At 40.3% G+C, this 69,131-nt stretch overlaps 10 protein-coding genes across 15 annotated transcripts in view; 7 read left to right on the top strand and 3 right to left on the bottom strand.

Annotated features, from left to right (window-relative positions):
- Positions 1–14,121: 14,121 nt before the first annotated feature.
- LOC128274297 (uncharacterized) lies at positions 14,122–14,672 on the bottom strand. The gene is made up of 2 exons (XM_053012445.1): positions 14,591–14,672; positions 14,122–14,525 (listed from the first exon to the last, which is right to left on the bottom strand). Exons 1-2 carry the CDS (start codon positions 14,670–14,672, stop codon positions 14,122–14,124), a joined length of 486 nt encoding a protein of 161 aa, XP_052868405.1.
- Positions 14,673–33,132: 18,460 nt separating this feature from the next.
- Positions 33,133–37,493, top strand: LOC128272104 (high affinity cationic amino acid transporter 1). 2 transcript variants are annotated; one of them, XM_053009838.1, is made up of 9 exons: positions 33,133–33,368; positions 34,267–34,336; positions 34,592–34,786; positions 34,844–35,070; positions 35,156–35,310; positions 35,398–35,789; positions 35,859–36,437; positions 36,493–36,654; positions 36,718–37,493. In XM_053009838.1, the coding sequence occupies exons 2-9, from the start codon at positions 34,294–34,296 to the stop codon at positions 36,870–36,872; spliced, it is 1,908 nt and encodes a 635-aa protein (XP_052865798.1). In that variant the 5' UTR covers positions 33,133–33,368; positions 34,267–34,293; the 3' UTR covers positions 36,873–37,493. The 2 variants fall into 2 exon arrangements, with proteins under 2 accessions (XP_052865798.1, XP_052865797.1); XM_053009837.1 differs by having other exon boundaries at positions 34,267–34,466.
- Positions 37,494–40,836: 3,343 nt separating this feature from the next.
- On the top strand, positions 40,837–42,351 carry LOC128274293 (uncharacterized). The gene is made up of 2 exons (XM_053012431.1): positions 40,837–41,009; positions 41,187–42,351. The coding sequence occupies exons 1-2, from the start codon at positions 40,837–40,839 to the stop codon at positions 42,349–42,351; spliced, it is 1,338 nt and encodes a 445-aa protein (XP_052868391.1).
- Positions 42,352–42,519: 168 nt separating this feature from the next.
- Positions 42,520–45,979, top strand: LOC128275312 (uncharacterized). Of its 2 annotated transcripts, none has more exons than XM_053013775.1 (2): positions 42,520–43,055; positions 43,262–45,979. In XM_053013775.1, the coding sequence occupies exons 1-2, from the start codon at positions 42,527–42,529 to the stop codon at positions 43,429–43,431; spliced, it is 699 nt and encodes a 232-aa protein (XP_052869735.1). In that variant the 5' UTR covers positions 42,520–42,526; the 3' UTR covers positions 43,432–45,979. The 2 variants fall into 2 exon arrangements, with proteins under 2 accessions (XP_052869735.1, XP_052869734.1); XM_053013774.1 differs by having other exon boundaries at positions 43,259–45,979.
- Positions 45,980–47,054: 1,075 nt separating this feature from the next.
- Positions 47,055–48,029, top strand: LOC128274291 (elongation of very long chain fatty acids protein AAEL008004-like). Its single transcript, XM_053012429.1, has 5 exons — positions 47,055–47,156; positions 47,228–47,343; positions 47,403–47,508; positions 47,612–47,748; positions 47,838–48,029. Exons 1-5 carry the CDS (start codon positions 47,153–47,155, stop codon positions 48,027–48,029), a joined length of 555 nt encoding a protein of 184 aa, XP_052868389.1. The 5' UTR covers positions 47,055–47,152.
- A 937-nt stretch (positions 48,030–48,966) lies between these two features.
- On the top strand, positions 48,967–49,968 carry LOC128273690 (elongation of very long chain fatty acids protein AAEL008004-like). The gene is made up of 3 exons (XM_053011714.1): positions 48,967–49,090; positions 49,149–49,342; positions 49,420–49,968. Exons 1-3 carry the CDS (start codon positions 49,030–49,032, stop codon positions 49,966–49,968), a joined length of 804 nt encoding a protein of 267 aa, XP_052867674.1. The 5' UTR covers positions 48,967–49,029.
- Positions 49,969–50,348: 380 nt separating this feature from the next.
- Positions 50,349–51,575, top strand: LOC128274284 (D-amino-acid oxidase-like). The gene is made up of 3 exons (XM_053012423.1): positions 50,349–50,587; positions 50,659–51,368; positions 51,433–51,575. The coding sequence occupies exons 1-3, from the start codon at positions 50,349–50,351 to the stop codon at positions 51,573–51,575; spliced, it is 1,092 nt and encodes a 363-aa protein (XP_052868383.1).
- Positions 51,576–51,895: 320 nt separating this feature from the next.
- On the top strand, positions 51,896–53,800 carry LOC128275194 (D-amino-acid oxidase-like). Its single transcript, XM_053013610.1, has 4 exons — positions 51,896–52,141; positions 52,228–52,740; positions 52,817–53,016; positions 53,357–53,800. The coding sequence occupies exons 1-4, from the start codon at positions 51,951–51,953 to the stop codon at positions 53,491–53,493; spliced, it is 1,041 nt and encodes a 346-aa protein (XP_052869570.1). The 5' UTR covers positions 51,896–51,950; the 3' UTR covers positions 53,494–53,800.
- On the bottom strand, positions 53,708–60,927 carry LOC128275193 (protein polybromo-1-like). The gene is made up of 15 exons (XM_053013609.1): positions 60,799–60,927; positions 59,799–60,723; positions 59,360–59,586; positions 58,735–59,297; positions 58,503–58,641; positions 57,909–58,279; positions 57,521–57,842; positions 57,370–57,457; positions 56,656–57,286; positions 56,413–56,585; positions 56,167–56,342; positions 56,027–56,089; positions 55,099–55,530; positions 54,228–54,813; positions 53,708–54,165 (listed from the first exon to the last, which is right to left on the bottom strand). The coding sequence occupies exons 1-15, from the start codon at positions 60,916–60,918 to the stop codon at positions 53,864–53,866; spliced, it is 5,118 nt and encodes a 1,705-aa protein (XP_052869569.1). The 5' UTR covers positions 60,919–60,927; the 3' UTR covers positions 53,708–53,863.
- A 3,467-nt stretch (positions 60,928–64,394) lies between these two features.
- The window catches only part of LOC128271797 (adhesion G protein-coupled receptor L1-like), a 12,571-nt gene continuing 7,834 nt past the window's right edge, over positions 64,395–69,131 (bottom strand). For 3 of the 4 annotated variants that reach the window (XM_053009442.1, XM_053009441.1, XM_053009444.1), the window contains exons 3-9: positions 68,944–69,116; positions 68,572–68,677; positions 68,146–68,312; positions 67,943–68,080; positions 67,688–67,874; positions 66,944–67,045; positions 64,395–66,041 (exon numbers count right to left, since the gene is read on the bottom strand). In XM_053009442.1, the coding sequence (XP_052865402.1) occupies positions 65,697–66,041; positions 66,944–67,045; positions 67,688–67,874; positions 67,943–68,080; positions 68,146–68,312; positions 68,572–68,677; positions 68,944–69,113 (1,215 nt within the window). In that variant the 5' untranslated portion in view covers positions 69,114–69,116 and the 3' untranslated portion in view covers positions 64,395–65,696. Of the gene's footprint in view, positions 66,042–66,943; positions 67,046–67,687; positions 67,875–67,942; positions 68,081–68,145; positions 68,313–68,571; positions 68,678–68,943; positions 69,117–69,131 lie in introns of those variants that run through there. The other variant, XM_053009445.1, reaches the window with a different exon arrangement.

The raw sequence follows: 69,131 nt of genomic DNA, 5'->3' as shown, positions 1-69,131 counted from the left end.
CGCCACTTTACAAAGGGTGGCTCCCATACAAAATTAGGGTAAATTGCAGCAAAATTCGAAAAGTGTTCAAACAATTTGAGTCAAATTTAGCTGGTGCGAGTTTTGCCATGTATCCAACGGGAAGCGTGAAGGAAAGCCAATCGGATACATCCCCGGGAAGCCCTATCATTTGGAACAGAGTAACGGGAGGCGGAAAGGGAACCTGAACATATACGTCACCGGGAAGCCCGATCGTCTGAAAAGTAGGAGTAACGGGAAATGCAAATAGAAGCTGATCGGATACGTCACCAGGAAGTCCTTTGAAACGACGGATAAGCGTGAAATGAGGATGAAATGAGGCGTGGCAACGCGCGCCGGGATCAGCTAGTAGTTAATAACTTCTGGGTACCTACCGCGAGATTTGACTTCTCGGGTTGCTACGCCGAAGACACACGTCATAAACCGTAGCCCGATTAATTTGTCAACAAACTGTCGCCGTTCAAGTAGCTTGGAAAGGCTGACAGTAAAGTATGTGCGCGGTATAGCTGAACAGCACGGTAGAAAAAGCTTTTAAGACCTGCAGTGCGAGGTTCTCATCTGAGAATAAATATGTAAATCGAATGGCTTGACGAGTGACGAAAATGGAGATTGCCACCGTGTTTTTCTGATTCGCCTCCCGAATGCGGTTCATTTGTTTGATACTTTTCGGTTTCTTCTGTTCTCCGACATACTATCGTGCCCTCGTTCGCTCAACTGGGAATCAGAATATGCCTCATCAAACATTCTTGGCCCTCTTTATTTCCAGACCGAGCATAATATTGGCAGGTCATCCCGGTCCGTCGACATTCTGAAATAATTAAGTGACATAAAAATAAATTGTCATATTAAAATTTACACGCCGTCCATATCCAGTCTCCATGGGGCTTTAGTCAAGGAAAAATACAGACGGAGGCGTTACTCATTTTATGCTTAATGCTAAGTCACTCTCCACTCTCGTCCCATCTACAGTGCCAACGCACGTCATCGTCAGGAATTGGAATAAGACGGCGGGTGAGCTCGGAGACGACAAAACTGAAGACGACGATCGACGGCATTTAAGCACAAATAAAATGCCAGCCAGTTAATGCACGGGTGTCAAGTTAGGATTGTGACAGATGACGATGATGGTCGTTGCCGATTGTCGATATATTTGACGAACTTTGCCAAACGAATGGTTTTCCGTTTAGCGATTACACCAGAGTTGTAACTGTCCCTGTATCCCTGTAACTGTAAACTTTATGTCGATATTATATCTCTGATCGAATCTTTCAGAATTATTGTTATAGAAAATGCTCATGTTAATCAAAAGTTTATATAACTTGTAACGAATGGAGTTGATGTAGCGAAGGTTTGTAAAATTTCAAATTTCAATGTGTCGCCACATATAAAAAAAACAAACCGAATGAAGTTTTAAGTAATACGAGTTCAATATACCCTAATCGATAATTCTGATTAGTAATTCATATTTCTTAAAAGGTTAAGTAATTCAAAGTTATCCATAAGTCATAACACTAAGCCATTGAAACATAAAGCATGTACTTTTATATTTCCCTATTTTTTCTTTTTATACTTGGTTTTGGTTGTGAAACAGAATAAGAATAACACCCACCATCCAATGAATTATCATCGATATGTCTTATGATTTGTTTGTCTCTGGAGATGTAGAGGGAAGAATCATAAAAATTAGGGAGAAAAGTTCCTTAGAGTTGCAGTCTTCGGCAACTGCCAGTTCTATACTTTGTGATGAAATATATGACGCCAGGGAATAAAATGTGTCTCTCGACGGACAAGACAAGGCCGCATTTTTCTAGATTAGTGTAAGTGGAAAGTAGTTCAAACGCTCAAACATTTCAATATAACCGTATAAAGAGCATTAACTGTTGTGTTAGTCCAAACAAAAGTTGACTAAATCGGTCGTACTGGCACAAGGTATGATAACGAGTGCTCAATTGCCAAAGTCTAACGGCAACAAGTGTCATAAGCTGCCTTTTTATCCATTCACCTTCCTCCGTTCACAATAAAGTTCTTCATCCAGTGTTCTACTGTGTTTACCTTTTTCCTTTACTCGAGTTGATGAATGATTGACCGCGATTTTCGATATCTGGTGCCGAAACCGCGATTTTCTGACCCATTCACAATGTGCTTCTGCTTCCCTCTGCTGGTAATCTTAAATCAATAAATAAAATTCCAACGACTCTCTCGATTCTGTGAATCCCCCCCTAGTAACACTCCAATCCAGAAGAGGAACAGTGTCATGTGGAACATAAGCCCTATCAATGGCTGAGTACAGTGTTGTTTGTGTCTCTTGATAGGGATAAACGATTCGGAAGCGTTTCAAACGGTTTTCCGATTGGTCCTAGAACCATATCTTCCCCACAACAGACACACACGCAAAGGATGTGGCTCCGACCTCCATACGCCAGATTCTTCATCCCATTAGCTTCGGTTTGACCTGTCAGCCCTCCCAGAGGACGACAACATCCCGCTCTTTTTTTGCATCGTATCTGGCACGTGTGTCGTAACGTGCCTTTTTTATGTTCCTCAATTTCGCAAAAGCGCTGCCCGTGGTGGTACAGAAGCAGGACTCTGATAGCGCAACCAGGCCACAACAGTTAGCTGGAACTGAAGAACGTTTTGCCGCTCAAGGGGTTTGTGTGGGAGCAATTGTAATTGTATTTATGCGCGTTAAGTCGCTCGTAAAAATCATATGCCAATAATATGCAATAATAATCATAAATACACAAAAGAAGCTCAGTTCCGTCTATGCTTGAGTAGACGGAACTCCGCGTGTGAGGTTGAGGACACACGTAGCACTAGGAATTCGATCTCTTCCCCTTACTTATTGGTTATAATTCCACGCAATCTACTTGACTGCTTTCTATTTTTTCTACAACGCAATCTGTTTATGTTATCGCACTTATAACTAAGTAAATAAACTTTTTTCAAAGGAGTTTCTTTCTTCGGGTTTTTTTTACTAGCTGAGATTTAACTACACAGCAAACGGTTCTTCTTCAGAGAAAGTATTAGATTTAAGAACGGGTGGCAAGAGCTCTTATATCGAAAGATGCCGTTGCTCTTCGTTCATTGAAGCGGATTTTTTTTTCGCGCGGCAAGCTAGAATTTTTTAAATACCATCTTATCAAAGGAAAAATTAATGTCCCCACTGTCGCGTTCGGGAAAATGCAGCCCGACTGAAATTCAGGCAGAGTGGGAGCGGAAATTACATGCGACACATCCAAAGTGGTTCATAAATTAGTGTTGCGCTGGAGCCCACGGACTGTGCGCCGCTCTTTTGAAGTTCACTTTTTCCCTCAGACGACGGGTCGGTCTTTTACGCTCGATTTGGTTACGGTTGCTAATCTGTTTTGTTATGACCATGACTTGTTCACTGCGTGGTGCACTGGCTTGCAATGTCCAGTGTCCAACCAGTTGTCCGCTTGCTCATTTCCAGCCAGCCGTGCATCCGTGCGACCTCGCTTCGGTAGGCATCATTGGTTCGCAGCATCTAACCTACCACAAGAGACTGGTTTTGCAGTCGCAGTTAATTTACTGGTTCGTGGGGTCCGCAGCAACCCGACCGACAACACCGATGATGGTGATGATGCGGATGACGATAGTGGATGACAACGTTTTGCATTGCTTTGCGCCGAGGAACGGCCTGCTTGTCAGCTGCAACCACATGGCAAAGGGTCCAGAGATCGTACTTGAAACATGCAACGAACACTGACTCTCGCCGCGCCGAGGAAGCTTCAGCAAGAAGTGCCAAGATCAAGCCGTTTTTCTTATCAAATTATTTTAATGCAGAAACTATGTTTCTCATTTGGTTCCCGAGGTGTTAATCTGATAAACTGCGTTCTTTGACGAGGGCCACAAGGGAAGCCACATCAAATGGAGCGCGTGATCCCCGGTGTGTTAGCAAAAGCGTCCTGCCGCGGGCGGGCGAACTGGGCAGACCCAAAGACGACACAGCGTCACCTGGTCACCCCAGCATCGTCGTCATCGCCGATGTGTTTCCCGATCTTCTGCAGCGACACAGGCATTGGGCGATGCAAACGACGACGACGACCGCGATTAAATTTAACAATGATTTGTAGTCAGGACAAAATTGATAAGCCGCGCTAAACGTAACGCCAACCAGCTCGGTTCGCAAGCCTATTTCGAATGCATGCTTGGGTCTGGTGCACCCCAACAAATGTGTCAGCTTTCATTACAGTTTGCAATTGATAATAGGAAAGAAGCTTCTCACGATGCTGATTATTTGGAACTAAGGGCAGTACGCTTTGAGACTGTAACGAGAAGAACAGGCGAACGAGAGAAGTTTTTGGACGAGTCTATGCTTTCTATTAATTTTTTGTTCAAAGGCAACGTGCTCTCGTTTACGTCAACCGTCACCCTTACGGTTACCATCTACCAGCAAACAACTTTGCAACGCGTCATAAAGTTGTCCCGTGGTTTAATAAATTAGGATTTTTATCCATTGTCCCTATTCTCTTTCAGTGTTATGATCCGACATAAAAACGGAACGGTCGATCGTTGTCGAACTCGCAGAAATACCTTCAATATACGGCCCGTGCCCTACAATAACACATGAATTACGATACGAGACCCATTACCGGGATTAGAGCGCCATATGTCTCCTGTATGTACAGCTACCAAGCGAGCTACCAACAGCATTGAACGTCGCGACAAACACAAGTTGTCTGGCGGTGGCGTTTCTCGCGGCCAGCGATGCTGCATCGCTAAGATGCTGCGTCACGCGCGACTGAAAATATCGAAAACAGATGATGAAGTTATTAATACTTTTGTTTATCTTCTCCACCCGTCTGTCGTCGTGGCCCCGCTGACCTCGCTGACTTATCTCTGCACCTCTGGGAGGTAAAGGGGAGCGTGCGCCGGCACTACGGCTGGCATTTGCGCTAACTTGACGACTTTTTGTCGCGTTCTTTCCGATCGCCTCGCATCGCATCGCTCCACTGGGGCATCCCAGAGGGCAGCCAGCAGCAGTCGCCCGACGCGTCTATATGCTCTACCAAACATTAAAGTCTTCTGACTGTTTATATGCCCAAACCAGAAACCCGGCACCGTAACACCCGTCGCGCAAAGTGCAATGAACGAGCTGGTAAACGGAGGGTTCGACTGCGAACGCCACGCTAAACGTTCACACGGGCGTATTGGTTTTAAATTCGTCTTTCGGTGGAATCTGTCGCCAGCTAAATGGACAGCGCACTGAAAAATACGACGAATATGCCGAGAGCGGCTTCTGCAGTAACCCTATCCCACAAATCAGTGCCGATAGTCGCGAGGTGCGACCGCAAAAAGATAGCAGGCATAAGACAGCAGGCGAACAAAAACGGAAGGTGGACAAGTGACATAAACCGTCCATACGTCCAGACTGCTGCTCACATGATCACCATCGCGACAAAGTTGACGATCTTGTTCACGATGAGACAGGAAGATCTTAAATCCTCTTGAACGAGACCGAGTGCTTAAAAATTTTAAGATGAAAAGCAGATCCGTGGAACACGCATTACGGGTCTCGGTGCAGAGGAAGAGTAGAGATTTCGGTGGAACGATTTGATATGTATCGAATGACATTGGTGACACTTGACGCTAACCGTGATGGAACTCGTTTGTTTCGAAACAGACATTACACTTTTGTGAGATTCGGAAGCGATAAAGCAGTTTAACTTAGGGTAGTTTGATAAATTCCTAAGCTAACCGTAGCTCGACGAGTGAAAACTAACCATACTTTCTGGTTTTAGTATGATGATTATTACTCTCAAAACAAAAGCAAAGTAACAAAAACTTTTCAAAACTTTAAGATGTTTGATATAACGATAAATCGAGAGTTAATGAACTTATTGCTTGTGTAGCATAACATTTTATTTTCAAACAGAACGGTTCACAGTCTCCGAAGATCGGTCGAAAATACGTACCATTTATCGCCTTTGAAAGCGAATACGGAAGCGTCAAGTCGTGCCAAACGAGTTTGGAACTCCCGAAAAGGAACCGACGGTCAAAAATATTACTCCAGCGCAGATTGTCACAGCGGTCTTGTGCTAAGGAATATCATGTTTCACCGGTACTTCAGAGGCGACCGACGTCTGTCCCCGGCACTTGCCAGGGAAAGGATCAAAAACGAATTAAAAAATAATTGAAAAAATCTGTTTCACCGGCACGTCTTTCCTAGGATTTGCGGTTTTTAATGATTCTCATCAGTCATTTTCAGCCGCCTTGCCCAAGCGAAATATCGCCAAGATGATGAAAAAAAAACCACTGCTGCCTCTGCTGATGAACCATCTCCCTCTGCCGTGAAAGGACACGTCGGGCGCGTTTTCTCATGATTCCTTCAGTGTCGAGCCACGCGTTTTCCAAACTCTGGGTGATCCCGTGTAGAGAAGAATTAATTAAGGATAAATTAACATAATCGCCCCCATTAGAAGTGGCAATTTGTCTTAGCCAAACGCTTTCTTTTTCATTTTTTTCAGCATCGTGTTTCGTGATCTTGGACAGAGCGGCGTTGTTGAACATTGTTCCCAGCATAGGGCTCGACAGGAAAGGGCGTGCAAAATTGAGGCTGTAATTACACCGAAATCCCTCCCCATTCCGGAAGAGGAAACCAAATGAGAATTCTACAAGCCAAACAACAAGCTATACCGACGACAGAGGCGCTGCGACTCGAATGACAAATCGGTTCTTAAAACTGGGAGAATTTTAAAATTTTGTTACATTTTGTGCACCACTTCATTTAAAGTCCAGAACACAACAACATCCGACACAAAAAAGGAAAAAAGGGATGATTACCGAAGCCGGTCGCAAAACTTCAATCAATCTTCGGTCAACCGAATCTCAATCTTACGTACGTTCACTGGCTCTCAATTCCCGTCAATGGGTCCAGTCCCTTGAAACCGATTCGGTCACTCGCTGAAGCTAAATGGTTGGCTGAAGCGAAAGGCACACCGAAGCCCCATTTATCACACGCTCAAAGGCCAAATGCGCATTGACACCCTCGACAATTAAAAGAGTATTTATTTTAGGTCTAGGTCTCGTGCCTTGTCCACCCAAACACTTGGCTGCGAAAATCACTTTAACGTGACGTAAATACGGAATCGAAATCTCTTGGCCATAGCGATGTGTCCTGTCTGCGATAACACTCTGACATCCTTGACACATCCGCACCCCTACGGGCCGCTCCACATACTTATACTTGTTTGATGGACAGATAATTATTTCCTGCTCAATATGTGTGGCGCTTCTTAATTGCAATCTTGACTATTTCTCAACAGCGGGGACATTCTCGGTTCTGGTCGCCCGTGCCGTGTAAACCAGTATGGTAAAGAATCAGATTGAAAATAATACAACTACTTGATAACTACAACAGATACTTGTCTAGCAGTGCCGTGTACATTAACTTTTTTATATATGTGTCACATTATGCGCCAAGTTTGAGACAACCCGTCGATCGATAGCAATTAATCTAAGATTTAACATTTTTTTATCGACAGAGTAAGTGATTCTGATTTAACTGATTTCCTTCTTTGGTATAATTTCGTTAGCTTTCGCACGGTTTAGAGTCACGGTGAATCAACGGGAGTTTTACTGAACTTCCTATATTCTTTCACACTGCCACAATAGTATTATGCCTAATGCTTATCCCAACCGATTAGATTACAGAAAACAGTTCTAGTAGCAGTAAAATCCCTCCTAGTTTCAGCACCTTGCGATGCATAAAATGTGTTATTTCCTTACTTTTCATTTTTACCGCTCTTCTTCACACTTTCTCGATGAAAACAACCACCCAACCTAGGCGGCTGAAAGTAACGGAAAGGCATAATTAGGCGCACGCCGAGGGTGATGACATAATTTTTGGAAATTTAATTTTATTCAATTACACTTTTAATATTTCTTGCCTCCGTTGGCAGGCAGGATTTTATTCAACAAAGGGACCGAGCAAGCAGAATTAGCATCAATTCGGCGGGTGGTGGCGCGGCGGCCCGCTGCGACTTCAGAGACCGGCCAATCGGGGGAACGGAACATGCGACCCAAAGTGTCATGCCTTTTCCCTGTCTACATTTTTTTCGGTTCTTTGTATGTAAATGAGGTGCAGAATATTGTTCCAGCGGGAATAACCGGATAACTCCTTTCGTCCATCTCAGTGTGAAGATAATATATGTCCCTTAACCAAAGGACTTTAGGGAAAAAAACATGCCAAAGCGGAAGCGCAAGGGGATTTTATGATTATGAATGTTTTATGTTGCAATGGATGCAGCGACCTTCAGATGAACACCGAATCTACTTAGGATTACTACGAAATGAAGGATACTGGTTTTTGAGCAATGTAAAGAGAGCCAAAGAGAATAATGGAAAACACCAGTTGAAAAGCCAGTTCCTGGTAACCAAGAAAGAGGGGCGAATGCAGAATCTAGACGGCCAGAAAATGGCGCAAAGGATAATGTTTATGAAAGAATTTCACTCATTTTTCTTCAGGCGCCGAATTAAGAAAAGAAAGAAAAGTATACCGCAAAAAAATCAACAAGCAAAGGGTTCAGGGAAGGCAACGAGAAAACCTCCATAAACGGCTTGCATAAAAGGATTCTGCCGGAGCATTGTGGAGTAAAACAAATTAAATGCGTCCATCGTTGTCGTTGTCTTCCACCAGAGGGTGAGATAATGTCTTAATAGGATTTTCAAAGGCGACCGTTTTCTAGTACGAGTTTTTGCCAGGCCATTAGATATTTAAGGTACAAGAAAAAAGTCTAGAAGCAACATTGAAGAGAAAAAGGTTCCTAAAAGTCTATAAATAATTACGACTATTTCATGAAATGTCTTCATTTAGGCTGAAAAGGCTATGTTTTCGTCTTTATGTAGCCGCAGGGAGATTTTTCAGATCACCATTATTGTTTACCCTTTTTTATCAATTTGTTGGCAAATATACTTGATAAATATATAAATGAAAACCATTGCTGTAGCGAACTGTGTATCCGGATACAGAAAACTTAGAACAATCACCACGACCAATTAATTGTAGAATTTTTTTTTTCAATCTTTAATTCTTATAGCTTCACTATTGCGTTGAAAAGAGACAAACATCACGTAAATTAGACAATATTTCGTTGTTTTTTTTTTCAAACTCGACTCGGCCCTGGTCACATATCCAAATAGATGCCAAAGATTTGAACTTTGCCAGAAGGGAATTTGGCTTTCCCTTGCGTCGTATGCCTCTACCTCGTTTGACCGTTTATTCAAGCAGAAAAGTGTCGCCGAACGTGACCAGACTAGCAGATGCCACAGACTACTTTCTGTGGTGTTTAAATATTTTAAAGAATCGAAGGCTCTAACGATTCGGGGTAACCCCTAAATCCTGCTCACATTTTCCCTTGGGATGTTGCTTCACAGGCTAGGTTCCCAATGTATCTGACACATAGCACACACGAAACGAACTGTAAGTGTAACTCACGAAACCAATCCTGGGATGGAATAAAAACACGTTCGAATTCCGAATTCAGGTCATTCTTGTCATACCTTTCCTTTTATGGCTTCTACCACATCAAGCGAAGCTGAAGTTGTGTCCACCAGTTCATTCCATCACTGTCCCTGGTGACGTGGAATTGTGAAATTTATATTACATCCACTCTGTATCCTGCCAATGCTAGCTACAGTTCGAAGTTCAATTGTTGGTTGGAACAGTCGCTGGCGCTATCATTTTAAATTTATAGCCAATAAATTGATTCTCGTTAACGACAAAACGAGTTCGATAGGGATCTGGTTGCAGGTTGACCGTGTCCCAAGAGATATTCCTGAGGGTTTCAGACCGATTATACCCACCTACCTGCTCTTTTGAATTCATTTTACTCGTGGCTAATCGAGATTGTGTCGCCCCAAAAATGAAACCCAACTCGGTGAGTTCAGCATCTGGCTCTACGAAATCACCGAGCGAAGCCGGGCACTTAAGATCTGTGTGACACTGAGGGTCAGGTCAACCGCCAAACAAATAATGGATTATTTTTGTTGTTGCTAATGCTCTCCGAGACAGCGATGCTAAGTTATGTAGCATATTAAATGTCACACTTAATAGCGCTATTCTAATTTATTTCTAATTAAAGGGCTTTCACGGTTTGAAGTATTGCTCCATTAATGCCACCTCATCGACGCCGAACGCGCAGTTCAGACACTCAAACTTCTTCCGCTAACTGTGCCACTTTTCTTGGTCCTAGCCATTTCTGCTTCTTGAATCAATGCCCGCTTCTTCGCTAGCAGCATGATGGATAAAGGAAGCAAAGCGATACGACGCAAAAATATCATCGCCAACGGAGGAGGGTTGTTTCAGTCGGTTAGCTCCAGGAAGGAGCAAACCCGTGCAGAAATCGCAAGCATATTTGCAACCTGCAGCACCCCACACTAAGGCGTCTCAAGTACGTCACGAACTGGCGCAGTTTTTCACACATTATAAAATACTCTAACAATACAGCATCGGCTCGATCCTTGCGCTGGGTAATGGTCCTGAAGCCCCAGGGTTGTCTTTTGCCCGTTTCTTTGATAGATGGTCTCACCCTTGTTCGTCACATATTCCGGCTTCCCCCATTTATCCCTCGGAGCGATACTTGCGAATTTGCGAATTTATGCTAAGTATTTGACAAAAGAAAGAAACATTGCGTCGCCCTTACGCCTAAACGCGGATGAGCAGAACGAATGTAAGCTCCTGCTGTGAGCTAGACGGCCAACTGGGAATGGCCTTTTTCCGCCAACTCGAGGTAATAGATTTGTGACAATGTGTTGCCCTAACATGCGTGGATTGTTATAGTACAGAAATTAGGCTTTTGAGTCAATTTCGACTGCTTAATCATAAGCCCCAGTAAAAGCCTTCAATTTCCACTCACCACAAACTTTAATCGATTTCTGTTTCGCTCTTCTCTCTGCGATGTTTATATAAATATTTGGTTGAGCAATAAGTTTCCGCATGTTTTCATTTAAAATGGTCTGTATTAAATTATATTTGTATCTTGAAAGAGAATGTTGCATATTATGTTTGAGATAGCAAAACGTAATAATACAATCAGTTTATAAGGTTCTTTTTCCAAACATATTCGAATTATTAATTGTTGCGTGAACTTATCTCTTCGATAAAAATGTACACAAATCGCACATTCTCAACTGAAAATGAACTTATTTTCTGTGATTTATAAACCGGGTGTCATGTTCAAGTTCCAAGACGTTTACTGTGTTTCTAATTGTCCGTAAACAATGGTGAATGATACCATTCCAGGAAAGAGATGGTTTTCGGTTCCATCCAAGCTATCGTGTTGAAGTAAATCAAACTTTGGGTTAACCAAAATTCGGCCCTTGAACCGGGTCATTATCAGAATGCTATTGTGCCAGACACCTTTTCTCCCCCTTGCTGCTAGGAAGTAATGGTATGGCTAGAGTCTGTGGTCAAAGAATAGAACCGTATTGGATCCGGCTGTGATCGCTCTGTTTCCTAACGACGGAAACACATGCCATAAGTCATTGGTCTTGGGTTCTAAGGCTCGGGGGTGATACCCTTTCTGCTCCGTCGCATTCGCTGACCGAATGACCAGCGCGTGAACGGATATACGGCAACAGTCAGGATCGGAATCGTCCTTTCGGTTCGCAAAACTGTTCCCAACGGTGTCGTAAAAGACATAAATGCTTATTGGTTCCAGCCATGTCTGTGTTCACTGAAAATTGGAACCTTCTCTAAACTTCTTCTTATTGTGAACCTTCTCTAAACTTGTTCTCATAAAAGCGACATATATTTACCCCACAACACGCCGACGGAATCGGAAAAGGGTTGAATGTATAAATCAACTTTCGATAAAATAAACGGCAAACCGGCAAAAATGCTTACCAAGAAGCGATACTCTAATAGCACCCACAATACTTCTTATCATAGATTCTTATCGGAGCGTTACTAGGCTCGTTATCACTCCAAAAATAATTCCAATCAATGTCCAATTAGCATCTTTCCATCGCCTTCCTCTCGCGAAGGCCGGAGCCTGGAAATGAGCCGTCACTTGAGTGATTTAATCTTTTGAAAATCTTCCCCGATTCTTCTCGTCAGATTCTCCGGAAAACACACTCATGCCTATCACAAACAAGATAAAAAACTCACCCAAGTCAAATCTAACAATCGGAGGTGACTACCGGAGGGCAAATTAGCTGTTGATCTTTTCCGTGTTTTTCTTCTTTCATTTCGTCTTTTATGTTCCTTTCCCTGGGGCAGGACTCCGAACGTTGTCTTTATTTGACTTCTTTCATTTTTTCCTAAATCGACGTCATTCGTCACTCACAGCATGGGAAACTCCAGCAACATAATACGACCGGAAAAGCGACCGGTGACTTAGGCCAACGATGTCTTCCTCTGCCCAAAATCTTCACAGCACAGTAGCTTCAGGTTCGTTCCTTGTTTATCTTTTCAATTCTTGCTCCTTTACGCATTAAGAAACAGGAAGGAAGTTTTTTCCTATTCTAACCTACCCTTGGCTTCTTTTTTAAGGTCTCCTCCTCAGGGAAGAACACTTTGCTAATCATGTAATTCGTAGCCACCCTATGGCTGTGGGGGGCGGTTTTTTATTGTTGGTACAGTCCTTGATCTTGTCGACTGGTCGCTCTCCCGTTTTCAGCTTCCTGGGTTTGGTCCCCTCGGAAAGAATTTTGTCGTTGGTGGGTGGTGTACATTGCGGCTTCGAGTGGCTCAATCACATCTTTTCACAGCCACAGGACGTTGGGAAACCGGCAAACCCACTGGTTCCTCCCATAACGATGTTTTAACGGGCCGTGCCAAGGCGCTGCCAAAACCGCTTGTTGCTTGGGGGTTTCTTTTTCACTCACCACTTGCTCTGGGTGGAACGGGCTTCACAGGATTTCATGACGAAAGATTTTCGTTCCTTTTGGACCTAAAAAAATCGTATTTTCCATCCTGCCGATTCGGTTCACTACCGATGACGACGATGCGCACAGACAGGAGCAAAGTGCCGATAGGGGGATGATTTAATATTGTCTTAAACGAAACACCGCCACCCCCGTTTGTCGTGCGGAAGACGGGGTGCGCGAAGATTAAAGAAACACGTCGCAAACACCAGTAAGAAAGTTCCGCAAACAGCATAATGAAAGAACGAAAGAGAAGGTTAGCGTCACGAGTGAACCGTCGAGGTACATTATTCACCTAGCGCTAATTCAATTAAGATTCTCTTATTAAAAACATATTCCCGTGCCACCTGGAGCCAACTTTGGCTTTGGCCTCAAACGAAATAAAAAGGAATAACTTACTAAACACAAAGCAAGGATAAAAAAGTATACACAAAACCGCCATCATCTTCAGCTGCTACATGCAGATTCGCTGGCGGTTAAATTACGAGGAAAAGGTTGGACTGGACTTTCTTCGCTAAGTTGTTTCCCCGTCCATTCAATATGCCAAACACCGGAGGCACTAGCCTTTGCCAAGTTCAAGAACTGGCGGATCGAGATCAAACGAAACTTAAAGCCCAGCCTCATCCGGAATAGAAGCGTACGACAAACGTTTATCGCTGAAAGGAGCTAAAACACAGCCAAAAGGACTTTCAGCAGCTCCCTACATTGTCAACAGCTTCTCAAGACGCTCTAATTGTATTTCAAGGAGTCACATTTCACTAATTTTCTCTTCCAACCACAATCCACAATCTCTGAAACCTGATTTCGAAGACCACAGTAAAACCATATGCTCAACACTCAACTCCACAACTCCAGTACTCAACAGCCACAACTACACACAATCTTGTTCTTCAACAGGTGAACATTACAACTCCCTGTGCTTAAATGTAGATTTCTCTTTGAGCAAACTTTGTTTTGCCTAAGCCAGCTATAAAGTGTAAAAATGTGAATGGTTAATGATTCAATTTTATGTTTATATATTCAGGTAAAATTTACAAAATTCTTGAAATCTTTGCCATTAGTCTGCGTTGATTTTAACGTACAGAATTTTGATTTGACTTCTTTTGACGAGCCTAGTAAGGTCCTAATTACAACTCATCTCAAACAGGACATGAAACATTTGTAGGCTAAAAGTGCTATTAATTGCACTGAGTCGGTTGAGCACTACGTCGCAGCCTAGTGACTTGGGGATCCAGCGTCGGAAATAGTATTTATCGCTCCAGATTCGTTATCAACAGCTTCTTTGCTCAGTTCCTTGTGTTTTGGTAGCTGAAAATCAGTACCTTTCCGTTGCAAAACATTAACGTAGTGTGGCACCTCGGACAACGTTTCGTTCGAACTTCCTTGTCCTTGGTCGCGGTAGGAATTCGTGGGTTGCACAACATGTTGTTCGTCACAATCAAATGGTCCTTCAAGTAGTATATGGTGGAGTTCATAATTTCCCCAACAATCATTTTGCACAAGATGCGATACTTTAAAAGCTTCCAGCACTTCTTTGACCATTTTCCTGACGTGAAACGGTTTTATGATTCGATTATTTTTCAAGTACACGTATGACACCAACTCATCGAGCGTACATCCTGCAGAATACCTTAGGATTCGTTAGTAACAAGTTAATCCAATCACCACAAAAGTAGCAACTTACCACTTCCATCCACCATATGGTAAAACTGAAGTCCTTTAAGAACGTGGCGAAAAATTTTACGCTGTTTCGATTGTTCGAACATCTTCGTGCAGTATTTCCCAGCGAATGCAAACGGAAACAAATTCATAGATAACTAGATGATTTTCTTATGTGTCGCAGTAAAAAAAAAGAAAACAAAAATGTCATTGCGTTTAAAGAACCCTTTAAACATTTGGCAGTTTTCATACATTTATGGTTAATTTTATTTAAATCGAAGACATTTAAACAGTTTTTTGGTACGGTTTTAATTAATACATTACCTCCACTCCTACCTACCTATCGTATATTTCTTAAAATTAAATACTCCAAAGTTGAATAGTAAAATTTGTTAAATTTTTAGAACTTTTCGAAACAAACTGTAAACGATATTTCATTTCGTTTAAATTTGAGTACGATAATTTGGTTCAATGTTCATGGTTGTTTGCTCAAGGAAGGGTTAATAATAAAGCAGTCGAGGGGCACTAAAGGAACCCGAACAATTGTCCACACACAGAGAGTTTATCGAAGGGTTCGCCCTTTCGTTTCAGCTCAATGTGTGTTTTTGTTTGCCCAGTTGTTATGTCACAGTCATCTTTGTAACAATTAGCCATAGGGGAACGAAAAATTGGGGTTGCCTTTCGCGTGAAATGTCCCATGTATGGTAGCTGGTGCGAGTGTCAATAAGAAGTGTTGCTCAACCTCAGAGCATAACATTGAGAAAGCATCTGGGGACATATGTCCACTTGCTAGTCACGATCCATCATCCAAATTACGTTGTGAGCTGTGCAAGGAAATTACAAAGAATCAACAAATGAAGGCACATAACCATCAGTGAGTAGCTTCACGATTGTTCCGAAAGCCGCCCGAAAGATAAATCGTTTGGCATTCACGTCGGTCACACAAGTGTGTAATCTAATTTCACTGCTCATTTTTCATATGTCCGAGTAGAACAATTGTTCTTCCGTACGTGCCCACACATGTAAGAATGTTTGATGTCATTTGTCTGGGTCACGATTTATGTCCCTTTCTGAGTATGCCTTTTCATTCCACAAACCATCGATAAATACAATACTAACCACCTATGCCATATAAAAAAAACATTTCGTTCAACGGACGATACGATCGTTTCAAACAATATGTGAGTTTGTTTACTTTTATTATCAGAACGGACAGAGTCTATTAAGCACCTACTTAAACTATTCAGCCCTCAAGTTGACGCATTGTCAGGGATCGAATTTACGTTTTTCGCATGCTGATTAATCGGTGCACAACAATCGGACGAGCCAACAATCTATAGATACATTTAAAAAAATCAATCTGGGCCGTTTAAACAAGTGCATTGTTGTTATAATAAGGTGTTTAAGTACTTTATATTCATATTTAGCGAAATCGTACTCAAATGCGCGTTGATCCTTTTTCCTGTAGAGCATAGCCTTTGCAGTACTTTGATTGATGTGTATCTATTTTTCAGTCAACCTACCTAACCAGCCGGAAGCTGCCTTTAAATCGGCAGCCAAGTGGAAGAAAATTGGTTTGCCCGGCAAAATGTGTGTCTCCCACACAAAGCATTTCACTCAGCGATTAATCCGGTTGGAAAACTACGGGTACGGTCGAGGCACATTGAATCACTCTTTCATCACATTAGTCATTCTTCACATCACATTTCATCGTCCAGTTTCCACAAACACTCGCCCACGCAGGCATGAGCTCTCTGCTCACTTCACACCGCAGCCTAACATTTCACGGCGCTCCCAGACCCTAGCTGATTTCTCTGACCGGAAGTTAGTCGCGAGAAGAACCGGTTTAGCCCATTGGCCTTCCGGAAGGGATGCCGCTTGCGCTTCGCCTGTCGTCGATGTTTGTGATGTGTTTAATGTGTGATTGACAGGCAATTAAATGGGCTTTATTTTTTTGGGGCGCCTGATAAGACAACGCCGTGTAGCGCTGCTGGATCCCCTCGGTACGGTGATAACTACACCGCACTACGCGGGTCCTGTTCATGTTCGCACAAAAGAAAAACTGCAAACGTCATTCGAACTTCAGCGTTCAGAAAGAAACGGACACTATGGAATTCACGGGGGTAACGCTGGAAGAAGAAGACTACGGAAAATCTGGCGACGGTCACTTCCTGAATTGCCATACAATGACGGAAATATTGAATAAAGAATGTCATCCTGCAGGCACGCGACAAAAAGAGGCAAAGCTTGATCCGTGAAATGACAACCAACGTTTGGTATCGTTAGAGTTTTGATTAATTGATGACAGTCGACTAATGAATGATGAAACACTATTCACACCAATTTTAAGTCACTTTCTGAAAGTAATTAAAGTTATTTTTCATATTCCTCTGAGGAAAAACTTGTCTATACTTATCAATGTTGTGAGATAAAAATGATTATCAGACAAAGAACAGTTTCCATTTCTCTCGCGTTTATGTGCGCGGAAACGGTGTATGTTATACGTGCCTAAGGCAGAATTAAGCAGACAGTGCCTAAAACTATTTGTGTTTTCTTTTTTTGTTACTATCTTACCGAATTGTTGCGAAGTGAATAGCGAAAAGAAAAAAATAATATCCCGTTTTTCGTTCCCATAAACTTGGATGACATTCTTACTTTCAATTTCGTTGCCGTATAATTATATTTCGCATCGTGACCACCAATGAAGAAATTGCTACGATGAAAACAGATCAAAGTAAAGGCATTATCGAAAAAATTAGCACCTACTTATGATCTGCTTCCAGATGTTCGTTTCTGGCTCCAGCGAGTCTGCAAGCGATTCTTCTGACACCACTGTGATAATTGTCACATACGTCGCCGTCCCTACGGTTCTCCGGCCGACAATTGGTCCCCGTTAGAAAAGGATTGCTAGTTTGTTGTGCACGCTCGTGCACTGTGTGTATTAAACGGTTTGGAGTGATGCCCCGCTTGGTTAGCGAATTAGCGACTCTGCCGCCATCTGCTCGACGAAATGCACGTTCAAAACGCGCATCTCCGAACCAAACCGCAGCGCTCGAAGAAAGGAAGAAAAAAGGGGTCGAAAAAGAGTGCCATCGGCAACGATGATAATAATTCAATCTTCTTGGTTCGCTTTCGTTCACACGGATCCAATATAATGTAGGTGCATGCTGTTTGCTCTGGTTATGCCCTTGCAAGGAATTTGCGTTATGCTTGTGCGCAAATGGACAGCAATTAACACCGTCTGATTATTATCATATTTGTCGAAAGGACAGAACAAACGACAAGGTAAGAGTGCGCAAGCAATGGCCAAGAGGAACTTTGGAAGAAAATCGCTTTGGTGCTCAGTGTTTCACTTCGCACATATGATTATCGTTACGGGGAGATCATTTACATGCTACTTGCTTCTGTGGAAGTTTCATAGCATAGGATACTTTTGGTGCGAGAATAGCAGAGCAAAAGCAATGCACAATTATTTAGTAAGTCAATACTTGCGCGTTCTTTCGAATGGTTAACACTTTTGCGTTCAACAAAACCACAATTCCATACAACAAAGAGATTCTTTTCCATTTGATGTCCTGTCGGTGTGGGGGGTCAACGTGTAGAACCCAACACGCGCGATGCTTATTATGTTTAAGGAACCATTTGAACTGTACTACAAACTACCGCGATTCCAAGCCACAGCGGTCGTGGTCTTTTGTTGAGATCTGTTTGCGCTGTCGCCGTTCGCCCAGAAGTCGCTGCTCGCGTGTCTCGCTAATTGGAAACGCAAGCAGTGCACATTGCATCTGCAAAACGAAGATCAGCATCACAACACTTACTTAATATACAAAATGATTTTAAACCTATCTTTGTGAATATTTACATAAAATAATTAGGAAGTGCTAACAACGAGTTTTATTTTACACTTCACCATCACTGTGAATCATTTAGTTTTGTTAAAATCGAAATTACCCGAAAATTTAAAACTACAATCGAAATTAGCCGACTTTCGACAGCTTGAAAAACCAATTTCAACGCATGGAGACCTCATTACGCGTTGACTTTTTATTTCATCACAGCGTCTCCCGCGGCATAACATCTGCAATCTCATAACTTCATTGTTTTTGTCACTTCGGTCAATTACGTATCCTACCTTCCGGCTCAGGTTTCCTCACGAAAAGAGGTGGGTAACAGCAAATAATGACAAAGCAGCTAGATCATTTGTCATAAGTCATAATCTCGTCGTTTCGACGATTTTGCGTTGCTACTTGCTTCACTTTAATTACGTTTTGTAAGCCACACGCGGTAAAAGATCACACAAAGTCATCAATAAACATACACGCCTAAGCAAGGAGCAGCCTGTTCATTTACACCGACCCTATTGTGCATGTATAACGAATGCTTTGTCATTTTGGATCCGTTTCATCTTCTTTTCGGCCTCTCTCACAACGTTAGGACTGTTCAGCTTTGTCATCAACGTCACATTTAAAACGTCAATATTCTTGCTCGCTTGCCTACATTTAGTCAGAGCGATATTAAACATTGTCATAAAGACAGATTTTGGATCTTTCCTAGCATTACACTCTCATTCGAACTCGAACTCATTCGACTTCGAAACCCTTGAAAATCTATGATCGTCTAAATCGTCTATGAGTCATCGGATTCACATACGATTTGACATAAGCGGGATCGATTTGACATGTTTACGCTCGGAGTTACGGTTCGTCTGGCCCTCCAGTAAGACTTGAACACGTAATAAAATTAAGTATGCCTACAATTCATTGATGCTTCTCTTTTCTCTTTCTCCTTCTGGTCCTTTAAATGTTAACACCACTGTCCTTTCCAAATATGTTCATAAGACGAAATATCGCTTGCTTGCGTGTTAATTCAACACGTAAGGATGACGATTTACCTCGACAAACGCTGTATCGCGTAATGTGTGGCCACGGAATAGGAAGCTATAAATTTAATAAAAAAAACTGCGGTACATACATCTTTCTCATCAACTTTGATTAGTTCGACTCCGTCTCCGAACGGCAAAAGCCTCTCAACAGTCGATGATGACTATTCATGAGACAGACAGAATCTTTGGATGATCCCAATCTGTGCAGCCCGTTTGATAGAAATCAGTCCGTATGACTGGATGGACGTATGTTCCTTTGGGAGTCATGCCTTAGATGTGGGAGAGAAACAGCCCTCCGGAAATGTGGCAAACTTTTGATGGAGCAGTAGTTATCAGCACTAGACGACACGGCATACTTCTCGGCGTGCAGCACGTAAATTCCCTTTTGCACCACTGTAGACGGGACTATGTGTTAAGAATGGGTCGTAAATCACATAATAGAAATAGTTACGCTGCGAAGTGCGTGTGTTGATGAAACACAAGCACAACGCAAATCGGATTTAAGACTAGATTAGTCATAAATAATAAACACCGGCAGCGTTGTGGCACGTATAGCAAAAATCTGCGCCAATGAAACAGTAGAGGGATCTATTCTGGATTGGACTACTGTGATGGTGGAATGCTTCCCACAACAGGAGATTCCCATGTGTAAGGAAGTTTTGTGGTGCTTGAGTAAAAAGGGTTTCCACCCAATTTCGCTAACCAAATAATTAAAGTCTAAGTTGTCCTCCTGTATTTGCCGATTGATAGAATCCGCTTTTCCACGGCAAAAACCAAACGTCCGGATGTTTATATTGACGAAATAAAACATCACTCCGAATAAAAATGGGGTCCGCGCGAGGAGCCTTTGGATGGTTTTGAACTGGAAATCCGTATTAAGGACGAACACCCCTGCTTTCTGATCATCATTCGCTAGTGAAGAGCGGCAAAAGCGAAGATCAAAGAAAAAATTTTCATTACAGAAATAACTTTGCATACAGGACGACAACGACGATGGCGATGGTGACTTTCGCTAGTCCCTTGAAAAAGGCCTCAACCAATCTACAAAAAGGACTCCCACTAAAAAAATGGTTTTCAACGTTCTTTCCTCGCACACATTTGTTTTATTTTTCTCTGCAATGACTTTTATCTGTAAACCAATAACAGGAAAAAACCAAAATTCATGCTTAGCCATCAGTTTTAATTTAAGTTTTCAGTTCATTTTCAACTCGTTTTCATTTCAAAGTATTCCTTAGATAAATTAAAACGAAATTCCTCTCTTCTTCAACTCTCCCACTCTTTCTCTTCGCCTTTCTCTCTCTCTCTTTCTCTCTTTCTCTCTCTCTCTCTCTGTTTACCTTTCTCTTTCCCTTTCTCTGTCTCTATCTGTTTTTTCCCGCCAACTCCGTTATTTGCTTTCTTCCGGTTCGCCACATCGCCATTAGTAAAAGTCGACAAAGATGGACATGCTTTAGTTGAAATGATGAGCAAACATTTGCAAAGCGACCCACGGACCCAACTGTGTGCGGCAAAAAGGGTCTGGAATTTGTGCGGCATGGTCGAATGTCAACCCTAATTTTAAGTGTAATCTTGTTTGTAGAAGGCTTGTTATCGTCCCTTGGTGGAACGCGGTCTGACCTCCCGGAGGCGATTTGAAACGACCGGATTCAATTTGTAAACTGTAACAGTTTAGTCGATTTCCGCACAAGATGAAGCATGCCGGGACGGGAATTCACAGGGTTAGCAGTCTCTCCCTGGGTTTGTTTGCAGCTACATAATTGATTTAAATCTTGATCCTGGTCGAATGCAGCCGTCACCGGTGCCACCGCTGAATCATGTTTTGAAATAAATCATCCGCAGCCTCCTGGACGTGTCATCTTGGTAAACGGGCTTCCGGGCGTACTGTCGACCGACGGGTTGGGGAGCAAACAAGACGGCATGCCGCCAAGAGTAGATTGCCAGGCGCTTGAAGGTAGTTTTGAATAATTTAAATTAAATTCCAACGACAGTCATATCGCCAGTAAGCGCGGCACTTTGAGATTCCCCCTTTCCCGCTGAGCGGAAAACTTAAGAAAAGAAATTTAGGTTTATAAACTGAGCAAGCATTGTTGCAGCATAAATGTCATTGCTTCGATACAAAAGAATGCCATGTTTCTCAAAGTACATGGGAATAAACGAAAAACACTTACGTAAAGGATCATATAAGAAACTTTACACATAACAATAGAATATGATAGAAATACCCCTAGCAGACACTTTCAATCACTAAAACAAATAAGAAAAACTAAAATCCTGGGGCTCAGTAGTACTCTAAGCTAACGGTCAAGCACTTATGTATGAAGCTAGAATCAAAGGAAATTATGACTAAACAACATCGACTTCAGAAACCGGAAGTTTATTAGTCAGGATGCTTAATCGGAAAAACAGTGCATAGATCCAAGAAAGTTCTTCCGTTTGCCGACGCACTAAGACTGGGCAAAGAAATTTAAATTGAAGCTAATTCGGTTTCTATAATTTAATTCAGTTAGATAATAGTTGCAGGCCGTCCCGGTAACTCTGTAGCATTCTACTCCACTTTTCGGCTGATGTCCTAAACCGATTTCATACTCTGACTGCAACGGAGACCCAAGTGTAGGCCGGTATGACATTAAATATTGAAGCAATTTTTGGGATTGACTTGCGGATTGCTTTTTGACGCTTCTCCCTAGTCCTCATTTCGCTCGTTTCGCATGCCTGTAGTTAAACCGCAGTCATCTGAAACTGTTATTTCCGACTCATCCCTTTGAAACGGACCGAAAATAGAAAAGGTCGCCCTTGTGTGTATATGGTACATGTGGTTTAAAACTTTTCTTCCGAATCGTTTCGAACCGCGCTTAGCCGCGTCCGCCAGAAGCTACGGCAAACGATTAAAGCACGAGACCGCTTCCGACCGCTAAACACCGTGTTGGTTTCGGAACTTCAAGGTGCGGCGGGCCGGCTTGGCGGTGAACCCGTTTAGTTTTATAGTCCATTTGCCCCAAAGTGGGAAACTTCCCCGGATCCGTGCGTCACGGGGGGTATCACGGTTATGTCAATGCAATTGTCATACATCATAAAGGACCGCTATCCGGTTTTGAATCCTGTACAGTTTTTGTCACGACTGCGTAGCCTTTCATTGCTACACAGTCACACCCCCTCTATACTGAGTAAATGTTGGTAGTATTCCAACAAACATTTTAAAAGCTACGCATAGAAATTAGGCCTATGCATGGCCGTAAAAACACAGACCGCCCCCAGAATCTCCTTTAAGATGTCTTACCAGCTGAGGAAGGTGATGAGATAATTGAAGGGGGGTTAGAGGACGCCGTCGGGACAGAATACAGGCTACGGATACGCTGCACAAGACGGAAAACGGTATTTCCATTACGCTAGCTCTTCCGTTCTGTGATCAGTGTCGCTGATGAAGTGGCTCTCATTAACCTCATCTCTCATTTCGGATAAGGAAATAAATTTAATGTCTTTTTCTTTGTCTTGCTATAAGTAGACCATCTACTTCCGCAGCCGACAGTAAGAGCTGTCCACATGCGTCCCTTTACGAGTTCTAACCATGGACCCTCTTTCTGCTCGCGGGGGCGCTCGGCTAAAGGTGAAGCCATTTCGTGTTCGTGCGAATAGCGTGGCAGAGCATGCGGTCGCGTTTGTGTCGCAAAATTACTCGGAGACACAGTTCTGCACTCCTTTGTTGTTGATTGCTCCCTGTTAATTTTAGTTTTACGCTGACCATCCTGCATCTTGAAGACCACCACCATCGGGGAGCACCAAAGAAGTCGTTATGGTGCAAAACGTCCATCCATCTTTGCCTCGCTGGCGCGCAGTACCTTGGGCAGCATGATCCTTCAACTCGTCCACTAACTGTTAACAGTAATGAACTTCTAGGTATCGCAATAAATAAGATTGGGATGAATGACCAACACTAATTAGTTATGTCTCTTGGTCCCAATGGCCGTAAATAGAGACAGGCGTCGGTGTGGTGTAGCCCATTACTACGTACCACGCGGCGGTACCAGAGGTGTGAACCGAATCCCAGCATAAATGGTCGAATGGAATCGTAAACGGCCATCGCAATGTAAAAATAAGTGGAAGCCTCCTTTGCGTTCTGGTAAACGAAGAATAATAAGCAACAATGTGAGTTTTGAAAGAAAATAGTTCCATAATTTCACAAGTTAATCATGAATCCTTGTCATTATATCAAGTCCTATAAAAACAAAAATATACATCACCTAGGTAATATCGAAAATTCGGGAAATAAACATAACAACTCTTTTGTTTAGCTTAGGGAGTCATAATGTGTAGTACTCGTGAATACAAAAGAATATAAACGTTCTGTGTTCACCGGATAGAAATGCTGCATTAAATCTTGTAAGCAGTTTTCCCTACATTGTTAAGCAAATGAAATGCGATTAGTGATAACAGTAAAAAGGCCAGATTGGCCTGCTATGTAACCTAAATAGGTAAAACTGTGCAAAATAGCCGCCTGTGGCTTAATTTAGCGACAGTGGCAAAACTATAGCATTAATGAAACTGGTGAATATTTTAGGTAAATCTATGATGAATAACATACGCAGAACATATTTTCGCGGAGTATCTGTTTGCATAAGTTGCCAGCTATCGTCTATCATGTTTATACAAAAACTGATAAAGATGACTGACCAACAAGACGCAACTTTTCTATAATGAATCAGCGCCACGCAATCATCCGGCCGATGGTGTGTAGCTGCCTCTCGATGTCCCTAAGATAACGCAACGACACCCTGCTTCTGGAAAGGAAGGCCGTTGAACGGGAAGAAAAACAAGAGAATTAATAGACAGCAAATAGAAAAAGTTTGTACGTGATTTTCGGTCATTGTTCGTTCCGAAAGCGGAAGGCGCGTTAGCTGGTTTGGTGGATCGGACTTGTCCTTTTTGTCGGTCTGTCCATGTAGCGGTTGGTAGCGAAATCCCCACGAGGCTCGATTTACGATACATCGGTGTTTGGTCCCTTCCGAGCCGCTAGTCGATCGATCATGGCACGTCTCAGATGGCTCTTAATTTATGTCATTCAATTTATTAACACTCTCTGCGTGTAGCCTTGTACGAGCTCACGTTTGACCTGTCGTATTAGTTTAGGTCAACAGTTATAGAACTCGTCCTGACTTTCAATCTCAAGACGGCATGTGCATTTCGTCATTCAAGTTTTTGTCACAAGGTCTCTTTAATAATTCGCACTAAATGTAACAAACATGGGGAAATGTCCCAACCATGGGCGGCAGGTCCATAAAAATGCCAAACGCAGCAGACAGCCAACCACAACGATTGGTGTTCCATTTGAAACCGATTACAAAGACTAGATAAATTGTTATTGCCATTCGAAAATGTATCAACACACCCAAACCCGAAGAATATTTTATTCCACCAAGATTTCTTCTTATAGTCGAGAGGTTACTCTACTTCAGAGAACCCGAACAGTGCAGAACAAGATGAGAATCTTCTCATGCTTGGAACGCGCATTACAACGTATAGGGAGCAAACGTCGTTCAAATAAATGATATTCTATGCATTTTTGATGATTGCATGTGCGAAAATAATGACCATCATTCTCCTTGGTCTCCGAAACCACCTTCGACCTTTTACCTTTAAGTGACACGCGGAGCAATATGGCATATGACAAGGAGGGAATCAAGGGAAACCATTTGAATATAAGCCAAGTTACTTGCTATGCGCCAGAAGCAGAAGGCTAACATGAAGGGATCTGGGTGGACTGTAACACCCTTCAAGACCCTAGCCAAAATGAGCCAATCGCACTCCCAGATCACGTATCACGAGCGTATTCAATTAGGAGTGCTTTTTATTGTGCCAAAAAACGGCTGTTTTCATAAAATTTTACGACCCACATGTGTGTACCACTTACGGTCAACAAATCAAAATGAAAAAACAGGCTCATCCTGGTACGAGTACCGTGACGCAGAAGAGAGGGGACAAGCGAAGTACACTTAACATAATTCATTAGCCTTTAATCCACCTGATTGAATCTCAGTTCCGTTTCATGCTTTTGACTGCGATCTGGAAGCAGGAAAGTGGGGCAATACTAAAAAGGGCGACACAAGGCGATCCTTTTCAAACAAGCATCTGACTGAATAACAGTCAGCAACGTATTCATCATCTGCTGCATGCTGCATGCCTTAGTGACAAACCCAATAAACTCTGTTTTTGGTAATAGGTTCTATTGAAGCAAGTAATCTTAGTTCAACAAACCGAAAGGACAAAGTATTATATACTAGATACATGAGAATTATGTTTTCCATTCACAGTCTGTCAGCCGATTTATTGAGTATTTACATTGTGATTATACAGTGATTGTTAGTCGCTAAGGGTAAAAGTTTCACTATATCATGTATATTTTATCTAAACAGATGTATATGTGAACTCTAAGTTTCCAAAACTGGTAGAAACTGCAAATATAACATCTATCAACATCAAATTCATGTTAAGACATTTCTAGCACTTGAAGTTCGGTATTTTCTATTTCCTGTGAAATATCTTACAACAAATGAAAAAAATGTGTTCGAAACATATTTTACAGCATTTGATTACTTTCACCTTACTCATTCTGATCATCGAACAAACCAGTGAAGAAAAATGACGAAAGAAACAATGAAAGTATACTGACAAAACCAAGCAGAAATACTAACCATTGCACCGTTGCGATGATGAATGCGAATGCTGATAGCAATCCCCCTTGCTGATTTCTATGACTGACCTCAGAGCACAATTCCTTATCTCATTTGGCCACTTAATCATCCGTCTCGGACTCGTTGACACTTTCGTTCACTCCCATGCGCGGGGAAAATTGGGCAGAAAATAGGTCGCAGTATCTTGCGTTTTCGCATTCTTCATTGCTCCGCACCACTCCTTTGGCTTGATAGAAAATACATGACGAAACGATCCTTGGTCTCCGTTCTGGATCACCGATAATAATTGGATGATGATTTATGGTGGAGGAAGGAAAAGACGTTCTAGTGCATCATAGTTCTGACTGTAGGCACTGCTGGAAAATCAGCTGGGAAAACCGGTGGACTTATTATGGGCCCAGAAACTGATTTATAGCGTTGGCTTCCGCGTTTCTCTTCAGCATGCAAAAAAGTTGTACTTCCGTTAAACGGGAGATGTAATGATCTTCACGAAAAATGTAACCCGTAAACCAACCGATACGCTGTTGACATTCATTCATGGCAAAGGAAAGCAAATGTCTGTCGCTGCAGGTTTTCGGCTGTAAGTCAGCGAAAATCAAATTTTCAAACAATTAATCAACGTCACACTCATTTTCAACTAACTCATTCCGCAATACCCTGGACGACCGCATTTGTAAAGAGGGTGTTGTGTCGTGAAATTCCTTTAAAAAAACGGTGTCATTTATTATTTGATTAACACGCCCGTCTTGGCGGCAGCTTGGAGCCTCGGTGATCCGGAACGCGCCCAGTGCCTAGCAGACAAAACCCTAGACCATTGGGTTTCGACCTCAGTTTTTACAGCTGCTCAGTCCAATTTATTCAACATAACGAACGGTTAGCAATTTAGCACGAAATTAGAGACACTTCCCCATCAGCGTCTAGAACGGGAGAAGTAATCTTCTTAAGAAAGAAATTGGGTAGGGTGTCCTACGCCTTAGGAAATCAGAGGCTGCAAAAAGAAGAACGCAAGCATATCAGTTAGACCCTCGAAAACAATTACAGATGTTTACAAGGCATTTATAATTGAACGGAAAGTGAGCGTAGAAAAACCTCTCAAAGCCAGAGATGTGAGGTTGTGGAGTTAAGCTGGGTGAACTACTTCATCATAGTCTCTGTAAGTCCTTAGTAAATACGATGGAAATGGGGCAACGAAAAAACTTATTGATAATATTATTCTTTTATATCGGTAGAAGTATCACTATGAATCATGATGAGTAGAATGAAAGAAATAAATCCGTCAAATTTATATTTGTAAATATATCCCACCAATAAACATATTTCTATAAAACTGTCTAGGTTTAACCGTTAGATTGGGCAGTGATTGAACTATTTAATATATTTACTTTACCCAAACTCCCCAGATAAATTGATTTATAAAATATACAAAATGAAGAGTGGGAACTGAAAGTCAATAAGATAAACACGGAACATTTAAGCTTCTTCATAAAAAACAAAATATAAAAAGAGCGTACAACTTAGTGCGCAAGCAGTTCGTAAAGTCTTCTGGGGCAACCAGATTGACAGAACTCAAGTAGACCAATATTGAGATGAGAGGACGGCATCGACAATGATACAATAATAGACGGTGTCGGTAGATACAAGATCGTCTGTGTTGTAACTATGCAGGAGCAACGCAGCAGGACTACTTAACATTTGTTGCTCATACTAAGTAAGTTGAACAAACCCCGTTGAAAATTGTTAAACTTTTTTCACAAACGTCGTATAACTACTCAGCACTCATATCAACCATAAACTTTTGTAATACACTTTACGGGCTTTCATAGAAAGCGAAAACGAGAATAAAGTTGTAGTGAAATTTTGCCATCCACTGCGGTGTTCCAAGAAAAGAAAAAAACAGCTTAATTCACCGCTCCGCACATCATTGTTGTCGTCGTGGAAGTCGTTAATGAACCAGAAATGTGTGAACAATCCCATATGACGGACGCGGACAACATACGGAAAAATCAGGCAAAAGGCCCAGCAGCAGCTAATCTCTATTTTATTGTTTTTCCTCATTTTCATCCTTTTCATATTCCTATCAGCGTCACAGAAGAGCGTCGGTAAAAGTAGTTCCCCCTTGAAGCGTTAGGATTCTCATTTTCGCAATACTTCTGCCCTACCGAAGGGCGATTAGTATGCTTTGTGCGTGAGCCACGTGAGGTGAAGATGTTTGTCCTTTGACCGGACGACCCCTCGCCAAGTGGTACACTTCCCGCTATGGTTCGTAATTAATGGATAGGAATAAATTAAATGTCAATGTGTTTTATTTCCTCCCGCTCTTAATGGCTATTTGAGGCTTTTCAAGATGTCGAAGAAAGTGTTCGTGATGCTCAAGGTGACACCAAACCACTAGAACTCCCACCAATGTCACTGCCTGACCACCGACAAAGAAACTTATTGTTGTCATCTCTCCGCGGGCGGAACGCAATACAACAGCCCTTCCAGTTTTAAGTCGGTTCTGATTACAATTCTTGAACTTCAATACGACACAGACAGGCCAACCACAAAGCACTAGAGATGACACTTTTATCGAGCCTTTGAACGCAACGACGGACCCGAATCACCGAAACGAATCCGTCGCTAGCGACAGGCGTTACATTAAAAAGAAACCACATCGGCATCGGTTAGTTCGGCTTATCTGTTATTTTAAACGCAACGACTTACTATCTGCACTTCACTCCATCGTGGTTCGTCTTTCGTATGGCTGACATAAAATAATGCGCTTTATTCAGCGTTGCTCTACCATACTTCTCGCGACGCGACGCGCAGGACAAAACGACAACCATCGCAAAAGCGGATTTAAATGATTTGCGCGCTTTGCACTTCGCGGTCCATGATTACCATCGCATGCAGTGTGCGGGCCGTTTTGTCACAGTTGACATGTGAAGGATGAGAAAATACATTCTGTGATACCAGCAACTTCTTCCACTTTGGTCCATGATTCTGAAGAGCCGGCTTAGCGGTTCACAGCAGCCGAGCAGCGCTGGACGGGTTACTAAGTCCAAACGATGATAATCTTTCCACAACGATACCGAAAGACGTCGTCATGGCCTGCTGTGGTGGCATTAAAACAGACCGTGGTGGACGAAACCAAAGACGGTGACGGAAATTCGATAGCCCTCGATAACATCTTAATATGCTATGATGGGTCAGGCTTATTCATGGCCAAAACTTTTCAAGACGGAAGCGAAAAAAGGCTTGTTGATTGCAGTGTAACGATTGTTGCTTTTGAATGAATCCATATGTATGCCGGCCTTTTTTGCGCAGTAAGCTGATCAGTTTTACATAACAATATTTGTTTCATTTAAAGCAGAAGGAAAAGGTATTAAAAATAATACTGTTTAGTTCTTCCAATATACACTCCATATACAATTCGAACACTCCAAATTTGATCCTTATTTAAACAAATCATTGTTAATTAAACTCAAATTGAATTTAATTATACTTTAGACTATTCGCTTTTGTTCTTATTTTATAGGTGTTTGCAAGACCCATGTGTCATTTGGAGTTCTTATAAGCGGTTGGTTCTTGAGGATAGACAGAACGTCATGCTGATGCTCTATCCTTCGTTTACTGAACCTGCTTTTCGTCAAATGTGAAGGCGCTTTCCCAAGAATCTCTTCAATTGGTATCGAATTTTTGTCTCCCTAAATTGTAGTCCGCAAGCAACCTAACAACTTTCCATACCAACAAGTACCCTGAGAACCTGAAGGCTGTCATAATTGGTTTCTTTCAACATGCTCGTTTCAAGTTTCATCCATCGATACCGATATCGTTCTGGTTTCCGCAACGATAAGGGTGAAAATGTTCAATTTTTACTAACCCTTGAACTAGTCTACCAAATATTTACTCCGAAAGGGCTACAAAACAATCAATAAAAGCATTTGGCCAAGGAGGCAACGTCGTGGTCATTTCGCGAGATATATTTACCACAATTGAACACCACTCAATGGGTGGAGAAAAACGTCTGAAACCATCGGACTTCCGCTAAGGAGGGAGATGATTTCCAATGCGGAAGTGAAACGGCAAACGGCGAACTCGTTTCATCCACGTTTCGGTTCACTGGCCATTTACCCGGCCACTTTTTCTCGTGTTTCACTATCGATTCGAAGTCCTGCGAACCCTCTATACTAGCCGTCAAACTCTTGAGAGTACCGTTTTCGGCCACTGTTCATTATAGGTTCCTTAATCGTACTAGTGCTTGTGTGATAGCAGAAGGAGAAACGTTGTCCGTGCCGTATCGGGCAACCATGCAGGGCGAAATGGTTCGCTTGTGTGCTGCTTTGCAAAATCTTTTTTTCCTTTTTCTGGATAGTCTGGTTTCTGCACGACACACTTCCAAGCCCATAAACATAAAGATATTTTCCTGCACACACTTCTTCTGTTGTATCTTTACGTGGATTGGATTAACTGAATTTCGGGATGGCAGATTTTGTGTACAGTTGTTGCGATCCATACCCTGTCGGCACCATGCAAACACGATGCTGAATGAAAGACATTTGCAATGCTCGCAATCCCAGATGTGTCTTGTTGCATGTTCTAACAACGGCGGGCACGGCGTTGAACTTTATGCTTGGAAACACATCAGTAAGGGTAGCAAAAACCATAGGATTCCGCGATCTTATGATTAAATTTTAATATTTTAAATTCGCTGCCAGATACCTGCGTATTCCATTACACGCTTGAAAACCATTCACGCGCGTCCTCTGCTATTTGAAGTACTGAAAACGACGTGCTCGAAGCATTCGATATTTAATCAAATTTGTCCATTACCGTATGTAACAAAAACGTTAAACATACTAAAGCCAATGAATCGAAACACGTTAAATGACTTTGCGTTCTCCAATATGGTGTTAACCTTTGCCACGGCCCAATCAGCTCTTCCAAAGTAAATTTTGGATTAAACTTGAACATTTTTGTAACATTATTTATTCATAGAAGTCGCGTATGCCGTCTCGAACCATGCCTTCCTGTTTTTCGTTCCATGGCTTTCAATGGGCCAAAGCCATCCTTTAAAACAACGAACGAAGATACGAAACTTCCCCTTTGACAAGAGAAGCTTCATATTTTAATCTCCGTGCTCTGGAATGTCAAAATTATCAGATGGAAAATAATGCATTCACCTACATACACAATTTGCCACTTTCGGTGCTAGGTAGCCACCGAACATTAAAAAAAAGATCAAAAGATGAACGATTTGGTCCAAATTGCAAGATCAAAAATGGGCGAATGTTAGAAGACTCGCCAAGTTGCCAGGAATAAGATGACAGTTCGATGCGGGGGTCACAATTCATTATTATCGAACCGTTTTAAAAGTTACACCTAAGTAAAACCAAGTGTTAGCATCATATGAGATATGAAACAATTAACAAAACCCCAATATTTTAAACGGCTTTGATTAATGAGACAGCATAGTGCAGAGTTAGCATAGGAAGAAGATGATTAACCTAGTTTGGTTTTTTCATTACATCGCGATTGCACATCACTATCAGAGTATAAAGAACAATAACGGCTCAAATTACCTTAATAATTGAAACGCATATTTACACTTCATAATTGTAGTACACACGCTGCCTTAAAACTGTGCGATATTGTGCGAAAAAGCCGATACACTGTTTCAAAGAGAAGAGAAGAGAATCAAATAGTGGTAGAAAAAGAACAATGAAATGGAAATGGTAAAATGGAATGGAAAATAAGTATAAGATAATAGTTCACTACCATCTTCAAAACTGCATGACTAAGTCTGCATTATTCCGTTGCATCATCCGCAGAATCGCGCTGAATGTGAATATCAAAACGGCAATCGAATTCATGTCCGTGACCTCATTTTACAACGGGGGTTTCTTAATACCACCAGTCTTCTACATTATTGGAATGTCCTTTAGTTTCAGAGCATGGTGCTGTTTCCTTATCATTTCGTGTCGTCTTTTCCTCGTGATCGTACCCGAGCTTCATTGAACCCTGCAAGCTTTGCGGTTGCTCCGTTCAACACCGCTGGTGCAATCTCCACGACAATGTTTAATTAGCTGGGTTCTCCATCGTTCCAACTTCAAGTATTGATCAGGCACATGCCCCTTCCGTTTTAGTTCGTTTTGCTCGGTGCAAGAGTGATGCAGACTTCACACCTTCAGTGTGCAGAAGTAGAACATTCGGTAAAACCTGCTACCACACCGCTTGCGCCAAACCCATCTTTTGAAGATTCGTGATCTTGATACAAAAATTGGAACAAAATTAATTAACGACCGAAACGCAAAACCATGCTAAATTATTGGTTGCACGACATACGTACCAATAAATGAAATTAATAAAATGTTCAAAACAACAGCTGCAGAACAATTGAATCAAAATGCACCCACGGCGAACGATAAGTTTGTTCCACAAGCAATATTATTATTTAATTTTTAATTTAGAAAAAAAAACAAACATATTTGACTATTTTTCTTCATAAATAGGTAGGCTAAGTGAACTAAGAAGGCTAAGAAAACTAAATTGTGAAAGTTATCTTTGAAACGTTATGCTGATGAACTCGGCAAATTTTTTTATGTTATCTGTTACTTGTTTGATCCTCTAATCGATGAGGTTTCGCCTTAAATCGCGGACTATCTTACCCTAAACTTAAAAAAAAATCTTTGTCTTCGCAAAATTAGAAAACATTAGCTCGAATTTTTGAATTAGCAAGTACAAGAACCATTTTCAAGAAAGCTTTCAATTTACCAAATGGAACTTCGAATCGGAACCGTTAGCCGGGACATCCACCAAACCGTTTTGATTAAGCACATCAAATTATTGCAACATCATCAGCTGTAGGAATTATCGATCGATTTATGTGCAAACCGTACGCAGTCGCATTGAGGTTTTTCTTTTTTCCCAGCAAACAACAAACAAACTCGAAGAACACGGAATTCTTCTGACAAGCTGGAGTCGTGCGAGGTTCTTGTGACAAGCTGGAGTCAAGCTGAGGAGCACTTGTAGGTCGAAGTTCGATTCGCGTGTGGTTGCCTAAAACCTAGACTGCACATTGCTAAACAGCTAGATTACCAGACTAACAATTTCATCATTTGCTGGTTCGCCCGGTTAAAATTACGATTATACGATCAAATGTTCATGTATTCGTATTGCTGCCGCAATATTGTTCCTGTTTAGTGCACAAACTTGTTAATTTCAATGACACATTTTCCTCACAATTCATAACCTTGGTAAGTAGAGTGGTGATTCCCCCACAGTGTACCAACAAGAGAGTGCAGAGTGCTTTCAACAAGTCGTAAAACTATTGCAGTGTAATTCCTTCTCACAAGTACATAAATTATGAAAATAAACAGTATTTACAAACAGGGACCATTGATAGCTTGAATAGTTTAAACCAATCCTGTAGAATGAAGAAAATAATAGTTGAGCACTTTTACTATGATGCAAAACCGGGCAGCACTTCAATACCAAATAGAAAAACGTTGTAGGTCAACGTAGGAAAACACATTTCTTGCATAGTCAGTGTTCCGTGCCACACTATTTATCCTCATAACTTAACGGGGAAAGTTGGTGTTTCCATTCGATGGAAATCCACATGGAAAAGGCAACACCGGTTGCCGATCAACGCCAAGAGGTATCTTAATCCTTATCGATCGATTTCGCCTAGCTTTTGGATAATGGTATGCGTGCGAGAAACATTCTTGTTGTTATGCTCATAATTATGTTACGTATCCCTGCAAATACGTGCAAGGAATATCGTTGTATTATTGGAGAGGTTGTTGTTTAACAATTTCGTTACGTGATTCCTGTCTCCAATCTATCAACTACGTTTTGATTAAACAAGTCTTCTTGCTCGGCATATATAAAATAATAACACTAAAATCAAATTGAAGACAATTTCAATTAGAGCCTAGTTTAAACATAGACCTAACAAAAAATCATACACCGATTCGTGAGAAAATTTTCAATAAGGGCTCTTTCCAGGTTAACTATAGCTATTCACGAATACCTCAACGTGTTGCGTTTTTTTTTAACTCTCTAATATTCCGTTTCACATTAGACCTCTAAAAAGAAGCAAAGAAATGAACTCAATTAGGTATTGTACATTACAATTTGATCACATTTCAGCATTGCTCCGCTTCTATCTGATTTTGGATGATTGAAATTGATTTATATGGCGAATATATTCGAAAGTGTGGTAAGTGGAACTGGTAGCCGATGGACGTTGGGATCTCTAATTTTAGTGCAGCTGTTAGCGTATAATGAAACCGGTGGCCCTGCTACTATGCTATGTGTTGCTCTCGCTGGTTTGTACGCATTGCTAGCAGGTAAGTGTTCGCTGATAGCGGATTAATTTTGAGAGAAAACATTTGCAGGTTTCATCATTTCATTATCTTTTTCATTGGTAACACACGAAAATCCCCGTTTTCTCAAACTCAGTTTCCTTTCGCAGGAACCTGCAAATCTGGCATCAAATCATTGCAGATTTCTTACCTTCGCACAACGCATCGTCTGGACTTTTTCTGCTTGTTTCTCGCCAAATGGATGGACTTATTAGCTCTGTTTTCCGCCTGTGCCATTCTTGTGCGGACGCTCAGTTCTTCACTTGATGCTATGACTGGCGGCTTGGCCCGGATGTATCTCTTGGGTATGTTTAGTTGGTGGCTCTCTTTCTTTCTTTAAAACTGTTTTGCCGGCTTTACAGGACGCAACTCTGCCGCCAACGAACCATGGCCGGACGTAATCGGAGTGGTAGTTATCTTCATAGTGACTGGAATGTTTATGCTCGGACTAGAAAACACTCGCATATTCGGATTTCTAATGGTGGGCGGTGTGATATCGGTTATTATGTTGGTCGGCATCATCACGGTATTTACTGGAAGTGTTAGCCTGCTCCATAGTGAGCCTATGTTGCCGAAGGGTATAGCAGGGGTAAGCCTGATCTAAACATAATAAACAAGTGTGATATTTCAAACTCATGCCTTAAATTTGTATAATGATTTGTGCCATCCAACAGCTTCTTTCTGGAACGGCTTTATCCACATTCACCTATTCTAATGATTTATTGACCGGTAATTACATAAAACGGCTCTTGGGGGTGCTTGTGCTGTCCATCATTTTATTATCCATTGAACTCATTGGGGCGTGCTGTACTATGTTGCTAAAGTTCAGGTGAGCGCTACATTCAGTCTATAATAGTTAATAGTAATATATAAATAGTTCCCTGAGACTTGGTTATTATTTTTACCTTTCAAACAGTACCAACCACGCATACGAAGCTGTGCCACTGCTCTTTATCCTGGAGTTGAAGGACTTCCAAAAGCTTATTCCTGCTGTGGCGTGCTTGCTGGTAATAACCTGTTCTGGGGCCTTGTTGGAGCTGTTTCCCGAGATGTTTGCACACATTGTACAACTCACCACTTCAGACTGGAAGATTCTGTCGAAGCAGATTGGCTACGAGAGTAGGGAAAGTGGCAGCCCTACACTCACCATCTTCACCGGTGGCAGCTTATGTGCGATGCTAGCTTTTGCTTGTCCATTGGAAAACCTTACTTATATCCTGGCAGCCAGCCACATATGTGCGACGTTACTGCGTTCATTTCTCTTTCTTTACTCTCCGTTTCGACCACATTATTTAGAGCAACAACAAAGTGGGTATTCGATGTTCCACTAAACTTTATGTCATTATATGCAAAAACTACTTAAAAGCATCTTTTCAGGCGATTCTTCATGTCTTGCCTACAGTCGCCTCAGCACAGGTCCACCGTATGCTAACGAAAGCACTGGAAGGACGGGTAAAAAACATGTTTGGTGCTTTCGAAAACCGACAAACTTCTGCGCTGCTACTACCAATGTTTTTGCGAATCACCTGCTTCCTGGAATGAGAGGAGTTCCGACTTCTCAAGCCGGAAATAGGGAGGAAAACGAGCGCGAATGGTTACTGCTGGGGGAGCCTTCATCGCCAAAAGCTCCCAATAGCAGTAGTATGCCCAGCATTGTAGAATCATCCGTGTTGTCTGATCAAGTATCTGATATCGAATGCATCGCTCTGGCAAAACCAGAGAACATGGACAGCGACGATAGTTCTGCGACCGACATTGATGCCATCGTAGACGAATATCGTCAAAAAATTAAGATCTCGACGGTTGGTCCAATGGATAGAGAGTCACTACGTCTGCCAACAGCCAACAGCTGGTATCTGGCAATCATCTTTATCGTTCTTATAGTATTGGGATGCGTCATAACGGCGGCCGGTTTGATGCTGTTAGAAAACATCGTCATCATAGTTGGAGTAACTGGTTAGTAGCAATGTGTTGAAAATTTTACAAATAAGGTAAACGTTTCTTTTCGTAGTTGTTCTAACTCCAGCGGTGGTCCTTTGGCTATTTCCACGACATGATCAAACAAATGCTGCTCGTCCAAGCGTTTGTATAGTTACTTTACTTTCCTCGTTCATACTGTTTGCGGCAGTTTTTGCTTTATCGTGGCCAGCATTATTGCTGTGGTTTCTTGCCGGTAGGTACAAGTTCAACAAAGCAAGGAACGTTACCGAACCTAACATTGTTGTCTATTTTGCAGGGCTATTTTTATTTATTCGCTGTGATACATGGTGTTGTCTTTGCCTAGAACGGCCTAACACTCCCGGTATATCTTCGTTAGCGGCAACCGCGCTTGTTACTTCCCGCTCAGCTCAAGGATCCATTTTGCACACTCGTGTGGCTTGCAAAAGTTGACAATTGGATTCTACGGATAGTGAGATTTTCGAAGATGAGGACACTGTAGAAGAATTCACGGATTGAATATGCAACAATGAGTAGTACTGTGTCAATTGAGAAATTTTTTTCACTGTCCGATCTTCACATGAGACCGATTGCGAATATTATGGATAAAAAGACGTGTGAGAAATAAGCAGAGCGCTAAAACCAACTATTTCCATCCATTTTAACATTGCTCTAAACCGAATGCGTTAAATGTGATTAAGCAAACCAAAGTGCATGCGATAATATAACAATACTGAATAACGTAATGGGAGGTGAAGTAGATCAATAAAATTAGAGCCTATAATACGCGGCCTTGAGTATTTACCAAGCATAGCAACTATTTTCAGCTTCTCAACTACTTCTAAAGTATTTATATAAAAGACAACGAATACATATGACCTATTAGGACAAAAATTGGACGAACTAGAAACTGATGAGAGATGTGTGATCTACAAGGCAAAGCAATTCTAATTCTGTAATACTGCAGCAATACTTTTTATCAGTGTAATTCCTAATGGAGTTCTCATCTTAAAACGTGCAGTGATGCTGTTGTGTTAGTCTTTAAATTGTCCTGTGTTATCTTGTACAATAAAAATTGGCTCATTCGTTAACAACTCATAATAATAACATCTGATAGTATTTACTACAACTTATTTGGAAAATTATTGGGCTTAGAGAAAGAAATCAGATCCTTTCCATTTTTCCTGGCACATTTTTGGCTACCAAATTTTGCCTACAAATAAATCTAGATGAGAAAGAGAATGCCGCTTTGAAAGTCACTAACAAGAGTGATGTTCCTTCCCTTTCAACAGGTAAGAAAACATTCACATCACAAACAATCGCATATCAAGAAAGGATATACGCTGAGTTGGTGTGAATGTAGCCGGCACGGATAAGAACTTCGTAGTAGAGCCAACGCGCATGCTCAAGGAAACAAAAAATCGGGCATTGTGGTGGAAATCTTTAGAAAAGAGTAGCGAATATGCTTTTCTTGCAGACTGTTTTGGCATAAATGGAGCTGACGAAAGTGGTAACTTAAAGTGATGTTTATTCAGTATTAAGTTAAAGTGTTAAAACCCAAAATTTCGCAATCATTTCCCTAACCGCTAATTTTCCCTACCAAGTACACAAACACTCAAGTGTGACAATGTAAATATTAGTGGTGCCAGTAGCTAAATACAAACAATACACAAATCAAATGCGATATTCTGATGTGTTTGCAAATTGAGTTGTTAATTAACAATGTAATGTTGGAAATTCTCCGTGTTGGCAGATTCTATTTGTCAATGTAGTGTATTCCTATTTTCTCTTATTCCACGAATACAACGATACTGTGGTATGAGCTAGGCCTGTCGAGCGAAAAACGCAATTTCCATATTCATATGTGTTTGTACCATCGCCTGAATCAGAGGAAAATCTTCGATCAATGACCAAATCAGTTAGCTTTCACAGCACATCCGAAGAGCAGCAACCTGTGAGCCCGCCTTGGCTCACCTGGTTTTATATTACAATGCACAGAGTGTGTGAGTACTCGAAACAAGTATTGTGGCCAGCTTCGAGATTGTGAACAATTATCCGCGGTTACCTAACAGTATGATGACAAGGTTTCACGATGAATGACACGGGCTGACAAATCCCAGTGGCAGCAACAGTAGTGCAGTTATCGTTAGAAGAGAAAAGCGTAGAAATGTGCTCTGGTTTTGCAGTGTCCAGAAAAGGTATAGTGTTTTCTGTGATTTCTATTTCTTGGTTCAACAAAAGGATAGCAAACTGCATCAAATACAAAACCACATAAGCAAGCACATTTAATTTGTCACATAATTGCGAATCTCGTGTAAATTGGTCATTGTGTACTATCTACGAAGTGTCTGCACGGTGAGACGAACACGACGTTCTATTGTTTCAGTGCATGAAGCCAAAGGCTAGTTATCGCAAAGCCTACGTAAAGGGCAATTAAATGTGAGTATGAGTTCAATTTCTGTGCCTTTTTACCAAGTATACACATTGTGGGTTGATTTTACAGCAAAGCTTTTAATGTAGCAAATTTCCCTTTATCGTTAGATTGACCATTTGTCAATGAACCGGTTTGATACGATTCCAAAATTATGTTATTTAAAAATTATCACAATATCATTGTTGTCTATTGATTTAATCATTGCAAATATGTGAACAAAAGTTCCAAATAACAACAGGTCCCAGGGAATTATCATTAATATTTTTAATAACCAAATCATTGTTCGCAATCAACATTGCACTATTACAATTGCTTTCAGTACTCTTTAAAGTAAGTAAAACTTTATCATAAACTTCAAGAAGTCATGCTTAGTTTCGTGCTTCAGGGTTACCAATGACAATATCTACCGATAAGCATGTCAGGTTGTCTGACCCAATTAGAACTTACAATCCGGTAGCAATACAGCTAGAAGTTTGTTTGAATGTATTATTTCATATTCCATCACTCCTCTTGGCACCGGTGCATTGTGCAAAATGGTTACAGTTGTAACTTTAAATAAATTCAGAGAATCGAACCCATTTATTCATACATTGTGCCTCTAGGAACCCTGAACGCTTTCGATAAACCAACATTCCATTTTTTGTCCTTTTGTAAATAGCTGAAGTGGTAAGGTGCCATTTCGTTTCTTCGCGGATAACAAAAGTACTGCGCAAAACCGAGTTGAACCAAAAACCATGCGTTCAATTTGGCACAATTCAATTTCCAACGATTTCTCATAATGGTCGCTATTGCTTGTCATAGCAGATTATCTATGTACAGAGAATGCAATTGATTATTCTTTGCTAACTTGCTATCGCGCTAGAGTTCTGAAACTTTCAAAGCAATATATTTTAGTACAATTCTATAATATGCAATAAATAAGGAATTCGTTTGTTTAAAAAATATGTTTCAAACCAAATTATGAAATAACGAAAAATTACACATTAAAGTTCTTAAACTAACTAATTAAAATAGTGTTAACAAAAGAAACTAAATAATCGTTTAACAACGTGTTTGTTTAATTTTTTTACTGAACTTATTAAGTACAAATCGTCACAAAACGCCTAGCATGTGTTTTTCCAATATGTGTTAATTAACAGAGTTATGTGAAACCAAATTGGTTGATAGTGGGCTAGAATTCTTTATTCACAGTTCGATAAATATTAAAGGACTGATCAAAATGAACAGTTTACAAAATTCTTGTCTAATTCAGAGTGCCCAATAAAGTAAATTATGCAATTCCATTCTCTAAGCTATAGAATTGATTTCTGTAAAACCCCATAACCTAGTTTGCAGCAAGACGATGAGATATGGTAATAAGATTGTATCATCTATAACGGATTAAAACTGTCGTCAGTCGATACATCATGCTTTTCAAACGAAGACTCAGGGCCTGGGGTAGCGGCAGCGACAAATCAAACAATTCGATGGTATCAAAAGAAAGTCCTAAATCGTTCGGTATCGTTCGTAGTCGAGAGTATTCCCAAACAAGGCTCATTACTTCTTATGTCTATCAAAAGGCTATGTCGGCTATTAATAGGCACATAACAAAGCAGGGGTATATATTAAAATGAAACACGCACTACCTCCAAATATGCAAATATGATTAGCTATAAATTTCGTTTCCGAACATGACCGTCTGATTCACAAATCATCAATATATTTGTTACTGCTCGTTGGAAAGGATGTGGCTCGGCGAACTAGCAGTCCTGCAGTCGTCATTTTGGGTTTCAACTGAAAAGAGTTAGGTCGGCTACTGGAAAGTGTAGTACAATGGAATTAAAATTGAAACATTCTCCTCTTCAATTGTACGGGCATAAAGTGATCTGCCATTCACGAAACAACCTCAATAGAGTAAGACACGTGACTGAAAAGCCACAAAGTGTCCACCCTATTTATCGAGCGAACAGTCCTTTAAACGAAACCAATGCCGTGTTGCGTCGTATGTTCAAACCGGTTTCGTTCAAGCTCGATTCACCCGCACTTTGTAGTGAACAGGGTGGTTACACTAATAGAATTCTTATAAAAAATAAAACGGTTGGGTTAAAGGTGCAACGCGAGGAATTCCACAAACCATCCCGGAAACAATTAAAAATTCCGTTGCTTACATTTCCGAGGTAAGAAATGTATTCATAAAACCCTTCTCTTCTATACTGATGATACAATTTGTTCTCCAGCCAACTAGTCCAATAAATATGTTTGAGATGCTATTCATGTTTAGCCGTAAATTATATCTATTATCAATATTATTAGCTGTGCAAATTATGTGTATTCCGTTTTTCCCTTATTTGCAGCACCAGTGGTGGCCAACGTAGGAAACTTGGTTGTTCAAATCGCAAAGTGCCGTGCACGCGACTACAACCTCACGGAAGCCATACAACTGAACTAATTCCGGAGCGGTTTCAATTTCTGTACAATGCGAACACGTTGCACAAATTGAAACAAGTACTAGCTGTAACGGGACGGTTCTTAAGAAGCAACCGTTCCACTGTAACACCATTTCAATGCGGAGCAAACCCTTCTTTCTACGATCTACAACATGTACAGCTACAAAGCACTTCATTTGCTGTACTTCAAAATGAGCAAAACCGAAAGCAACACAGTTGTTCTACTGCACGCAGCAACGTGCTAGGAATTACTTTGGAAACTTTCAACTTACCACCGGCGAGCACACGTGCGTTCAGCAGCGCAGCTTTTACGGCAAAATTACATCGCAGAAATGGAAAGCGAAGAAAGTCTTTCCAGGATCTCAGCAGCGAACAGCATTTGAGTGGTCAGTGCATGCCAGTCAACAAACCGTCAACGTTGTTACAATCGGAAGTAGAAAAAGTGCTGCGTACGTACCATAAACATAGCATCCAGTGGCATCTCGAATACCTTCAAAGCTGCCAGTTCCAAGCAGAGACCATTCGTCATAAATTTCGGACATCAAGATTGTTCTCTGCCAATGGTCATATCGATAACCGACTTCTAAACCGGGAGCATTGCGGTGAAACTTTACGTTGCGACTGCACAATCTACTTAGCGGAGGTGCCCAGCTTCGACCAGATCGAGCAAATTAGCATGAGCAACTTTTCTCTTGGCCCTCTCAGTGAAGAAAAGCAACAAAAATTACACAACCTTCTAGACAGTTTATACCAGCTAAACCTGGAATCTGCGGGAAAGAACGGTTTACCGTGTATGGATGTTCCAAAAATAATCCTAACCGATTATTCTACGAAAAGTGGTGGTGGGAAGCCAAGTGGTGTTGGCAAAAGGGAGTGCTACAACAACAATCATACACAAAACGCTGTATGTGATACTGATGATGACCCTAGCAATACAATATGCAGTGGCCAAATGGCAAACAGCAACACTAAGAATTGCTTTCTGAAAATACCAGAGTTTACTGACTCAAAGCAGCGAACCGGCGAGTTGCAAATCCCCTTCGGCTATTGTAGTGAAGCACGTCCACCATAAAACGAAGTGAAGTGACCCACAAGTTAACGTATTGTTGGCATCGCAGAAACTTTGATGCAGTTCAGAAGTTCATCAGAAGGTAGCGAACTTCTTCCTTTTCTGGAGAAAGAGCACAGTGAAACTAGAAAGGGACAGTACAACTGAACTCAAGTTTTGGTGATAGCATTTATAAAGCATGGTTTCAATTATGGATGTAGAATCAAACAGACCAAGCTGTGATAACCGTGTAATTCTATCGCAAAGTGCAGTCAGCCAGAAATCGATAGATCTCGATCTTTCACCGAAATCAACAAACTCTGCTACGAAGGACGAAGAATTGACCGATTTGTCAGCATTAACTACTGGAAGTGACCAACAGCCGCATCTGAGCCACAGTAAACTCACCACAACGCTGGTAGCAGCCCCGGCAGTAAGTGCAAGCTGTAGTAACAGCATAATCAGCGCAACCAATTCCCTCAATGCTACCGAAACGGATCTTGTCAAGAGAACAATGAAGTTAGATCTGGTAGATGCTTCCAGCAATCCAGTTCGATCGATGAGCACAGCATCCTCGAGTGCAAGTGCAGCCAGCACTACTCAATCAACAACTTCCACTTCCGTGGTGACAACCACCACGACCGCTATCATCATGAAACATCGTAAATTGAAAGAACGTACTTTTAGCGATGACATTGGGTCTCCAAAATCCCCCGCATCTACATCAGGTATTCCATCTTTAAACATTTTGCAATAATTGCCTCGATTGCACTTTGGGATTAATAACAACAAAAAGGAAGAGATGAAAGTCAAATGAACTGATTGTGAATGTATTTTTTTTTCTTTTCATTCTATCACATGCCCGCATGCGCTGGGCGTGTTTGTGGGGTGTCAACGATACTGTCAAATCAAACCATGATCACTACGCAAGTAGAAGTAGGGGACGATCGTAAAGCTCTCCGGGACGCGCTGTATCAAGGGATCTTCCATCGTCACCGCCGGACTATCTTTGCTGTGGGCAGTTTCCTACGCATGCTGAAAAGCAGAAACTCGTCCTACAACACGATTCGCAGCTCATCTGAAGGAGAAGACGACACACGATAATGAACAAAACACTTTATGTAATGCAATCCATTGTCAACTATTTAGTTATCGATCAATCAATTTCTTCGCCGTTTCCGTTAATACGGTTATAGTTTACTGTATTATTTCTTGGTAGCTAAACTTGTCACATATTAATCCCACCGAAAGAAGTAAGTGTTTCATTTTGTGCTTTGTAAAACCATAAATGCGCATTTAAACAAACCGAAGTTGTGTGTCCACATGTTAGGATTCCGCCATGCACCAAACGCTTACCAAGAACAATTGCAAAACATGAAATATGTTTTGCTCCCTGTGTTATCATAGATTTTATCTAATTAATTCTCTTACATATTTTCATTAATAAAACGACGGGTAGCAAATTATATTACACAACGTATTTATGATAAACCGTTATTATGTTGACAAACCACATTCCATACTAAAATAAATCAAGTGAAACTCCGATGCTCACGAATCTAGCTTCAGAGTTCAATACGTGCTTGACTCCTCATTGCTTTTGAGATTTTAGATCAAGTAAAAGAGCTTATTTCTATTATTCTGCATTCCACGTGGTAAAATAACAGCCAATCGAATGTACTTCGACTTAAAATAATTAAACATACTCACATTGCTACTCCAAAGGACGTTGAACTAGATTTTAAAAAGCGGAAGTGCAGTTCCTCACATAGTAGAAACAATTTCGCCCCAACATTTGAAATGCATAGAACTAACAGACCAAGTCTAAAATGAGTGATAATAATTGAAAAAGATCATGCTTAGGTATCATTTGTCCACTTCTTCGAAAACAACCATCAACACTTTCGACTGTATAACTTTAAAAGAGCGACCAAACACACTATTTGCCCTGTCATATAAAACCAGTTCACAAATGTTTTTTATGTATCCAAAATGCTTTAGAACAGAACATACGGTAGAAAGCATGTACAATGTGAGATGTGAGTGGGCAAAGGTACTACATGTTTTGTTCTTTTCAATCCTTACCGTCAATTTACGATTACTTAGTTGGTTACGTCGCATGATCTTAGTAAAAATCTTTGTAGACTATGCAACCCCTATTACCAACGCAAATGCTTTTCCTTTGCCTATTTAGAATTGTCCCCTTTAGTTTGCATTGCAAATATACTTGTCTCACGCGAAAGAAACATGAAAAGGCAACGATCGGAAAAAGGAAAAAAATGCATAGAAAAGAACGAATGAAACAAGAACATTACCGATTCAATATTAACTGCCAATTGAATACAATCAAGAAGAAGTTGTGCGAGAAGTTAACAGACCAGCTTGGAACGAAAGATTAGAAGCGACGGAGAATTAAATGGAATTAGTTTATTTTATAAGTATGGAAATTCATTCCATCTGAACAAATCCAACGTAAGATTTTTATGTCAAGAGCAACATTGAATTATCAATCATCGCAAGTGACAGATGACCAACAAAAAAAAAAATTTAAAACGAACAGTTACGATGCAAACCTTCTACCAAAAATGTATTTTCAAGAAAAACCTTATACCAAATATGAAGACGAAATGCCTATACCTCCTACAAATGGGTTCAGCTTGAGTGTTATAATAGTTATCGTAGTTATAATATTGCATAGCATAGCGGTTTAAAGAAGAATTGCATAAAAAGGATGAACATTTTGCGGCATGGAAGATGTAAGGTTGCGCGCGACTTTAACCCACGGCCACCTTACTATCTACAGCGCATGTTGTAATTTATTACTCACATTAATTCCGAAAGAACGAGCTCTCTTGATCGCTACGCCTGTCTCATTGTTGTCGTTTTTTATACAAAAAAGGTGTCTGCTGATCATGGGAGAACTCAACGAACCTTCAAAGTAAAGTAAATTAATAGTGAATGATATGTGGTGCATAGTTAAATTAGTTTTAAACGCAGCGAAGACGAACAAAGGCACCTCAACGGGTTCACGCAAGGGCAAATAAATTAAGACACAAAAACTACAAACACTATGGTGGAATGAGGCCACCTATGCTTATGGTCGAGAATGAGCAAGAGAACGTGGTTTAGGGATATGCAACATTAGAGCACTTAGACATAAAAACATAGGTGATGTAGCAAACAATTGGGTGAAAACGTTGGTATACAGCCATGGTAGACTGATGAAGATCATTCACGACGTGCATTTAGCGAACTGTCTAGCTGAATGAAAGAGTTTAAAATGAAAGTGGAATGTAACATACATGCATAGGCAAGCATGTTAGCTCATATAACTGAACAGACAAAAAATAAAAGGCCGAATGTGTGTGGTTTTCAAAGTTGGCAGGTATTCGATTTTTCTACTTTAAAAATTTTGTTTTAAAAAGTGTTTTGAAACAAAACAGTCCACAGTCTTGATTATCGTTTCGTGCATTTGAAAATATATGAAGGCATTCATGTTTTTACCACGACAGCCCGAGTTGCATTTCAAGGTAAATTATAACAATCAGTATTCAAATTAATACTGTCCGAACTTGATTTGTTACCGATATTGTTTAATTCATTTCCAACGATGTATTGAATAAACGTGAACTTCAACTATGTTCTGCAATGATCGGCAACCTTATTTGGAATGAAAGATTAGAATATATTTACTGACGTAATCAAAAGTTGCACATTGTTTTGTATAGTTCACAGAATGCAACCATTGTACCAACCTTTAACGACTTCAGTTATTTTGCTTGAAAAACACTGACGCAAAACCACTCTACATAACTCAGTATCAATGACCTTATCAATTGACTTCCTTCCCTACTTTACACTATACTTTGTACATTCTTCACATTCGACAATTAGGTTGTATAAAGAAGCAAGGATTTTATTGCTTGCCAAATGTCTTCTTCACATGCTAAAACGCGCGCGTTTCAGTAATCACAGTCGTTGACACAATGCATTCTATTTGGTCCGTACATTTCAAAACACACACTCCCGTGACTTTTTTGCGATAGAAGGTATTTAATTTATGCTTATATACGTACGTACGAGACACGCATACTATTTATATAGTGGTTTCACCTCAACAAACAGTGTAACAAAGCATTTGGTGGGGTGGAGGTGGAGGGTTCAGCATGTCATGTGGCAGCTAACGGCCAAGTGCGCCTGTGTAGTTCGAATTAAACGGCTTTACTTCGAAACAATATTAGTTTCGACCGTTAGCTGGCAATGGAATCAAAGAGTTCAGTCATTCATTGAATAACCACATTGTTGGAGCGTACACTGTCTTCGGAGCAGCAGAGCTGACTAGGCGACACTGGTCGCCTTAGCAAAATAAAACTTGTGTGCTTTAAGTTTATTTTAGCAATGTGGATAGTGAAAATTGGTGAAGTAAATAAAAAATTGAAATATCATTATCTGCGAGTGTAAAAAAAATTGAAGTAGTGTACAGTTACCAAGTAAAACTTTTTTGCTTTCTGGTGGCCAACGGTACTAGATAATTTTACTTCAAACATGGCTCTAGTGCTCCGTAATATCTACCAGACATTTAACTACTTTTTCGCTGAATACAAAGGTTCGATCATATGGTTAGCGTCGAGACTCTGAAGCAGCAACTAATAGAAGTGTGTCCCTTTTTCACCATATTATATAGATCCTCGCGTCGAACACTATCCGCTGCTTGGATCTCCTTGGCCCATTATAGCTATCATCGTAATTTATCTCAAATTCGTCAAAAATTGGGGACCCAGGATGATGCAAAATCGGAAGCCATTCCAACTGAAAACACTTATGAATGCGTACAATTTGTTACAAATTGTTCTAAATCTGTTTATAGGCATTGTAGGAGGATTAAATTCCTACTTTTCAGACGATTACAGCTGGAGCTGTGAACCTATCAATCAAAAAGGCAATCCCTCTAGAAAAATGCTCATTTTCGTAACATATCTTTACTTTGTATCGAAAATTATCGACCTTCTAGACACAGTAAGTTCCGAATACCGAGAAAAAAAGACAAAGTGTACCATATCAATATGTACCAACAGGTGTTTTTCGTGATGCGAAAAAAATACAATCAAATAACATTTCTGCATACGTATCACCACGCGGGAATGGTAGTTGCCACTTATGTCTTCACCAAATTTCTAGCAGGTAATTAACAGCAACCCGTAAGGTTGCTTATGCTTCGTTAAACGGTGGTACTCTTAGTTCTTTATACTTTATACTTCCATTTATTTATGCCAATACATAACAGGAAGCCACGCGACCCTTTTGGGACTAATAAACAGTTTCGTCCACGTTATCATGTACTTCTACTATTTCCTTACTTCGTTTAAGCCAGAATTGAAACACTCATTATGGTGGAAGAAGCACATCACTCAAGTGCAGTTGGTAAGGCTTACGAGTATGCGGCATACGAGCATTCTACATTCTTCTTTAGAATGCCTGACTCATTTATTCTCTTCTTTTCCGAATTTCAGCTTCAGTTTACTATTCTTATGCTACATTTCGGCATTCCACTCATTGGAGGATATTGTGACTTTCCCAAAGTGCTCCTGTTCATTGGGTTCACGCAAAACATGTTTATGTTTACCCTTTTTGCCGACTTTTATATTAAGGCATACATTAAAAATAACAAATTTAAATCGATAGGACAAAAGAACGTTGAATAAATAAAAGAATATGTAGTAACAGCATCCAATTTACTACCGAAAGATTTTGAATGTCTATTTTTATTACTTTAATTTAATGTTAGTAAGATATATTTGCTGCAATTTGCAAACGCACTCATAAAAATAAAGTATCTCAAACAAATCTAATTGAAAGAACAGCGAATGAAGCATTTTCTTTGTGTGTTTAGTTAGTAAGTTTAGTTTGTGTCAAGTTTAGTAAAAACAATAAGTTTGTTAAAGGGAACAAATCCCAAATATCAAACAGTACAGCTTCGCTAGTACTTGATGGTGCTCAAACAACTTAGCTATCAATAATTTCAATTGTTGGTAATATCTACTAGTAACTATGACGTAAGAAATCACGTGCCCTTCCGGTTTGTGGTGGTAAGTTGAATGTATTTGTGTGTAACTTAATGTAAAAATTATTCAAATGATAACAGGCTAAAAAATCTATCGGAGTTCTATTTTTTTAATACGTTATCAAAATTGTTATGAAATGGACATAATGACACATTTTTTCAGCTTTCTATTAGGAAAGCCATAGACAAGCCACATTCAATGTCACTCTGCATGCAAATGATGTGTATAACTCTCAACACATACGAGCTGAACGGTAGCGTACGATCAATCGGTAATTTACGCTGGTGCAGCAATTCTAGGTCTGCAATGAAACTTGGCACTTGGTCATCACAAATAGATGAAAAAAGTACTACTGTGCAATTGGGTTTGTAACAATCATCAATGCATTCAGCTGCGCAACAGACCGATTGAAGACCAAGAAGTTCTGCATCAGTCTAGTGCTTTTGCAATTACCTTTTTAATTAATTCAAAGCAAATGAACAAACTTGTCACTTGCATTAGCCATTGAACGCATAAAGAGACGGAAATAAATTGTTTAAAAATTGATGCACAAGACGTTCATCGCTCAGTGGCAAATTCAAAACGGACCAGACGGCACAGTCGGAAGTGATCGAACCTAGTTAGACTTGAACCTCCGGAGATGACAACGTTAGCGAGCACCTTGGTTAATCACTATAACAATCTGTTCAACGAACGAAGAGGTAATTGGATGAAGCCGATCATGTATATCCTTTTCGATCCTAATCATACATTTTCCAGATGAACGAAGTGCGCATCTTCCACTGGCTGGATCTCCGATCCTCATCCTCGGAATAGTTATCGCATATCTATACTTCGTACTCAAGTTTGGCCCTCGGTATATGGCTAACCGTAAACCGTACAATCTACGAAGCATAATTAAGGTCTACAACTTATTTCAAGTCATGGCCAACAGCATTCTGTTCCTAAGAATTGTAAGTGCGGTGCAGTCAGAAGCAAATCAACTCTTTAGAGTCGCGAAACTTTAAATGTTTTACGTTGTCCATTACAGAGCTATAATGTGTTTTTCCAATATAACTATTTCTCATTCAATTGTCAACTAGTCGACTACTCGAGATCGCAGCGTGGAATGGATGAAGTGTTCTTCAGCTATGCCTACTTCTGCCTAAAGCTCATCGATCTAGTCGATACTGTGTTCTTCGTCCTAAGGAAAAAGCAATCACATGTTTCGTTTTTGCACGTCTACCATCACTCTCTGATGGTCGTTACCACATTTTGTGGATTGGTATTCGTTCCAGGCGGTCACGTCCTAATCTTGGGACTCTGGAACACTCTGGTACACGCGATCATGTACTTTTACTACTTTCTAACGTCTCTAGGTTCATCAGAGAGTAGCATATGGTGGAAGAAACACCTAACACGGCTGCAGTTGGTTCAGTTTCTTCATATAGCATTTCACTTTGGCCGACCTCTAATGATGGGTGGTTGTAAGTTTCCATTATTTTGGCTGTGGTATGGGTTCTTACAGGCTATTTTTGTACTTGCACTGTTTCTAGAATTTTACTTGAAAGCTTACAGTTCGAAACTAAAACGAAATTGAACCGCAGAGCAAAACATAACCCATGTACAATAAAACCGAAATTGATAATATTCATACCAACAGATTGTTCGTTTTTTCTTTATTGGTGTGTTATTTAAAGTTTACTGATAAATTATATATTTGATTTCATTTGACATTTGTGGTTCAATATTATCGAAATACTGGGCGATGGCTTCCGACAGGGTTAGATTACACGGCGAGTCTAGTTGGCAATATGACGGCTGTTATCTCTGCTGACAACAAACATTGTCAAATCGATCATGTGCTATTTTTGATTTCGATATACGTTTAGTTTGCATTCTACGTTTAGTTTGCAAGCATTTCTTAACGAGTGATTAAGTATTTTTAAAGCAACTGGCCTCGATACTTCAAAACTGAAAATGGAAATAGCAAAAGAAGCTATCCAAACCACGCAGTTCACCGAGAAAGAAAGTCGATCATTTCTCGTCTTGGGGAGTGGAATCAATGGGCTGTCGTGCGCAGTACAATTGTCGGAAGCTTATCCGGATGCAGCAATACAGATAATAGGAGAATATTGTAGTCCACACACTACAAGTGACGTTGCAGCTGGGTTATGGGGGCCGTACCTATTAGGTAACACCTTAGAGGCAGTATGTAGGTCAGTAATTATTATTCACGAATATTAAAAAATCGGTACTAATTTGGCATTTGTATTTTCTCGAATTGTAGGAATTGGGCACAGACGACGCACGACTATTTTCATCATCTTTGGTCAACTGGACAGGCAGATCCGTGTGGAATTTGTTTAGTATCTGTTACAGAGCTCTTTGCTGATCCACAAGAGCCAATACCTTGGTGGCATGATATCGTATTTGGCTTTCAAGAACTTACGTATAAATCGTTACAAGTGCTAGAAAGAGAACACAACGCAACTGGAAAGTACGGAACAGGTTTCACTTATGTGACATTCACCTGTGAGCCTACAACACTAATGAACCACTATTGTCATACGTTGACGTCGAAACGAAATGTGAAGTTCCACCAGAAACACATCCAGGGATTAGAATGCTTAAACAGTCTGAATATCGATCAACACACCATTATTATAAACTGTCTCGGCCTTGGCGCAGGACAGATTTTCAACGATACGGATCTAGAGCCCATACGAGGACAAGTGCAAAAGGTCCTGGCGCAAGGAGTATTCCATTCAATCGCAAATAACTCCTCTTATATCATCCCCAATACTGCGACAATCACTCTCGGTGGAACTAAACAGAAAAGCCACGTTACACGAGTATTCCCGTCGGATCGTTACAGTATCCGAAAAAACTGTGAAGCGATTGTTCCTGCACTTAAGCACGCCACAGTCATCAAAGATATCGTAGGATTGCGTCCAGTCCGATCAACTGGAGTACGTCTACAGATTGGAACTGTGAATGGTAGATGTTGTTAATAATGTTACTGTCATATGATTGGAAAACTAACTATATTTTTTACCCTTAGGAACATTTGGCAAGCGCACAATTGTGCATAACTACGGACATGGTGGAGCGGGCATCACACTAGCGTGGGGATGTGCCAGACACGTTGTGCAGCTCGTGCAAAATGAGAACAAACAATTGCAAAATATACGCAGCAGGCTGTGACTATGCAAAGTTTACGAACATGCTGGTATTTGTTAGAATATCGTATGTTGTTTTCTCTAAGTACTAGGAAATGATCGAAAGTCCTTCGATTTGCAAACATCAATAAAATGCGAGGCAAAAGTAATGCAAATAAAGAATGTGATAATCTTTAACTAAGCTTCAAGCCCCACTTCTAATCCTTATCGTCGGTGGTAAACATCCCATCAAAACAGCCAGGAACATGTCCCGGAAAAAATTAAATAAATGATAACGTCCAAGCTTGGATTGCGTTTAAAACTCGTCCCTGTTGTTAGTACTGCGATCAGTACAGTGCGGACGGTCGCCGTGATTGCTCACCAGTTTGTGATAAGAACTCACCAAAGTGTACGAAGCAAAATGAAGCAAGTCGTTGTACTCGGGGCTGGAGTTAATGGCCTTAGTGCTGCCGTACAGTTGGCTGAGCATTATTTTGGTGTAGCGAATGTTACCCTCATATCCGAGGAAGTGAGTCCCAACACAACTGGAGACGGTTCTGCCGGCCTATGGGGTCCCTACTATTGTGGAAAAACTCCCGACCATAAGATTGTGTAAAATAACGTGTTCCAAGCAATTAAGCTGATATCAAAATTTTCCACTTCATGCCCTATCGTTCTTGTATGCTTTCTGACAACAGCAAGTGGTCGAGTGAAACACACGCTTTCTTTCATCAGCTATGGAAAAATGGATTAGCCGGAAAGGTTGGGATATGTTTACAACCGTGCATGCGGCTGACGACGGATCCAAAAGGATATCCGGAGCCGACTTGGAAAGAAATCGTGTTTGGCTGCGAAAAAATTTCAGATTGTGACCTACACAGATTGAGTAAAGCGCACGGTCGGCACTACACCGGAGGTTACCAGTTTGCCACATTCACTTGCGAACCATCAAGACTGTTGCCATATCTCTTCAACCGGTTCACTGCAGTTGGAGGAAAATTTGTCAAATGTAAAGTCCAGAACTTTGACGAATTGCTAGAAAAGAGTTCCGCTATCGACCTGATCGTGAACTGCAGTGGACTCGGATCACGCGATCTTATTGGCGACAGCAAGGTGTATCCTATCAGAGGGCAAGTTGCGCGCGTCAGTGCTCCGTGGATCTACGAGATCATTCTTGATGACAGTGACGATGGAAATTACATTATCCCGAAGTAAGTGAAGAAATGGAATACTGTTCAGTATGTTGTAATATATATTTTCCTCATTCGTTCGTCCTTGTTGAAACAGTTGTGAAACAGTCATCCTAGGTGGAACGCACCAAATGAATGATTTCAATCGCAACCTTAGCCTGGAAGACAGCCGATTTATTTTTGATGGATGTGAGCGAAAGCTTCCGAGTCTAAAAAATGCCACAGTTACTAGCGAATGGGTTGGATTGCGACCTGGTCGAGACAATGTACGCTTGGAACTGGACCACTTTCGCTCAGGTAATTATATATTTCGTTAAAAAATCGTGTTAGACAATAAAATTTACTTTGCTGACTTTGCTGATTATTAGTATAGTGAATATCGCAACCATCGAATGGTTCATCTTGCGCATTTCAAATTGTCAGGCACATCTACCAAAGCTGTTGGTTGATAGGAAATAATCAATAATTCTGTTTTCAGTTTATGATCCCCTTGCCTATCATTAGTTGCCTTTTATTCAACTTTATTTTGACATTAATATTTGGCAGGATATTCTTAAACATTGATCAATCGACTACTACGCACAGAACTACATTATACTCTTACTGACAATAATGATATATTTTTCATGATTCTTAGGCAATAGGTCGGTGCCTGTTATTCACAATTACGGCCACGGAGGTTGTGGAGTGACGCTGTGTTGGGGTTGTGCAAAAGAAGTTATAGAAATCAGCACCAGCGTAGAATGGAATCAAGCTAATCGGTCTAAGTTGTAACTTTTATTTGTTCAACCCGTATTTCATTTAATCTTACTGGAAGGCCACACGAAGCGAAAAACGGAGCGTAAAAATGTCAAATCCATCCCGCTTATGTCAAATCGTATATGAATCCGCTGAGTTATAAACGATTTGACATTATTCTGAAATGCCAAATCGAGCTTTTGCGCATCGTCTGGCCCTCCAGTTAGACATTACCATCATATACATTTAATCTTAGATAAAATTCAAATTTCTTATGGAATTCTCATAAAAAGTAGGTACTAAATACGTACACAGGCATAAATGTAAAAAGATTAATATTCCTCTATCTTATCTGTTAATATCTGTGTTAATATGAAAGAAATTTTGTGTCTAACATACCTGCCCCCTAAAATCGATCAAACTGAATAACTTCCTTCATCATGAAGTTTCGTAGTTGCCAAAGAGCATTGACCACGGCCTCTGGGCGATCTTTCGCTCGTTTGCCTAGCCAGTGAGTAGGCAACCGATTGACATCTGTGTTAGGGATGGATTCTCTTGTTGCGGTGAGTGTTTTCTGCCAAGGTGTAACATATGTCGCCTTTTGTTGGAGCCCCTCAATGTATTTTATGTACGCTTCCGAATGCAAAACTCGTTGGGGTCGTGGAGGCACAGTGACGAATAATGGCTCCGCCGGTTGAGCAGAAACATCTAAAATAACATTGTTAAGTTCATCACATACTACATACTTGGTGCTTAGCGCGTGTACTTACAACTGAAGTAGGGCGATGGAAGAGAGGTATTCGTCTGCGATGTAACAGATCCGCTAGGCACCACTGAGTTTGATTGTTGCTGGTGCTGTTGAAAATTATTTATCGGCTGCATTTGCGAATTTCCAGACAGTATAGTATTCTGTGCGGACTGTGCAATGTTACTTGAGTTTATCGACAAATTGACCATATTCGTACCCATAGGTTGCAATGTTATCATTGCGCTGTTATTACTGTTGCTACCGATGTTGATCGAAGTATTGTTTGAGCTTTGTGGTGTTTGCAACTGCATTGGTTGGCGCTTTGAAGGAACATAATTTTTGCTCCTTTCATGAGGTAGCACCAATTTGCTGATACTTTTCGTCAAATGCACCTCTTTAACATGCTTTGCCAGACGGACAATGTGGGGAAACGGTGGCATGTTACGCCGAAGGCGTACACAATTGCGCCAGATACAGATGAATTCTTGTTCCGTTGGGGCCATGAACGTTTTATACACGCAGCCATTGCCTTCTCCGATACAGTGCTCAGTGCATTCTGCCGGGTCTTCAAACTGATAGTCACATTTATCCCAACAGCATTCGTACACCTAATATAATTAGAGAAATATTAGAGAGAGCAAGAAAACGCATATGTGTTATCATGAACAGTATGAGATAGCAAGCAATCAAAATTCCACCCGGTTAGAGCGAAAATTGAATGCGTCAAAGTTTAATATGTCAACTTTAAAACAATCCTACAAAAATGAAAGCAAAAAAACATTTGGGAAACAATTCAACGAATGAGTGCTGTCAATAACAAATGTGACCACTAATATGAAACGCTCTCATGGAGACGGGAAAGTAGAAGAAGGGGAAATAATAAAGAATCATACATGATTGGTCATGATGTCCTGTACGACCGGGCCCTCTGTCTTAACGGTGGCTGGACTTGGGCAGCTTGATTCTCCCATTTCCGCCGCGTACTTTGCTGCGCTCTCTTCATTGATTTTGATAGCTCTCTGCTCCCATGCGGTCTTCTCTTGATCACTTAAATTACGCCACTCGTTTCCGACAATGCGCGACACGTCACCGAACGTCGCTTCCGGATTACTGGCGCAGATTTTTTTCCGGTGTACACTTGAGTAGAGTAAGTAGCCAGTGACCAGTTTTTTACCCGGTTTTGAAGCTTTTTTGCTAGTTGACGTTGAAGTGCTGCTATTAACCGTATGTGATGGAAGTGGCGATGCCGTCAGCACCGTATCTGAACCAATCGACGAAGGGCCATCGATAGAATCATCGATAATGCCAAAGTCGTCCTTCATGTCCTGTAAGATTCAGGTGGACACAGCACAGACAAGGGTATGATGATTTTATTGGCTTGAAAGAACCATACGTGTTGTATGATATATAGTATGTTTCGTTATTATTTATCCTATGTTATTTGATTATAGAGATTATATCTATGAGGCTTCGAATATTGTGAACCTTCTATATTTTCATTTAGTACGACCATGATGACATTTTGCATTGTAGATAACGCATTATTAGTATAACTTGGCCCATACTTTAGTCACCGTCATTGTATACCGCGTTGAACGATTTATACTATGTTAAACATTTTAATATGAATTTCTGTTCCCTTCCACAATGAGTTTCATACGAATACATAACTCCAACAACGAAAAATGTTAGTCGGTTTCTAAGGCACACTGTTAGTATTTAAAAACCACGCACTCAATAAGTTCACAAAATTCTATGATACTTCAAAACATTCCGAAATGTACCACAAATAAAAACTCATGCAAGGACAAAAGAACATACCATCACATCATTGGCCGTGTTCGGTTTGTTGTCCTGTATAGATGCTATCTCTCCACCAGTAACCTGATGCACGAATAAGAATGTTTTAGTTTCTTTTAAGCACTTCACTTAATGATACTGTGAAAAAGATTCGAGATTACCTTTGGAGGGTTTATTGGGCGTTGGAAATGATAAACTTCGTCCGTCGTTACCATCTGACTGTGAGTAAACTTACGCAATCCTGATGGAGCAACTATTTTTCTAATCTGCTTTTTGAATTCATCAAAAATCGATTCACACATGTACACATCCGATTCCGCAATTTCAGTTGGTCGCCCTAAAGCCGAATAAATTATTAATAAATGACAGCGTAAAGGAACTGATTAGCTGAACTGAAATGAACTTACGGCTTATATATTCGTTCTGATCGAGAACTACACATCTACCAACGATTGCCACAGTGGATGTTGTTTCCTGAATAGTAGAAAGCAACACTTCTTGTCGATAGAATAGGCGACTTATGGTACCAGGAACTTCCGGTGGTGTAAGAAGCCACGGTCCGCGAAACAACGATTTTCCACTAAAACGTTGTAACGAAGGTCATAATCAGTTTCAAAAGTCGATAAATTATCAACTGCCAGGCTGCTTACTCTCGGGTTTCCCAGATAGATGTAATTTGAGAAATCGACTGTTTTCCGGACTCCGTTGCGACGTACACATAATCGCCGGTTTTAATTACACCTCCACAAACCGTGTTATACTGTTCATAGTATACGTTGCCATCCTCCGAACCGTTCATGTAAATAACAACATTAGGTTTGTCCTTCTCTGGGATCGCCTCCTGAAGCTGTAGTTCCGATAGCTCTTCCTTGTGTTTTTCAACACGCTCTTTAAATACGGACATAACTCGCTTAACAACGAGAGGTGTTTCACGGGGAATCAACTTAACAGGATCAAATGACCTCGTCAGATTCCAAGTTTTTAGTTTTTTAAACGACCGCGCCTTTGAACTGTAGCGAGATTCGCACACAAATACATCTTTTTCCGGGAACCCTTCGGGTTTCGACTTCACGTACTCTCGCACCTGCATTACAAAACATTTATTAAGAGCTTGGAAAAGTGGGACCTGCATCCGTTGATCGCTTTTGAAAACTTCTTGCTCCATAAACTTCCTGGTTTGAACATGAAACGTTTCAAATGGTCTTAGAAGCATGAGGCCATCCATCATTTTTACGTTGTCAGCCGTAGTATACAGCCGTTCGATATACATTATTCCGGGAACTGTGGAGAAAAAGGATATAAGAAGAGACGCAAGGAATTGCATAAATTTACAACGATCGCTTGTCTTTGAGAAGAGAACCTACTTTTATTTTCGACCAAATCGATGTACACAAAGTCTCCCGGCGAAAATACTTTATGATCGATGGTCATACTTTCGCCTTGGGAGGGTTGCTGAAATCGCAAAATAATTGAACATTAACACACTGTACAAGCACAATTGATGGTTTTACATACCACTGCATCGTTATCCGTGTCAGTTTCTTCTTCTTGTAAAAGTTTGGCTTGCCGTAGTGATTCGACTGCGGCACTTAGGTGCATTGCATTGTAACTCAAAGCAGGCGATTCTAAAGTGTGTCCATTATGGCATAGCTCATCTCGTTTTTTGATAAAGTATGATTGTAATTCAATCGAATCCTCAAAAACCTGAGAATCAGTACGACTCAGTCTGCGGGCACGCTCAAGACAACTAAAAATATCCTCTTGGAAAGTGTCCAGTCTTTTGTAAAGACCTTTATCTAATCGGCGTTTTATAAGATCCAACGAAATTGCTCGAATCCTGTAAAGGTGTGAATCATATTTAGTACTTAGCAGTGTGTTTTAGAAAACTCCTCAAACATCCTACTTATTGCCATCTGCGTCATCATATTCCGGCAGTTCTGCTAAAGAATCCGAATAACATCTGCCTTCTTCATCTTGATAGTTGTAAAACGATGTGAACAAGGACAATAGCAACTCTTGAACGGCCTGTTGAACGTTTGGAACTGTTTCGTCGCTACGGAGCGATTGCTTTGTTTGAATAAGCAACTGCTGCAAACACAGGGCATCTTTATAGATTTGAGAATCGGGTTCATTATATTTACACGCGTTCTCAAACATGAGCATGAAATCGGTTGTCATGTCTTCCACGCTCTCGTAAACCTGCTGTCGTAATTTTTTCTCTATTTTTTCTATATCGATAGGACTTTTGATGATATCGTAGTAATCAGGGTATTCCTAGAAAAAAAAATGAACCTTTTAATCATTGTACAAAAAACTATTTCCGTATGGTTTAAATTGAAGACTACCTATGCAAAAAAAGTGTTGCAAATAATCTTGTTTGTTAGAAGGAAATAGACGGAAGTGTTTGTAATGACCAAACATAGTCATCGGACGACTGATTTTGGCAGCATGTTTTCCAGTGAATTCATGACTAAAGAGTACATTTTTAAATACTTACACTTTTAGAAGGTAGCTTCATAAATATAAATGATAACTGACGATTCTGTTTGGGTTCTCTGTATTCCCGTATCGTGTCATACATTTGCTTCAGTTTGGTTTCTAAAGGCGTTGAGTTATTTTTGCGCATCGGTTTAATGCTGCGTTATAAAATGATAGAAAATGAAATAAGTTTTAATAAGCATAAGTAGCTTCACCTTCAACTATTTGGGGTTAGTCTTTTTTGTACTTACATTTTTGTAGGACCGTTTGGCTTTTTATTTATGCCTGAAAACTCTTTAAGCTTCTCGTTCAACGCCTTTTCTAAAATGTTTGCATCTTCATAGATCATTGATCCCTCTTCGTTGTATTTGCGACAATTAGAGAACATTAGCCGATAATCGCCAACAATATCGTCAATAGTAGCATAACGGTCAGCTTTAATGTTATTCTCAATTGTTGTCATATCGATGGGATGCTGTATTACCTGATAATAATCAGGGTACAACTTTTTTGATGGTTTCTCCATGAATAATCCCATTGGTTGGCGATTATCGAAGGTGAAATCGACAAGAAATTCATGTAATAAAAGCAATTTTCTCTTCAAAGGCGCAGATGCGTGCATTTTGTGCGATTTAATTAACGGTGTACCGACAGACGAACTAAGACCAGAGGTTATACGACCTTTTTTGCGCAAAGCAGTAGGAATCGATGAATCAGTGTCATCTTCTTCCTCGTCATCTTCGTCACTTTCCTCCAAATCAGCACCTGAATCTATAAGTTTTTGATTCAGTATTTTTTGCATTTTCAAAGCGTCCTAAAAAACAGCATAGAAAAATACTAATTTTTTGTGCCAGTTCAAAGTAAACCACGTCATACCTTATGAATTTTATGATTCGGTTGATTTGCTTTCTTAGCATTGTCCAGCATTAGGTATAAATCCGCCGTCATATCGGTAATGTGGGCATACGAACCCTTTTTCAGCTTGTTCCGAACTTGTGCCATTGAGATTGGTTTTTTTATCAGCGTGTAATATTCCGGATGAAATCGCCTGTTCGGCAGCTTCCATAATGATTCACCCAATGGGGCACCTACAGCGTTAGGATCTATATGAATTCATTCAATTCAGCAAACGATGGAATTCAAAAATTCACACAAAACAAAACCAACATGACGAACCAACGCACGGTGATCGATACATGAAATAAAGAAAATACATTGAAATAATATGTGGGCCAATTTTGAAACAAAAAATACAGCGAATTGCATGCACATGTAAACAAAGACCAGGGAAACAGAAAGCGATTTTTTCACTTACCGTTACTATTGGCCGTATTATAGAGCTGATCAAACAACTGCCAAAGTGGACCATCCCCTTCTGTTTCCATCGAATCGTCTAAATCATCATCGGAGCTTTCAATTTCTTCCTTCAAGGCTGCAATCATAGCACTTGAAGTGGACCGTGTTCTTTTCGACGCGGGCCTTTTATAACGCCCCGATTCAATGTCTGCCTTTCGAGCCATGAAATTTTTTTTCAGCATTTTTGCATCCTTATAAATTTGCGAACCAGGCTCGTTGAAAGTGCAGGCGTTCTTTGTCATTTGCAAAAGATCTTTCTCCATTTCGTTGAGACTCGAATAAGCACTCGTTTGGATTTTTGTTGCAATAAACTTCAAGTCAATTGGATGATCGATTATGTCGTAATAACCAGGATATAACTTTTTTGACGGTAACAGCTGAAACATAGGGTACAGTTCGTGATTATCCTGCGGGTCGGTTGCTGTCATAACCGTAGCAAACAGCTCCTCATAGGGATCAAAATCTACTCCTTCATCCGAGCCATCATCGTCTGCTGTGATGGACTTACGCGGACGAGTTATTTTTCGCGGCCGAATTTCCAAACTGCCCTCTTCTAACTGATTGTCCACAATCCGCTTTCTGTTCGTATTGAATACATCCAAAAGATGGCATGCATCTTGAAACTCTGACGAATCTGGCCTGTAGAAGGCTTTGGCATTGTTTACGATCAGTTCGATATCCGCGGCCAAGTCGTCGACATCTTCATAAGAATCTGTCTTCAGTTTCTGTTGCACACGCAGTAAATCAATCGGATTCGCAACTACTTCGTAATATGAAGGTTCTTGTCGTCGTTTCGGGGCTCTTATGAAAGTGTCGCACAGCGTTGAGCCATCCTCCTTTTTAAAATTGCGAATTGATTCGTACAGTTGTTGGCAAAGCTCCATCTGAAAGCAATTCTTTAGTTATTAGCAACCGATCCACCATAACAGCTTGGTCGGATTTGCACTGGTAGCACCTACCGGATCTAATTTTTTTTTCTTTCTTGTGCTAGAGCTCGGGGCTGGGCTTTGCTCCGGAGTGACTTCGTCATCGCTATCTTCATCATCTTGAAACGAACTCGTTCGGCGTCGTTTACTCATGATCGACACTTTTATAAGTGAATCAAGTAATTATATTGCCTAAAACATTAAGCACAATCATTAGCATTCATTGCAATCACCGTAATCCGCATTTCGCTAGAGCATTCCTAGATTTGCCCGAAGCACTCTATTCACTCGTTCTACACATTGATGACTCTTTTACTCCAATAACAAAACAATTATGAACACGAACCGTTTTAACTTACCGTAACTACACACAATTTACACCCAATTGTTCACAACAATGATGCTAGTTTTCACTCTCGTGTAATTAGCGTCTGGCGTCGCCTGATCCAACTTGGCCATGAATTTGTTTCTTCTTAGTTTTCTTCGTTTTTGCTTCTGAGCTGCGCCTGCCGAAAAAAAAAAAAAAAGATGCCGGCTGTCAAAAGATGTTGCGAAGTGCCATCTTGTGTCAAATGCAGTAACTAATCTGTTCGACGGTACGTTGCTTGCAATTTGTTGAGTTTGAAATTGAATACTGAAAAACTGGCAAACGAGACACTGCGGATTGTACGCAACTTTACGAAAATTGGCAGTTTTTTTATTATTCTTTAAAATAAATGTTTGTGATCTGCCTATTTTTTACTCGTTAACTGACATCTGCTACAAGAAAGCGAAATCGACGATAAGCTACACAATCAATTTCAGGAGCTTAGGCTAAATATGAGTTTGTGCTGTGGAAAATTTAATTTAATCTACTCCCAATCATTAGTATATGGAAAGAGGGTACCGAACTTTTCACTTACTTTTTTACATGGCTGCAAATAAAAGAATTTTTATGGGCCATTATTATTTATTTAGGATGAGTTATTTAGTCCTTCATTGTTACTGAAAAAGTATGAAAGTTGGTTCGCTTGCATTTTTCATTGGCTCTCGGGACATGCAAGAGAGTTTGAAAGGATTAACCAATGTGGGCACCAACTGTAGGGATGATTGAATTATTAATCTTATGCTGTGGGTAAAAAGATTAAAAATTAAAACAACGCTGACCGTAACTATCAGTTCGTTGCCGGTAAATGGCTTTGTAGCCTTCAATATCAAGATTTTTTCAATGCATCAAAAACCTTAACAGAGTCGTCTCTTCTAATTGAGATGAATGTTTAAAAATAGTAAAAAGTTTTTCGATTTATGGTCAACACAAGTTTGAGAATTTAAAGTGCCCTTAACATTATTACAGGATTGACTACACCACCAGCCAAACGAGCGCGAGCGAGATCCGAAATAAAAACGTCTCAGCTAGAATGTTTACCGATGCAGAGACAGAGTGCTATCGAGGTTATCGAACATGCGAAATGCGTACGGCACACGCCTATTGTTACGACTTGATCTCACTATCGCCACTCCTAGTATAGAAAAAGTTGGTCCTCAAAGGGTGCTCTGCCCAACCGGAAGAAAGATCGCAGAGATCCTCTCTCCCCTCCTGTGGCATAGGCTGCCAAAAGCGAGAAGCAACTTACTTCCCCGCTAACTGAGAGCCGGAGATCAAGACCATTGCCTCGGACAGAGACCCTCGTTCTTTGCTGCTAGGACGAAGCACTAGTTAGGAGGTCCCTTTCTTCACGGGGACCTGTTTGCGGGACGTCCTCCTTTGGTACCATTTGCCATGGAATGAGATAAGCACGTTCTTACTTAGCTGCTTATCCGGCTACTGTAAACGCCAATAGGTTCTGGCTCCGTAACCCCGTGCTTTTTCCCATCGATGTCAATTCAATCAAGCCATCACAAACGGGGCTTACCAGGCCCCTCTGTTCCTCTGGACGGCTTAAAAGCACGTTACACGTCTTAGAAACCCGACAACACAATGTAAATGGAATGAATTAAAAAACATACATAACATCATTAAGAGTATTATCAAACAGGATTTGATAGTGTTTAAAAGAAGAAAAAAAAGCTAGTTTGAATATTCAATTCATATTTTGAACATTGGTCGTATACAGATTCGTCTAGTCAAACAAATCTGACGAAAAGTAATTGTTTTCAATTCACTTTCAGTAATTTCCTAGCAAAACTGGTCATTAGTACGTCCACGCTTCAACACCAGTTCATACATACTTACTTAAGAAGGCTTATGAAGCAAGGACCTCGAAGTATGGTTATAATAACTTGTGTCATGTCGTTTGATTATAAATCCTACTTGAAATTGATGATGAAACCAATTAAAAAATAATAGTTCACAGAATATACAATATGTAGGAGAACGCAAAATCGCTTTTAGATAAGACAGAAAATTGTCATACTTGTACAGTTATAAAACAAGCGTGCTGTTTATGAATTTCAGATAAAGCGGTTTGCATATACACGGTTCGGTCTTCGTCCAAAATGAATCGTGAACAAATACTACAACTATTTTAATTAGTATATTATGTTCCTTCTAATTGTAATGATTTGTCCTTGAAGAATGAAATTATAATGACAAGTTTGTTGAAACGATTTGTTTGACGTAAAATTTTGTTCCTAGAAATCGTACATAAATGAACGAGTTAGAACCCAAAAACGATGATCAGCTAAAACCATAGACTATTCACATACCGTTTGAATGTTTCGTTTTTTTGCTGGAAGCCGTCCTTTCTATACGTTTCTGCAGGATATTTTTATATTCGTCTTTTTCCAGCTCGATAGAAAAGTGGTTTTCTGCTCTCGAGAATGCCGCTCCTTTGTCATGGTTATCATGCCGCACAGTCCACTTACCTGAAGCATCTACCATTTCATGCCGTGTTTGATGTTACGTAAACCAGCAATGAACGGATATGGATTCACTTTCATCAAATCAACGCTACACTATGAGATGAATCTTACAATTCGGATCCGTTAAATTGAGAGATTTAAATTGAGAGGTTTCTTTCGACGGGTACTTTCTCCAGATGGAAATTGGAATAATGATTATTGCGATATAGCAAAGTAAAGAAAATTCTGAGATTAAGTGTACATAGGAAAAACACAATCAGCTCAGATCATGCTACAAAATCACAAGTACGCCAACCGGAAAACAAATAACTTCTTAATAGTGTAATTAGAAGTTCACATAAGATGTAAACGTGTAAAGTAATCGTAAATAGTGGTTTAAAATGTTGACCGAAACTCCGACAAACTATTTTTTGAGCTGTAATAGTTCTTCATTACTAATTCAGGCTTCTTATGAATCATTTCTGTTTTCTCTTAAAAAACGTGAAAAATACTGTATTAACTATTTTTTTACCTGTAATAGTTCTTCATTACAAATTCTGGTTTCTCATTAGTCATTTCTGTTTTCTCCTGCGTTAAAACGTGAAAACTAGTGTATTAGGTAGATAAAAAAAGTCTCTAGTGTAAAATGGATGGTTGGTTGAATGGTGAATGAATGGTTTTAAATGTATCTTGTCGTTGTGTTGGATATTTATTATGTGTGATTTTGTTAATTATATATCCCAAAAACTTTATCATAGCAAAAGATTGGTTTTGAACTTAGATTTATTTCACAACTTTTTGTAGTGTTTTAATTCCGTGTCATAAACTAAACATTCTACAGATTGATAAAATGGATACAGAGTATTGATATACATATTTTATATATGGATATATTACATTTATCACATTGATATTAGCATTGCATTCCTTTTTGCCTTATCGCATACTTCCTAAACGGATACAAAATTATTTACTTCTCATGTTTGTTTCATGAGGGTAAAAGATATAAATTTTTCACTAACGTTTTGATTATCTGGCTGTAGGTTTGAAATTAACGTTGCACATAAAATTTCTATATAACAAAGAAAGTAATATATAAAATATTAAACAAGTATGCATCAACTTGGAATGCACATTCGAGAAATTAGTTTTAAAAAATACGAAGAAACGAAGATGCATTTATGCATTTAAAACAGCCGTAAAATATGTGTGCGAAACCCTGTTCCACAATGTTAAACCCTTAGCCGCGAATTTCGCTACAAAAAGAAGATCGTTCAATCGTAGTATCCAGCCAACCAAAGTAACAAAAGTTATGCTGCATGGAAAGAAAAGTGGTCTGGTGATACACTTCCTTCATCCTGCTATTCTGTCATACCTGCATGAGATGCCCGGGAGAAATGGAGGTGTGGTCAAAATTGTTTACTTCACTTCGTGTGATCATGTGATATGTGTCCAGGTAAAGTTCCGGCAAAGAGTAAACAACTTATTTTGGTTTTTTGCATGCTACGCTTCCTTGTCGGTTACGTTTCATATGCATGAGTAAAAGCAAAAACACAATTTCTTCGAAACGATAAAACCTACACCTGCTTTTATTTTGTTGCCATCTGGTGCTGTAGGTTGTTGGCTTCGTAAGAAACTCAACTGTGTAACACTAATCGATCATGATGGCACAACAAAGCTAGAGACAACTTCAGTTCTGTCATGGGTCGATGAGTATTTTAATAGTAGGCTGTAACGTCATCCGAGTCCGCGTCTTACATAAAGTAAGCTGAGAAGCACCTTCGACCTTCAATCAAGTCAATATATGCTTGCTCACTCGTATTCAGGGTTTTGTTCATGAGCGGCCTGTCTAGGGTGATATGGTTAGATTGATGGGGGTTGATATTTGATAAATTCTGTGTGCCAAACACACGACTTCACTGTGCCTTGCACAAACCAATACTTGTCTTTTCTCGTTTTACTACGATGCTTTATTGTCCTGCCTTGAGTTGTTTCTCCAGAATCTTAAGCTCGTGTAACTCGCATCTTAAGGCTGTGACTTAAGTGTTTCTATCTACGCGAGCATTTGGTACACGGCAAGGTATTGTTCGTCCGCAGTTTCTATGACTGTTCTAAACGGATGCTGGTAACGGTCTTTTTGGCAATTCATCAATGGAGAGCGATGTGGATAGCTCACCGTTGAATGCACAGTCAAGTGTCGGTAGAGTGTTGTCTATACGATCAACAAAGTGTTTTTCTTTGTACGACATTTTCGTAAGGCTCGTGCTATTTTCGCCAACGCCATTGGGAATCATTTCTTCATAATTAGGATTCGTTATCGATATAACTCCATAGCGTCCTCCGTCACCATCCTTCAAACTTCGGTAAGTTCCTCTGCGCGCTTTGTGACTCCTCGGGGCTGAGTAGAGTTTTAATACTTTACAGTTGCACGATACTAACAGTGATATGACCAGTCCCTGTAAATGGAAGATCGTATTTCATGAAACTTTATAAACAGTATATGTATCAGTTTCCGCAAGGTGATGCTATAAAATCGAGGGCACCCTGGTCGAAATTTATAACTTTATAGACTTGGGCGAAACTTTAACCGAAGCGAAAACTCAACAACGCACTTCATTTACAAAAAAGATCTGGAATGCCATCCATGCAAGCATATCGATGGTACATTGTCCGGCTGAGAGTCATTAAATTAACACCAGTTCACTGAACGAAAAGCGATTCCAATTTCCGTCGCCAATTTTCTTTTACGGTTCTATGTTGGACTTGCGCATAAATGGAAACATACACTTCACCTCCACACTCGCAATGAAATAACGGAAAGAGGAAATGAAGTGTTGATTAATTTTTGCCTTTTATTCGTATGAATTGCTCTAAAGATGCTACTCACTTCAAATAAATCAACTCAACCAATCTATCAGAGACGCATTCTTCAAGAACGTTGCCCTTTCATTGCATATCCTTATGATTGTTATTCTGATCATGTTATGGAAAATTTCATCTTTCTGTTCTATTTGGGATTAGAAAAGTACCCATATCAAATGCATAAAAATAATTGCTATCTCCAAAAGCGTCATTTAAGCTTAATATGTGTATGGCGGCGTACATTACGCACGCCATTTACATTGTTTTACGGAAAGCCCTGATCAGTCAAACTTTATAAGTTCTGCAGGAGCTCTCATAGCAACTGCAGTCTCCCATGTCTTCCAACTCCCCCACTATTTTTCTGTAGTTTTCTGTATACATTTTACTTATTTAAGTATATGATAAAACTATAACTCATTATTCATCTTGTTATTATAATGTCAGAAATATTTAACAAATACACCTTTTAACTATCATAAATTGATAATCTACTTACTTGAACTCCTTGCGCAATACTGTAGATTGACCAAAGCTGTACTACGTTCCAAACTGAAGCAACCGCACCAAGGCAAACAACAGAAGAAAGTACTACTAGGATCTGGATAAATTTTGCAAAAAAGTAACAAAACATTGGGTATTTATTGGTTAGCATAATTATAGCACAATGCTTCGGTCCAGCAACTCTGTATTTAGTATATTGTTTGATATTTTATGGCTTGTAATGTTTGACAATCTGATGTAATACCAATTACCATGGCATGACACGTGCAGCCAATGCTTCTTTTTGTTTCGCTTTGTGTTTCGCTACGCACTGTATACTATAACGCCACATTCAAACACTTGGACGACGGTACGGTTATTGATTTTAGCTGTATAGATTTTCTTTCGTTCTTTTGTCTAGCATTGTTGATTATGTACCTGCACGTTGAAACTAGCCATGGTAATTAAGATCGGCAAAGTTCTTAGAATTGATTCTTTATAGTTTGGTACTTATAGTAAAAAGGATACGAAGCACCTGTTTTGTACATTTAGTAATGTAAATAAGGACCGACAAATGTGAAATAGACATGAAACCTCGCGTGACTTTGTCATGTTGAATAAATTCAATTCTTAACCATGGGAAAGAATATAGAAAGTTTGTGGCGCACGTGTATTCAAGACAGAGGATTGCAGCCCAAAAAGAGCTTCGACAAGTAATATCTAACAGCGATGATTATTATTAATTATCCCTGTTTCTTACCTTGAAAAAGAGGCCTATTTGCAGTCCTCGCTTTTTGACAAGCTTGTTCTTGGCGCGAGAATCAATCTGCAATGCCGCAGCTATTTTAATTGCTCCTCCACCCTGACAAGCAAGATAAAAACCAGAAAACAGAAGCACTATTGCCGGCATAAGAAACCCCCAGATGTAAGCCGAGCCCTCCATTAACCTGTTGAATAATTTTTTTTTTTAAATCCTGTTTTACCATATGTCTAGAAAATATATTTATATTATTACCAACAATGATTATCTCCGTTCAACTCGTGAACAATTTGTGCAATTACTTGCGCACCGCTTATTTTAATGTCACGTTCTTTGTACTTAAATGCGGCTGCGACTCCGAGCATAAGCGATGGAAATCCCCACGAAATAAGACTGTTAATAAAATCAACAAAGACATACATTAGTATGCAAATAACTCCATTATTCTCGTCTCTTACCTATAGTTTGCAAGAGCTTTTCCCATACTAGGCTCTGGATTAGGATGAATATTTGTATTGGAACGAAACATGGCAAGCGCATGGTGGCAACAACAGCACAGCCAGCACAGTGACGCCAATTTCATAAACAACAATGCCAGTGAAAGTGACAAACATAACTCAGCGTCCTGAAAGTGAAAATGTTGATAGTTTATAGACGCTTGATTTGTCACATAAAAACAGCTATAGCTAATAGAGAACGCAAAATAATACGCAGCCTAGACAACAAGACAACACATAGATTAACAGACTTTACCCCAAAAATTTAGAAATGGCTCTTCTGGCATTATGTGTGTTTTTAAAGCAATTTTTGGTAGGGCTGTATTTAAAAACATTTGGGCCTTAAAGTAGCCAAAAAGTAAAATATACATGCAGGCATAAATTTACCTGTACACCGCCTACTCCAATGACGAACAATAATTGGCTCATAAAAAGTGACGCTAGAAGACTTAAAAGCGCTGTTCCTGCTAGAGATTTCAAATCAGAGAAAAGGCTGAAATGTTGGAAAAATATGATGGACCAATTTTTATAACCGGAGCGAAACCAATCATTTTATGTTATAATTTTGCCTAAACGTTTTAGGTTATTGTTTTGTTAGCTTTGAGTAATCGTTTTGTCAACAATTATGAATGAAAGAAATATGCACATGTGCTATTTGTATCTTAAAGCGAAATAGCATGGCATAAATTTGGTATATTGTGATTCGAAGGTTTGTTGATTTCAGTAATAATATGAAAATATTATATAACGTTAACGTACCTATATGTGATGAAAGCAAAGGCAAGCCCTACCAGACTGACGGAGCTCCCAAGGACTACTCCCAAAGCAATAAGACCTCCTTGAGAGCCCCACGTGGTGCTGAGAGAACCGTAAGATATGTTTGCCGAAGGAGGAAATCCATGAATGTGACCGGTGTAAAGTGTTTCCATTTTCTAGAAGAAGATGAA

Source organism: Anopheles cruzii, chromosome 3, assembly GCF_943734635.1.
Source record: "Anopheles cruzii chromosome 3, idAnoCruzAS_RS32_06, whole genome shotgun sequence".
NCBI classification, from domain to species: domain Eukaryota; kingdom Metazoa; phylum Arthropoda; class Insecta; order Diptera; family Culicidae; genus Anopheles; species Anopheles cruzii.
The sequence above is the reverse complement of the archived record's forward strand: the minus strand, read 5'-3'. Positions and strand labels throughout refer to the sequence as shown.

Excerpts from the sequence above, each read along its gene's own strand:
- LOC128275193 (XM_053013609.1), bottom strand. The coding sequence starts at position 60,918 with ATGAGTAAACGACGCCGAACGAGTTCGTTTCAAGATGATGAAGATAGC. Across the intron at positions 59,298-59,359 it reads CGAATCATAAAATTCATAAG|GACGCTTTGAAAATGCAAAA; the intron begins GTATGACGTGGT and ends GCTGTTTTTTAG. Across the intron at positions 57,458-57,520 it reads ACACGGATAACGATGCAGTG|CAACCCTCCCAAGGCGAAAG; the intron begins GTATGTAAAACC and ends TTGCGATTTCAG.
- LOC128275312 (XM_053013774.1), top strand. The coding sequence starts at position 42,527 with ATGGTTTCAATTATGGATGTAGAATCAAACAGACCAAGCTGTGATAAC. Across the intron at positions 43,056-43,258 it reads ATCCCCCGCATCTACATCAG|TAGAAGTAGGGGACGATCGT; the intron begins GTATTCCATCTT and ends TCACTACGCAAG.
- LOC128274291 (XM_053012429.1), top strand. Across the intron at positions 47,344-47,402 it reads TTATCGACCTTCTAGACACA|GTGTTTTTCGTGATGCGAAA; the intron begins GTAAGTTCCGAA and ends ATGTACCAACAG. Across the intron at positions 47,509-47,611 it reads CTTCACCAAATTTCTAGCAG|GAAGCCACGCGACCCTTTTG; the intron begins GTAATTAACAGC and ends AATACATAACAG.
- LOC128274293 (XM_053012431.1), top strand. The coding sequence starts at position 40,837 with ATGTTCAAACCGGTTTCGTTCAAGCTCGATTCACCCGCACTTTGTAGT. Across the intron at positions 41,010-41,186 it reads CCGTTGCTTACATTTCCGAG|CACCAGTGGTGGCCAACGTA; the intron begins GTAAGAAATGTA and ends CCTTATTTGCAG.
- LOC128274284 (XM_053012423.1), top strand. The coding sequence starts at position 50,349 with ATGGAAATAGCAAAAGAAGCTATCCAAACCACGCAGTTCACCGAGAAA. Across the intron at positions 50,588-50,658 it reads ACCTTAGAGGCAGTATGTAG|GAATTGGGCACAGACGACGC; the intron begins GTCAGTAATTAT and ends CTCGAATTGTAG. Across the intron at positions 51,369-51,432 it reads ACAGATTGGAACTGTGAATG|GAACATTTGGCAAGCGCACA; the intron begins GTAGATGTTGTT and ends TTTTACCCTTAG.
- LOC128272104 (XM_053009837.1), top strand. The coding sequence starts at position 34,313 with ATGGCGAATATATTCGAAAGTGTGGTAAGTGGAACTGGTAGCCGATGG. Across the intron at positions 35,790-35,858 it reads TTATTTAGAGCAACAACAAA|GCGATTCTTCATGTCTTGCC; the intron begins GTGGGTATTCGA and ends GCATCTTTTCAG. Across the intron at positions 36,655-36,717 it reads ATTGCTGTGGTTTCTTGCCG|GGCTATTTTTATTTATTCGC; the intron begins GTAGGTACAAGT and ends TCTATTTTGCAG.
- LOC128273690 (XM_053011714.1), top strand. The coding sequence starts at position 49,030 with ATGACAACGTTAGCGAGCACCTTGGTTAATCACTATAACAATCTGTTC. Across the intron at positions 49,091-49,148 it reads TCTGTTCAACGAACGAAGAG|ATGAACGAAGTGCGCATCTT; the intron begins GTAATTGGATGA and ends TACATTTTCCAG. Across the intron at positions 49,343-49,419 it reads GCATTCTGTTCCTAAGAATT|AGCTATAATGTGTTTTTCCA; the intron begins GTAAGTGCGGTG and ends TGTCCATTACAG.
- LOC128274297 (XM_053012445.1), bottom strand. The coding sequence starts at position 14,672 with ATGTTCGAACAATCGAAACAGCGTAAAATTTTTCGCCACGTTCTTAAA. Across the intron at positions 14,526-14,590 it reads CCATATGGTGGATGGAAGTG|GATGTACGCTCGATGAGTTG; the intron begins GTAAGTTGCTAC and ends GGTATTCTGCAG.
- LOC128275194 (XM_053013610.1), top strand. The coding sequence starts at position 51,951 with ATGAAGCAAGTCGTTGTACTCGGGGCTGGAGTTAATGGCCTTAGTGCT. Across the intron at positions 52,142-52,227 it reads ACTCCCGACCATAAGATTGT|CAAGTGGTCGAGTGAAACAC; the intron begins GTAAAATAACGT and ends TTCTGACAACAG. Across the intron at positions 53,017-53,356 it reads ACTGGACCACTTTCGCTCAG|GCAATAGGTCGGTGCCTGTT; the intron begins GTAATTATATAT and ends CATGATTCTTAG.